Source organism: Saccostrea cucullata, unplaced genomic scaffold (genome assembly GCF_032062105.1).
Source record: "Saccostrea cucullata isolate Sc308-1 unplaced genomic scaffold, CSIRO_AGI_Scuc_v1 ctg1897, whole genome shotgun sequence".
NCBI classification, from domain to species: domain Eukaryota; kingdom Metazoa; phylum Mollusca; class Bivalvia; order Ostreida; family Ostreidae; genus Saccostrea; species Saccostrea cuccullata.
The window spans coordinates 5,901-77,989 of NW_026937375.1; the positions used below are offsets into that span (position 1 = coordinate 5,901).

Consider the following 72,089-nt stretch of genomic DNA (forward strand, 5'->3'; position numbering starts at 1 on the left):
CAAAGCTTGTTAATTTATGTCGAGAATGCTTATTGAATTTTTTTTCAGAAAACAATAGAGCTATTTGTTTTGTTTGTTTCTCATTTGTTTTTTGTTACCGGGGAGACGATTGACAGCGCTTGTGTCATGTTTTTTTTTTTTTTTGTCTGTTTCTCTCTTTGCTTTTGTTGCCCAGATGATTATCATGACAGAATCGTCTTGTTAATTTCGGTTGTTTTAATATTGTTTTTCCCTTTGTTTTTGTTGCTGTTGGGAAGACCGTGACAGTATTTGTGTCTTGTTTATTTACATTCTCTGCAGCAGAGGCATGGTTGTTCCCCTTTGTACAATCTCCATAGATACCGTGGACAAGACCAGACATAAAGGAAGATTGATATGCTAGGAGTCATCACGAAGCCCGTAGAAAGAAATAATAAGCATTGATAAACATGATTTGTACCTTTGATACATAAATAACCTAATTAGAGAAGAAAAAACACAGAATTCTTTTTTCTAAACCGGAATTTTAATAATATACGTGTAATATCGGGGTATGTATATATTTGATCTTAAAGGTCCCAGTATATATATGCATGTGTGCACATCTCCACCACTTTATTTTATCATTCTGCATATATTAAACACACTAAAAACTAAAATCACTAACATGCAGCTGAATAATTGTTGAAAATTCACAGTTTAATTTGATATGAATTATCTTCATTGTTCTTGCATAAGTTGCGTTCAAAAAAGTTGTTAAGTGATTAGATAAAATGATTTTTCCTTCATTTGCTATGTTTTCTTAATAAAAGTATTTCATATTTGTATATTTAAGAAGAATTAATATCCGAATAAACAATTTTGTTCATTTTATTGAATACTCCTGTCTAAAATGATGCACATGTAAATATGTTAAAAAGTTTCAAGTGGTAGATGTTTATTGTAAACAAAATAAAATTAAAAATTGCAAAGTTTTCTTATCTTCATATTGCACTTTAAGCACCAAGATAACATATTCTGAAATTTGTTTTCACCTGTTAAGCTTTACTAAGTGTGATTGTCTTTTTTGTTTTTTGGTTTTTTTTTTTAATATTACTTATATTTCCAAGTCTATTTCATTTTCCAGTTCGTAGGATAAAAAATTGTAATTCTAAACTAATGCGATATGTAATTAAGTCTCTTCCAAAAGAAAAATATTGTTTGTATATCTGTGCTAAATTGTATTCAAAATAATACACAACTTATAAATACAATTTAGTTTACAATATATTTTAAATTCTCAGCATAAACAATGATTGCATGATTATCTTAATAGTTTTTTTTGCACATGCGTTTGTAGTCAAGAGTAACAAATCGTTTACTGTTGTTATATTATATTCCATATCATTACCCTTTTCACAATTATGTAAAGAACCCATGTCTTCGTTAGAACTATTTAAACGTTTATTCTATCATTTGCTATCTAATAATTTTAATTATTAGATAGCAAATGATAAGCTTAAGCTTTAAACCGTGATTTTTTTAATCTTTTGATTAATACATGTCATAACATTTTATACACTTTCTTTTTTTTGAAAAAAGCTACGTTAGTGTAAAAAAGTATGTAGACTTTTTGCGTTCATTCTGCTGACAAACATTTATATAGTTGCTGCAAGGTTATTTACAAAAGGTTAATTACACGAACTATCATTTTACACAAAAGATCAAGCGCATTACAGGAACGATACTAGAGGAAAAGTTAGTCGACAATTACGTTGCAGCCACTACTGTATAGAAATAACAACATGTGAACATTTCAGACTAAAAAGCGAATCGGTTTGTTTGCTTATTTCAATGAGGATGTACTGCTTATTGTAAAGAAAAAAAATGTTAATATTTTTTTTTTAACCTAGGCTGTCTATGCAGACGTATACCCTAAAACCTTGAAAATAAGCCGCGACTTATTTTAAGGTTTGGTTAGAAAGTGGGGGGAGGGACTTATTATCAAACCTTTTTTTTTTCCTTATCGCGGCTTATTATCAGTACAAAAATTCTGGTAAGCGATGAGAGCATTATCACAGCTTATTATCAATACAATAAATTGAAATTGATATTTTGAGAATAACTTGTTTCACAGTTTCTAAAATTAATATATCCGGGTAAACTTCTGCAAGAGTTAAATGCGCCAGTGTCTTTATTTCCCTATTTAAAACTGAGCTTTTAGCAATAACGACTGCTAGATATACTGAAAAAGGTTAGAATAGAGAATATAAGCTAAGGGATAAGGTTTTAAATAGTAACACATTTTAGTTTGACTTCCTTCCTAAATGACATTGTCAAGACTAGCTTATTTTCAACACAGGCTTATTTTCGAATAAATTTTAATGCACGGAACCGGTTTATTATAAAATCCGTATTATTTCTAACGTTTTAGGGTATTTATATTGCTATCATTTCTAAATCAATATATTGTTATTACCCTAAGTCTACTGAATTTTCAAGTCTTCAAATACAATGATGATTTTTTGTGACAATTATGGAATATTCTGATAAGTTTTTGGTTATGAAGTTATATTTTGCGTTTTTATTTCGTTCCTTTATCATATTTTCCCCCTGTGCTCTTTGGAAAAGGGACTGACTACCGGTAAGATTAAAGATTAAATACTTATTATCTTGAATATAACTTGACAACAATTATTTTCATATTGGTAAGACAAAAATGTTTAAGATGAACGATAAATGACTTTTAATCAAACATAGTTAATTATTAGTTATTTAAGTGACACCTCTAAAATAAAGTTTTTCTCTTACCTTGCCGTAGAAATTGATGTCTGGGAATTTTTTGTGTTGTGACCTGCATAGTCCCGGAGTATTTATACGGACAAACTGCATTCCCAAATCCTCTCTCGGCAGGTAACATCTCAATATCCAAGTTTTCATATCAATAATATTCTATACTTCATTGACAATTATAGTTATTTCAGTATAATATTAGTGTTTGACAAGTAAAACTTAAATAATTATAGGTGCATTTATATTTTTTGGAGATTCTATTGCGTGTTTGGTATCTGACCTTGAAAAAGCAATCATTATTTCATTCATCATTATCGGGACGTCCTGTTAAAAATTCAATGTCCATCAAAACTTTAACCTTGTAAATATTCCTATATAAAAAAAAACATTTATCTTTATATTTCTCCGATACGAATTTCATTCATAAATTCTTTTTTTTTTGTAACATTATTGCATTTCTTAAAATCGATACAGGAATAAATAATGCTTGTAGAAATATTATTATTTCTAATTTAACGACTTCTTTATTATAAAAATTGCGTACTAATAGAGGTTATTTGATTGAAAAGGATTGGTCCATGATAAACGCTGATTTGCTTGAGAATTCCTCGTCATAAGATTTGAAAAATATTGAACACTTTTTGTCCGGCAACTACCTTTTATGAAACCAAAGAAAGGTGACATAATAAACTAATCATTATTAGGTCTGTGCTATAATAAGGTCTCGTGCATGTATTTTGACGCTGGGAAACATTGTAATGTTATCTGTTTTGAAATGATTACTTTTAGCATCTCAGTTTCAAGTGATGATAAAAGTCTGTGCCTAAATTAGGCTAAATATAACTTGTTTTGAAGGTCAGATACATGTACGAGCATTGCATAAAAAATAGTCAGTAGGTTGATTGATTGACCGCTGTTGTTTAACATCCCTCTCGAGAATTTTTCTCTCATATTGAGACGTCACCGTATGCCGATGAAGGGATTGAGATTTAGACCTTTACTCAAACTTCAGGACTGAGTTGCTCAAAACACTGGTTAAATTTGTCCACTGGATAAGTTAGCCATTGGTTTAATATTATATCCACTGGGTAACTAACTACTGGTCAAATATTTGTTGCTCAAAATAAAATTAGCCTCTGGTTAACTAACCACAGGTTAAGTGAGTTAACCACTGGCTAGTATCACACAATGCATTACACTTATCCAGTTGTCAACCAAAAAAAAAAATGGCTACCATGGTAGGCCTAAATATCAAATAAGTAAATAGTGAGACGTTTTAACGTACGTTACAACCGTATGTGGAGTTCTAAGTGGAAAAATATCGACATGTAAGAGTATCAAAACTAAACAAACGCTTTTGTCGCAAAAAGTGAGGAAAACACAAGTCAGCTCGGATTATTCTTTGCTGAAAATTCAAGTGGAGGATGCATTAACTGTAAACACATAGAATGGGAAAGGATTAGCACCACAGGTAAGATAGATAGAATGATTGCAGAAACCTAGATGGTCTTTAAGCTGTTATCTTAGTTTTTACAGAAAATATTTTAAAGACAATACCTATTCAAGACGTGATTATTACGAGGCAAGTACATCAAATTGTATCGGTTCATACCTAAATAATAACTGATTGGAGTCAGGACACCTTTACTGTTTACACCATGTAAATGTCGTCTGCTATTATTCGAGGAAATTCGCACTTTGTATTATCGCTTTTATACATACCTTGACAGAAAGATCTCAGTCCAGTGGTTTCCCGTTTGTCAAATATTTCCAAACAAGAAATTACTTTCATCACATTTATGTAATCCTGCATTACAATGCACTCACACTGTCTGAAAGTGGGTAGCATTTTTTTTTATTATTACAGAAAGGTCATGGTCGAATATGCAAGTAGATATAGCGAGTTCGTCACTAATGCATTTCGCTCCGTACAATTAAAATTTGCAGTGTAACTAAAATTCATTATCCCAAGTGTATTTTATAAATACATCACCTTTTAAGGTAGAGATTGATAGCTTGTCAACAAAAAAACTACCCATTGAATTTTTCTGAATTTTTTATATGTTTGTGTTGAGTCCTTGTTCTAAATCATATAAAAAATTCAGGGCAGGTCATCGGGCTAGTTTTAGAGAAATTTGACAATTTTAATATAGCCTTAATCAAGCACGGAAGGGCTGAAAAAGCAGGGTAAAATAATATAAGAATATGATATGAAAAGGGCTGTAATTTTTTTATTGGTATATCAATTATCATTTGTCTTATATGAATTCAAACATCTGTCTGTATTGATTAATATTTGACATCAATCTTAAATTTATCAAGCATTGTTAGCGAAAAACAGAGTTACATTTACCAAGATGCATGGTCAAATTAGGTTAAAATATTGCCTATTCCTTGCACAAAGTCTCACACTTCTGCTTCCACTGTGAAAAAATTACCCATCAAATTTCTTTTTTTATTGCATATTATAGATAGCCTATAAGTGTCTTAAATTTTAGAAAAAAATCATACTACATAATGGGGTTTAAATTCAACCTGGAACAAGTTTATTATCTTATACCCTACCCTACCCCCTTCCTTTAGAAGGTTGCAATTTTGAAGAATATGGTGACTAAGAGAGATTATCAAGAATTTATCAAAATATTTCAAAGAAAATTAATAAATTCATTGTAACATTCTTCTAAATTACATTTTGTATCATAAAAACAATTTATACATGTACACCTAGACACATGTTGCCCTGGTTGACCGTTTTGCACTTAAATTAAAAAAGATAAGTTTTCCTTATATCGTTCAAACTGACCTTAATAGATAGAATATTTAATCAAAGTATTTCAAAGAAAATGAGTTAAATTCCAAGTATTATTCTTCTAAATTACATTCTATATCACAGAAAACAATTTATACAAGTACACCTGTACTTACGTTGCCCTCCTTGACCTTTTTGCACTAATATTAAAAAAGATAAGATCTTTCCTTGATACCATTCAAATTGACTTTGTAGATTTATTATACATATGATTCTGGGATGAATTATCAATAAAAATATGTTTTGACTAATTCTGTGCATAAGTAAACTGGTTTTTTTTATCTTCCTTTGACAAAAATAGCATGATTAATTTCACTTTTCTTTCAACAATTCCTTTTTTATTCCAAATACATGTACACATGTACAACATAAATAAGAAAACCCAGTGATAATGAAATTTTGAACACAGAATCAATCCACAACATGATATCCTTGTTTTAAAAATATTCAGCTAAAATGTGTTATGAATTACACTGTTAAATGAAGACTGCCTGGTCATCAGTTGTCAGATATAAATACACTTAAGCATGTTAAAAAAAAAAAAAGCTAAATACATGGTAAAAAATGCGGGAAAATTGGGTGATTTGGTTATCATTACATACATACAAAAATCATGTAATTATAAAAAAAAAACACAGACATTGTATTAGAGGTAATAATTTGAAACTTTAAAGTACAGATTTTGCAAACAGATTCATGAAAGTTAGAGGAATCCCACCATAAACTGTATACATGTGCTACTGTACATTTTTTAAACTGATGATGTAGTTCAAAAAAAAATAAAGTGAATACATTCAGTACATGTACGGTAATAGGTAAACTTGCTATTTTGCTTTTTGTCTTATTAGCTAACAAAGATCAATGTAAACTCGTATGCATTTTTAATTGCCATCATATGCAGCCAAATGCGTCATGTTCAAGGATCCTGACAATTCAGTTGTTTTTATGTCAATACAACAAACGTGTTCTTTCAGAAGGATCTGCAGTAAGCAAAATTCATTCTGTATATTCAGATTTTGAAGCACGTCTTATGGTGTGATATGTCCGTTCCTCTTTACTGTCTCCTTCTGGTACATGTAGTTCTTTTTCTGAAAAGATCAAAATATTTTAATACAATGAGAATGAAAATACATGTTTTACTTCTTTCTTACATTGCAAATATATTATGACTATGTCTATATGAATATAAAACACTTTTGGGATACCTTATTTATATAATATCATGTATTTTTTTAAATTGAATGCATATAAAATCAGCCTCATTATCTGGGCACTTTTGCTCCCAAGGAAATTATTAATGAATTGTCTTAATCAAACAAACTAGTATATAAGGATAAAGATAAAATATTTTAGTTTCTAAATATAGGCTACACTCTAAGGCCAAGACCATGGGGTTAAAGGAAAAAAATAAGCGTGAAATACAAAGACTCAGCACAAACTGTTCAAGAGTTACATGTAATACTAAAGGATCAAGTTTTTGTGGAAATAAAAAACAACATGTACCTTTCAGTGACACATCAAAGCATATACAAGTATACAACTAGCAACCTAACTATTATATGTGGAATTAAAATACTTGATTAATTGAATTCAATTTACAACATGACTTTTTATATGTTTATACACAAATATTAAACCATACATGTATTTAAGTCAATAGAACACCTACATGTAAGTGGTGATGCAGGGATCCCCGTTTCGATTCTCGATCAGTCCAGCATTACATGTTCCTTGTTTCCTGACACACAAATATGCCACTTTATGTTCAGTTTGCTATAGCAGATCTGGCTTGAACTTTCCTGAAATATTAGTATGATCTTTGAGAAATTATTGACTTAAGAAAATGCTTCTTTATGTATACAATAATTAATGCTGTATGTACATTATGGTGTTTAAATAAAAAATACAAGGACTAAAAATCATAAATTTAAATTTTTTTTATACATGTATTATAAAACACCTCTTTTTACCACCCCCTTGAAAAAAACTCTGGATTTTCCCTGATACATGTGCAAGTGTAAATTGAAAGAAAAAAAAAACAAAGCAATGGCTATTTTGGAGTAAATGTAAAAGACATCCTTGATATATTCCTCTTTCCAGGTGACACTTGATTTGGTCACATTATTTCAGCAAAGAAAGCTGAATACACTGTCTAGTTCATAGCTTGCTTCACCTGTAGTATTAAATATTTCTTTTATAATCTATGAATATGATATCTGTTTATAATCAGGGCCCTTTTGAGCATAAAACAATTACATAAGGGAAAACAAAAAAAATTAGTTGTTTCTTTTTTTTCAATGCAACTTTTTACAATTTGCTTGTTATTTTAAAATACAAAAGATTTACAAGTAAATATCCACTATCAATTATAAAAGGGGTTATGATAATAAAAAAGCATCTGCCATCGAAAGCAGAGAAAGTTTATACATTTCTGCATTTGAACAATTTAAAGCAATATGAGCTGCATGTTTGACATTTGCGTACACATTATTTTCAAAAAAAAAAAAAGGAAGAAAGAAAAGAAAAGACAGAAAAAAATTTAAAAAAGAGAGATATTTATTCGGAGAAAAAGGGGCAGTATCTGTCTTGCAAATTATTTTACGTCTTACTGTTCCTATTCAATTTTTTTTGTGCAGAATTTTGTTAAAATCCAGTCTTTTATGGAATGAATTCCACACTTCTTGAGTAAGAAAATATTGTTGAACCAACATTTTCAACTGTTAATTTGCGTAATCCTGATTATTCGGACAAATACATATATTTGATGAAGGAAACCGATCTAAGTGACATTGATCTAAAGAAAAAGTTACAAGGGTCTCGGACGACTATACAAGAATTTCCGTTGAAGTAATGAATTAATATCGATAAACAAAAAAAAGAATTTAAAAAAATAAAAAAATAAAAAAAATGGCGAAATTCAAATTACTGAACAAAGTAAAAAAATATAGATCATTTGAATATCTTCTTTTACTGATGTTACCAATTTATAGAATTTAAGTACTCTCACATTGTTTAAGCTATCAGAATATAAAGGTTTTCAAAAGACTCACACCCTCGTTTATATTTTGAAATATTTTTACTCCAATGATAACATATTAAATTACCTCTCTGTTTTGTCTTGTCACACTTGGAAACTTTTTTTTCCAATACCAATACATGTATATTAGTAAATTAATTTGATCAAATTATCCTTCTCTTCCTGAAGTATCCATGGAAGTATAACTTAGCTAAGTGTTAATTTCGTAAAATCCAGGAGCTTCCGCGGGCTTCGCCCCCTGGACCCCCACCAGGGCTTCGCCCTGGACCCACTGGGGGCCTCAGGGCGGCCCCCAGACCCCCGACCATTTCCTGTGTACACTTCAGTTCAATGCTGGCTACCCGCCTGACTAATTTAATGACAGAAAGATAAATTATTTATAAATTTCTGTTGCTCATATTTGCGATGGATTTTTTTTATTAGCTTTGATTGAAGCAAAATTGAATTATTGTCGTCCTGTACAATAATGATTTCTTATAAAAAACTGTATATTCGGTTGTACAGAAATATTTCTTCTGAAACATTTTTAAACTTTATTTTGGGCTCATTGATCATAAAAGTTTAAATTACATACAAATTGATCATAATAGCACATTTTACCATAAAAATAAAACTCTCAAAGATACAGCTCATATTGCTTTAAGCAAATATGTTTTTCCATTTCTTGATCTGAGTAACTAAAACCACCTCGTGTGTTAGGCACAGATACGTATGATTACTTTACATTTTTTACTAATCCAGCCTTTATCATGTTCTGACACCCGAAATGTCCGGTTTTATTCTTCAATTCTAGAAGTTACAGTCAGAGTCTGGTCATGAAATAAGTTTTAATTCTTAGCTAAATAAAACTACTTTAAGAAGGAAAAAAATCTGTGAAGGTTATTGGTAATATTGAAGCTAAATATACTGGTTGTACCAGACCTGTGCGTCAACAAACAAGCACCATAGTCATGATCGATATATTATAAAGTCGTAAAATTTTAATATTTACCTTATGTATCTGACATGGACACAGCATACAAAAATCTGTTTTGCAAAAATTTTACTTCTTCCGTCATACCAATTAACATCTGTAGGGTCATGGTATTTAAAATGTCTATACAGAAAACAACATCAGGCATAGATCGATGCCGGTGTAACCACGTGGTGCTGCAGCGGACACTGGACAAGGAGTAGTTTCACCAAAAATTATGTTCATGTTCGGCTTCAGTCTCACTTCTATTTTGATTCTCATGAAGATGCTTCAATTTCGAGAACCGTAAAGATTTAATACGTATGGTAACTTTGTCTTCTAAGTCGAGGAAATTTCTCGATCGCTTCGTCGGCCATCTTGTAACATAGACAATAATGTGTAAATGGAGACTTTTATTTGACGGCGTTCCGGAATCCGGAAAAAAAGCACGTGCAAATATGCGAATTCTTTCTATCACGTGATTGCTATCGGTCTCTACCTTAATATTAGCATCAAAATATGTAGAAATTAGATAAAAATATTTATAGATATTGATAACATATGCATCGGAAGCATTGTGAAAGTAGAGTGGCTAATTGAATGTAGGTGGGGGTGGAGGAGAGGGGGCTAAACCAACAAATTAAAAAAAGGTACCCCCAATTTTCAATGCTTATATAAAGTCTATCTTTACAAAAAAAAATCCTGATGCCTGATAAATATTTAGAATTTAATGCTAGATTTAATTTTGAATATATAAATATTTTTATTCACTTTATCTCAACGAGACCTTGCCAACATGATAATAAAATCAAAGGAAATGGTATGCATTTAATTTAAGGCAGTAATTTAATGCAGCAGTCAACAAGAAAGGTAGTTTGATAAAATAAGCAGATAAAAATATCGGCAAGGAAATGATAACTAATATTATTTTCAAACACAAATACATAATGCAAGATCTTTAAAATAGGGGGTAGAGGAGTGTGTGTGTGTGTGTCGGAAGGGGGGGTGTCAATTCTCCATTGATTTTAAACATTGATGTATGGTAACCAAAGAACAATTTATCTATATCCATTATTAGACCTATATGCAAATGACAAACAATTTTATTCATTTATTATTTTTATTTAAACTATACCTATAATAATAATTTTTTTTTTCAGCAAGGGAAGGCTGCTTGATAAGATTCTTTGTAATGTCAACAGATTAATCCTTGAAAGAACCAATTTAAAACATTTCTGCTGACGATGAAGACATAAAAGCCTATCATATCCCTGACTGTGATGTTATTCCTGCCTAATATTGCTACAAATCCACGTCAACTTGACTTTATATTAATGCATATGTTCTTTAAAGTATTCATCAACATTAAATTCTTGGTTACAATATCTATAAGCCTTTGTTTCTTTTGTTATCCCCTAAAATTTACAACAAATAATAATTTTTTAAACATATTTATCCACTGGTTAAGAGACTTAACCAACCTCTGTGGAATGGATAACTTTAGCCAAGATTTTGCCACTGGATAGCAAAGTTAACCAGTGGATAAATTTTGAGCAACAAATTTTAACCAACGGTTAAAAGTTAACCACTGGATAAGAGATTTATCCAGCGGTTAACCTTAACCAGAGTTTTGAGCAACCCAATCCAGCTGAACAATTCGTCTATATTTTTGAAAATTTACTTTGATGCAGGCTTTGTTTTCATTAGAGATCTGTTTGACGTTGAAGAAAAATTTATACCGTAAATCTGGAAATTTTTGCTGTAAATAAATTTTTAGCAAATTTGCGAGTTCATTGCATTCGCAAAAATATTTTTCTTAAAAATAAATTACCAATAAGAAAATGTAAACAAAGAAGTGTCAATTCACAAAATTTTAAAACGTAAAAATTAATCAACACCATTTGGACCCGAATTCGCAAAATAAAATCGACGTAAAAATTTCAAGATTTAAGGTAAGCCTCGAGTACCTCAATAATCTGAATGTACAAACTAATTTTGTAGAGTATACAGGTTTAAAAATAGCTGTTACAAAGATATTGAAAAGTATTGATATTCAAAAAAGAAAAGAAAGTTGACCTTTTATCCCAAATTCAATTTACATTTTTTATAAAAGCACAAATGGATGTAAAGATATGTACAATATACTCATCAAAAAGAAAAAGCAAACAATTAAAGCATTAAAAAATGGGAAAATAATGAATTACCCTTTAGTGGATGCAATTTCAAATCCTGCACAGGATCATTGCAACAAATAAATACCTTTATAAACTTAAACTAACTGATTCACCTGTGTGCTCATTTTTTTTTCTTTTTTTTAATGATTTCCTTCCTCCACCCTTCCCCTTTGTTTACCTCTTTGTATATAAAGCTTTCACAATGAAGATTCATAATATACATGAATGTCATATATCTTTTGCAGCTTTATGAAATGAACTTGTATTTAGCATTTACCAAAGAGAATTTGTATTAAGTATATACTATAAATTACAGGGAAGAAAATTTGAAAGTATGTATTAAATGTAAACAAATCTATCGTACATAGTCTGAAAAAGTGAAAGCAAAAATAAATTCTATGAATTAAAAAAAAAATGGGTAAAAAATATTTTAAGACGTAAGTAAAGCTTTTAAACCTTTATAGAATCATTGTTGATTGATCTGAGTAATCTTTTAAGTTGAAACCACAGGCACCTGACGTTTCTTATTTTTCTTTTAATATAAAAAAATATATATACCCTTACCTTATGATTAACCAAGGTCCCCAAAGGCGCCATCTTGAATCTTTCAAGGTCTGCTACATCCACTTGTATTTTCGTCTGAAACTCCATCAAATAAATTCCCGGGCAACCATGTTCTTTCTCTGGCCAGTCTTTCGAGGTCTAAACTTACGGACACTGCAGCCAGAAGAGAGCATCACACTTGCAAATATTAAAAATCCCTCGTCAAACTCGATCTACTGCTTCAACAATCAGAGAAATCGCCAAAGGGGGCCGGAAGTTTACATCAATATGCTAATGGGAATTCCGCATTTTTCAGTTTTGTGGTGGATCTAAAGCGGGGTGTTTTAATTACTTTGAAATTTTAATAAATATTTCGATTATTGAAATGAAAAAACTGCAAAATGGTAAAAATAAAACACTTTTTATGAATCAACCTGTAAAATATACTGTATTAATCTACTAGTATACAGATCGTTGCGTATGAAACAATCTTGAATAAAAGAGGGGGGTGCTTGAAAAAAAATCAGCAACAAATCATCTAGATGTAATTGAATGGTTTTCAAAAAACAATAGACTGCAAACCATCCAGTTATATATACATGTGTATATACAAATATAACTGGCATATGCTTAATTGAAAAAGGGGAGGGGATACATGCACTGATAAAAGGATATGTAATGAAATCAATTAGCTTATGCAATATGTATACGGATAATCTGGCACGTCACCAAGAAAAAAAAATAAAAATGTCCACTACTTTGTTGCAATACCTAAAATTGCTGATTGCTGATCTCAACACTCCCTGGAATAATTTTAGTGTTGAACCCCCCCCCCCATTCTCACACACGTGCGTATATTAATTAAATAAACAAAGTCAATCTTCTCCACGGATAGCGCTCAATCAGGGCATCAATAATGACAGTGTTATTAATTATATCTAGTGCATGTAAGTAGGGACTTACAACTGACTCAATATTTTTTCTCGATGGCGCCGTTGGGGACCTTGGTTTATTATTAAGTAAGGGTATATTTTATTTATGAAAAGAAAAATAAGTAACGTCAGGTGCCTGTGATGGAAACCTATAAGAAATTCGATACCGTTCTCATTTACTAAGTTAAAGTGAAATTTTTGCTGAATCTAAATTATTTCAAATATTCTTTATTATTTCAAACTATATTCTGTTTTTAAAGTGATGGTATCTAAGTTTTCTACTGAATTTACCCACGAAACATCATCTGATTTCTATCAATTACACTTTTTAAAAAAATTAAGCTATTCTTGTTTTGAGTGAATGCTAAATTATTTTTCCAGCATATTTTTGCGATGGCTACACTTTTTGGATCCTTTTTGTGATTTGCATAAAATTAAGATTTATTGGATTTTTTAAAATATTGCTCTTTAAACAGTTTGGACAAATAAAACATTGGCATACATTATCACAAGTGAAGCATTTAGTAGTCAAAAGAAGTTAAACAGAAATAAATAATTATAGACTTTGATGAAATGTGCTATCATTGCTGATGTTTGTGCGATACTTGATTTGTGTTTTGTCGCGATTGTCACGGAAATGCTATGTCTGATTTGCATAAAGTGCCTCTTTAAGAATGGGGGGTATAGGGGAAGTATAGTAACTGTTTTAGAAGTATTTTATTCATAATATACAAAGAAGTATATGGATTGAACTGCAGTCCAAGGGTCTCTATTAGTTCTCTTCATTTGAGATCAAGGTACAAATGTGAATATTGACCATATATTAAAAGTTCTACAAAGATATGTATTATAATCGAATAACCAATAGGGGGAGTTTAATTCAAAGATACTTTCTCAAGATACTTGTTAATATATTTTCACTCATGTTTTAATGGTATGTAAAAAGGAAAAAAGAGCTATATAAATGATTCGAACCCTCCTCAAAGCTCATCATAGGCGTAATAATGAATGCGTTCACCACTGCATGCTATACGAAGTATTCATGTTATTGTGTGTAAGTGTGCTATAAAAATCAAACGAATTTGTTGACACATAATGTTTTCCACCAATCAAATGATTTATCATTAAGTCGTTTTTAATTAGCTCTTTGGATCAAGAACCAGAAGAGCTTATGCGATAGTGATGTGTCTGTCGCTCGTCCCTCTGTTTAGCTGTCCGCCCGTCTGTCTGTAAACATTATTTTTTTTCAAGATGCTACTCTTCTTACAGTCTTGGTTGATTTTAATATAACTTGACACACTAGACTACACTAATACATTATTCTATGTATCAGTTTTTGATTTTGTGAAATACTTTCAAAATGCAACCTTTCTCTACATTTCAGTACAGCTACAGTCTCGACAGACACTTCTGAATTCTTTTTCTTTTTGGCTTATTTCTTTCATCTAATTGTTAGGACTTTGTTTTCATATTAAATTTGATTAAGGAATGCTCCGTTTACTTGATCAATACATAAGGGTCACTCCTTCCAAGCACCTGTTCCCACCTCTGGTATTTCCGGGTGTTCCGTATTGATATCATTCTCACATATCTGTATTGTTTGTATTTTTTCCGGCATCAATCAATGCTCGTTATCCTCATACTTTTTTAATTCCAGTTTAATATTTAAATAGAATGGATTCAAACGTCATTTAAAACACACAATTAATTTTACATTTACGTTTCCGTCATTTAAACGCACGAGATAGACAAGAAACCTGATTCATTCAAAATCAAATTCTTATAGCTGGATCCAATTAATATAAACGTACCCATTTTTCACCAATTATGTTTTAAAACAATTTTCAATCAATTCGTCTTTCGGTAAAATAAATTAATCAAGATATGTTGAAGATGAAATAAGTGACAACATTATATTATTTTAAAAAGAATATATAACTTTTATTTCACTGAGCGGGTGATTGTCCTCTCCTTATATACTATCTCTTTTTTTTTTTTTTTGTTCTCTCTTGTATAAATCTTTAATAAGGAAATTGTCACATTTCACCTATTTTCAGATTATTATCAGATACCAGAACTTAAAACTTAGAATCTAAAACAAAACCTATACAGATAAAAGTTTATTTCAAAATTTGGTATTATGCCATAGACAGATCAAGATATAGTTTAGGGGATCAAGACCTGTTAAGTATTTTTTTTCAAATTCAAAACCTTCCACAAACTCAACAAACACAAACTCTTAACAGTCATTCTCCGATAAATGGAATTCATTTCTTGAACATTATTCTTTAGGAGAGAGGTTGGGTTTTTAAAGAGTTATTTGAAACTTAAATGAATCTAAACCTTTAAATTTCATAACGTGTAGAGAATGGGAAGCAAAAATATAATTTCACGGTTTTTAAACTGCTTAAGGAAAGTTCCAAAGTTTTCACCTTAGTAAATCAAAGCTCTAAAGTTTTCACCATAGTCAATCAAAGCTCTAAAGTTTTCACCATAGTAAATCAAAGTTCCAAAGTGTTCACTCTAGTTAATCAAAGCAAAAACATAATTTCATGGTTTTTATAGTGCTTAAGGAAAGTTCCATAGTTTTCACCATAGTAAATCAAAGCATAAAAGTGTTCACAATAGTATATCAACCTTCAAAAGTTTTCACTTGTCTATAATGAGTAAATCATAGTTCTAAAGTTTTTACTATTGTGCATCAAAGTTCAAAAGTTTTCACTATAGTAAATCAAAATTCTAAAGTTTTTACTTTGGTACTATAGTAAACTATAGTTAACTATAGTAAACTATAGTTAACTATAGTAAAATATAGTTAACTATAGTAAATTATAGTTAACTTAAGTAAACTATAGTTAACAATAATTAACTATAGTAAACTATTGTTTATTATAGTATTTTTTGTTAAGGAAGTTATATTGAAATCAGACCAAAACTGTAGGAGAAGTAGCGTCTTAAAGGACTTTCACAGAAATTTATATTTTTAGTAACCATGACAACGCCGTTCATCGAAATCTAAAACCGATGTTCTATTGTATGTATCTTACTGTTTAGTCTACTTTGGTGCCAAAATATATTGAAATCAGACCAAAACTCTAGGAAGAATAGCATTTTGAAAATTTTTTTACAGATGGAAGGACATACAGACAGTTAGACGGGCGGACGACGGACACCTTACTATACAGCTGAAGCATAAGCTCTTCTGGTCTCTGAGCAGTGGAGCTAAAACGTCATTGATATTAGAGTTGCTTCCATTAGAAAAAAGATACTTTTCATAAAGCTTCAGAATGTTTGCACTCTCCTTCGTAGCTCCGTAGCTCAAAAACAACTTTACGTTTTCTATAATACATTATATGTGTATATAAATACATACTTATCATACTGAGCAATAAACGCTCAAGTTGAGCATTTGACCAATGGACCTCCAATGGACTGGGCCGATATTGAAATGTTAGAGGAGTTTGAAAAAAGAAAATATTGTACAAGACTGTTTTGAACACAAGGTATTATCGTTTAATCATTTTACTAATTGCTCTAAATGCTATGTATATATGTTTGTATACTCGAAAAGGTATAGCTGTCATGACAACAAAGATGGCTTTTTCGATATTTTTTTTACACAAACATAAATCATAATAGCTCTCAAAAAGTTGGGTAGATGATTATTTATTGTATTTGTTAAGATATAAAAAAAAAACCTCAAATGTGATAGCTTACGTTTGATAAAGATCCCACCTCTGATGTTTCGGAGGTTCTCGTTTGCTTTGCTCCTATTTTGTTTAGCTTTATTGACTTTGATATTTAATATTGTTTGTTATCTCCATGACTTTCGTCAACTTTCCTTGCTTATGCATTTCGTAAGTTCTATGATCGATAAAATGACTGCGTCAGCAAATGAATTTATGATTGAGTCAAATGCTGACTGACGTTTTCCATACTAATTTTTACTCTTTTATTTATACATTGAATTGACGACAATTTTTTTCATTATTTCTGAATCATGACAAGAAGCACACGGTTGGTTTGACCGGTTAGCGGGGGGAGCTCACTCCTCCAAGGTATCTGAAACCACCACAGATGTTTCGGAGCTACGTGTTTGCACTGCTCCTATTTTGTATTGTTTGATGGACTTTGAGATTGAATACTGTTTCTAATATCCCTATCGTTCTTCACATAACATCAAAAGTTCTATTTTTAATAACGTTAACAGTCCATGTAAAAAAAATGAAAAATGACCATCAGATGCATGAAAAAGGCGTGCATTCGATGTTTAAAAAAAAGGGAAGATGACACATAAATATGGTTCCATAAATTTAGCAAAACTAGGTCTCATATTCTCATATTAAAGCAGTTTTGTCATTAGTAAGAAAACGTACTATATAAAAGACATTTTTTGTCTAGATGTGAAGACAAAAATTTCGTATGACCGACAAAATATAGCTAGTGATCCAAATCAAGTAGATTGAATTTCGATTAGCCCTTTGTTTACAGTAATGTTTATCTTTTTATCTGCATCGTTTTATAGGCCTTATTTACACAGTACAGTCAGACCAGACCAAAATAAACTTTACACGCGTAAACACTATGACTGATATGTAGAACATGTACTTCGAACCTCGGATGACATTTTAATAGATTATGTTGCAGATGAAAACGATGGGATAATGGTTTTAGGACTATTTCACTGATTGAGAGGAAAACAACAATCTTAGAAAGGTTTGCTTGGTTTAATTTATTACATGTATTTATATCCATTTCTTTTTTATCAATATTGTAACAGAGTAGTCGATATTTCCTTCGTTTTATCGCAAAAGGTTTATAAATTACATGTAAAGTTAAATTTTATTATACAATTATGGACTGTTTAGAAGGGAGACATCAATAATTATCAGGTTGTCACCCGAGGTCGCTTCCTGAAAAATATACAATTATCAATTAGATAGACCGGTCACGGTAGCCTAGTGGTAGAGCGTTCGCTTCGTGATCGGGAGAGCCGGGTTCGATTCTCGATCGCGGTGCCGCGTCATACCTTAGACGTAAACATAGGTAGTGACTGTTCCTTCGCCAAGTGCTCGGCATTAAAAGTGAAAGTCACAGGTCTTTCGGATATGACCATTAAAACGTAGGTCCCGTGTCACTGTAGGCGTTGGCACGATAAAGAACCCTCACTGCTCAATGGCCCTGAGTGCCGAGTATAGGTCTAAATTTGAAGCCCTTCACCGGCATCGGTGACGTCTCCATATGAGTGAAAAATTCTCAAGAGACGTAAAATAATATACAATCAATCAATCAATCAATTAGAGTAATCAAACATCTCAATTGTTTTCATCAACTCTGCTCCGATTCCATACTGTCAAAATATGTCAACAAGTAACTTTGACGTCATCGTTAGAATTTACCGTTTACCGATCAAGGATATTTAGCAATTGTACTTATAAATATCTCGCTTAAATCACTGTAGTTTCATTCAAAGGGCTACAACAAAGTTGTAACTTTACATGCTCGCTATTTCATTGTCATCTGAAGAGAGATAACAGATATCAACTTGCTAGTGAGGAAAACATCAAGAGTTGTCTTCCTGCACGTGACCTGCTCTAAACCAATCAGATTGACTGTGTAATTCTGAAGGAAAATATTTTAAGTTATACCCCTCGCAATGTAGCAATTTATAGATGACATTAGTACTGCTCGTAGCTTTCATTACGTCGTGCGAATCAGCCATCAAGCGGCAAGTCTCAGCCAAAATTAAACTTAAATGTCGTCCATGTGTAGATTTAAAGTAAGTAGTGGAGTGCGCACATATAGATCACGATTCAAATTTCGCGCCAATGACGTCATCACACTTTCGACCGATCAGAAGGCATCATTTGAATATTTGGTCACGTGACCTATCAAAGGAAAGGTCTGGACGAGAAGAAGTCACCCCGGGGGTGGTCTGGGGTCATCGAGTGCAAAATCAAAAAGTTACTCAAAAGGTATCGTGTGACATATTAAATGGAAGGTGTCATCGATGAGTAGAGGTAAGACTGGGGAAGGACCGGATTCATGAAGTTGAAAATAAAAATAATTACCCAAATTGTATCATGTAATACATCAAATGGATTTCCTCTAAGAGTAGAGTGAGGTCTGGGGTAGTCAAGTCCCCACCCCTCAACCTTTTGTTCCATCAATGATTAAATATCTCCTCATTAACAATTGTGAATAATAGAACTGCACATAATACACAAAGGGGATTCTTGTAGCCCTCACTGGGAGTTTTTCGTGACGTAAATAGGGAAACTACCTTCGTCTTCGTACACAAAGGTGACTACAGATTCTATTGAAAATTCATTTGAATAGAGATTTACTCGACCGAAATACTACAAGGTAGAGACATGTCTACGTCGACCTTGCAACGGAGGTATTCAGGTAGAAGCATGTCTCAATGAAGTTGGGCATTTAAATGCCTGCATTTAATTCAGTTAAAAGAAGGATACACCATAGGTTTTTTTAAAGATTTATTTAGAGATAGATTCATTCAATTGAAAAAAAAATTACAGGTAAGAACATATATATATATATATATATATATATATATATATATATATATATATATATATATATATATATATATATATATATATATATATATATATATATATATACACACCGTGACCAATTATAGCATGTTGAATGAAACATGTCTCAATGCATTAAAATGTCTGGTGTATTCACACACCGTAAATTGAAAGTCCATTATCCCCAACCGATTGTAACGATACAAGTACAAGCATGCGTGAAATTACATTGGTAAGAAAGGAAAGTGGAGTACAGTTGTGAAATTTTGTTATGTAAGCCCTTTCTTTATAATTACACCAAAATAAAGCGAATGTGATTAATTAATTGTACCCGATGTTTTTCCTTTACCCTTGAATGGTGTATTAATCATATATCTATAGAAATACATGTCTCAACACGTACACTCCATTTTGATCTTTCATCCGTCTTAAAGTACAATTCGTCCTAGTTTTTTTTTTTATAAGGGTATTACATGTATATAGCTAATCGCTCAAGTGAGACGGTCGTAAGGTTCGGCGCGACCTAAATTTTTACAGGGGGGAAAATAGAATAGCTAATCCTTCACTAGAGATACAGATGGTCGATTTTTATAAAAGAAACGACGTCAAAAGATGATAAAGAATAAAACTGTTGATGGAGACAATCAGAAAGGGTTCACGAAAGGTTAAAAATGAATTGAATGAGTGATTTTATGTGTGCAATGACCAGGATAGCCAATAGAATGAGCTCAATTGATATGATTCTATGGAAACAAAATATTATTTTCGGTATTCATGACATGTTACAATAGAGGGGTCTAGAACAGGAGGAATTAAAATTAATTAATACTTTTAGTGATCATAAAGTAATCAATCGTATCACTTGTTCACTTGTTTTTTTTTTGTTTGTTTGTTTCCATGACAACTTTAGAATAATATATAAAGGGAATCTAGATACTGGTGCGTCATAAATCAAACAGCACCCCAACGAGTAACACTGGGAAATTGACTCGGTTGCTATTTTATTCTTTGGAATTTCATTTATTTCTAAGGTAAGAAATTTATACACATACTTTTGACAAATATAAAATTGGAAAAGATAACGATTCTTCATTTTACACTTAATTTGATGAAATATGAAAGATATAAACTTTTTTATTTATTTTGTTGTATAGTATCATGACTCGATAGTGTTTACAAAATCTCGGTAGAGTAAGCAGGGAATTTACTACAAATCTCGTTCCCGCGTGACCGTTTAAAAATATTCAACCTATCAGAATTCTTAAAAGTGCCATTATATGTATCGTAAAATTCCGCCACCTTGTTTTAGAGAAAAAAATCTGTATTTACTAACAATGATTTAGAAATAAATTTCAAATAAAAACGAATCTATTATTATTGTATAGTACTTAATGACAAACCTTAAAAACAGGTACAACTGATACAGTTTACATAAAGATATTTGTTTATTACAGAATATGGAAGGTTACAGATGTGACGTTTGCGGGAAAAGGTTTGCAAGGGAGGATAATATTGCACAGCACAGATCTGTATCAATGTCCAGAGTGTCCTCAAGCCTTTACAACAGAGAATAATTTAGAATTACATAGCTATCATCGTCATGGTCAATCTGGAAGAGGGAAAAAGAGAACAAACGAATCTCCTCAATCCGGACCTTCAACGAAAAGACGAATTACCAAGATGGATGACCCTACAGAAAACTACAGAGTTACTCCTCTTGGTGAACAAAAAATGCGGAAATTTAACACCACGGCAAACAGATATCGAGTGAACTTCGAAGACCTGGAAATCAGGAATCTGCCTAATATTATACAAAGTCTGCGTCGCCTATTTTCCTCAGTGATAAAAGATTTGACAGGTATAGATAACATCAATGCCCATGGATGTTGCACTGTTAAAATAATTTTTTACACATCTTTCATAAGGTGGACAATAAAACATGCCTTCTCATGCAACATTTGTAATAAATGTCATATATCAGATCTTCAACCATTTAAATAAAATTAGGTAAAATTTCTAGCAATTGTTTTTAAAACAGTGTTCATGGACTCCAGAGACTTAATTCGCTTAGCTGTCCAGTGTCCGGAGCTGGATTACCCCATAAGTCTACCCTTCATGCGGGTTGCGCAGCTATCGGTGGATCGTCTTCTCACCGAAATAGAACGTGTGCTGCAGTCTTATGAGGAATTTGTCGTTGATCAGTCATTAGAGATTGAAGTGATCCACGTCAAACTGCCCTCTGGAAAAGGACATAAAAAAAAAATGCTACGTTGATCTTGAAAAGTCGCTGAAAGAAAAGAGAAGCTTCATCAAGATTATCAACAGAGACCATTTATGTTGTGCTAGAGCCATTGTGACGGCCAAAGCTAGAATTGACAAACATCCAAACTGGAATTCGATACGAACAGGTTTGACCTCATGTAATGCATACTATTCATTCGAAGAGAAAAGAGATTATCATATTCCATATGTTATGTTTTTTTCTGACATGTCCGACTATTTACCACTTGTTCATAAAATGAAATGCGTATCCTGAAATGTCTTCTCCTATGCATCAGGTAAAAGTATACAAAGAACCCTGGCCGAAGAATTACACAAAGTTGCTAATGTGCCTATACGGCAGTGCAATTTAGAGGACGTGAAGACCTTTCAGTCGGTGTTACCTGGATACCAGATCCACGTTCTTTCTAAAGATTGCTTTAACGCCATCGTGTACCAAGGACCGGAAGCCGATAAAAAGATCTACTCATATCACCACAACAATCATTATGCTGTGATCACTACGATGTCGGGGTTCATGAAAAGAAATTTTTTCTGCCAGAAATGCCAAAAAGGATATGACCACAAAGAAAAGCATGTCTGCAATGAACCATGTCATCATGCCACGAATGCCATGACGACCAATCAGAAGACTGGCAGTATTGTTCCACGTGCAATCGATATTTCAAGAACACGACCTGTTTCCAGCGACACGCCGAACTGACGTCCCAAGGCAATTCCACGTGTCATACGTACTATCGTTGCCGTAAGTGCTCCACCACAGTGAACAGAAACAAATCGAGACAACCGCACGTGTGTGGAAACAAATACTGTGACATTTGCAAAATGTTTATGTCCGAAGATCATGTGTGTTACATGAAGACCACAGAAGAGGAAGAAGAAACCAAGCTGTTGAAAAGAAAATGGAAGATCACGGTCGATGAAGGCGACGAACAACTCAAACAGTGGATATTTTTCGATTTTGAATGCACACAGGATGACATGATCCAGTGTGATGAGGGTTATTCTCCCCAGATATCCATAAAAATGTGGAAATTGTCATCGCAAAAACTGTCACTCAAATCCGTGCGAACAGGGCTTTGTTCCGAGGAAAATCACTTCTTGCAAAAATTGCAACCATTCGTCGTGTGGTTCATATCGACACCTGCCCAATTTATGTGTGGTTCATAAGGTGTGCGAAGAATGCATTGACGAAGACGAGATCAACGAGCATAGCTACTGTTCATTATGCCAATACAAGCAACACATTTTCAATGGTCCAAACACACGTGACGACTTCTGTAAATGGCTGTTCTCGGACGAAAACGAAGGAGCCAAAGTCTTCTGTCATAACTTTCGAGGGTACAATAGCTATCCCATCGTCAGTTACTTGTACGAGAACGCCATCTTGCCGGAGGTGATCATGAATGGGTCCAAATTCATGAGCATCGAGATACCTCATCTCAAAATGAAATTTCTGGATTCCATGAATTTCATACCCATGGCTCTCTCAAAGATGCCAAAGGCGTTTGATATACCTGAAGTCGCCAAGGGCTATTTTCCACATCTATACAATCGAAAAGAAAACCAAAGGGCTATCATGAATCACCTACCAGACGTACAGTTTTATAATGCAGATGGTATGATGCCTGATGATCGCACCAAGTTTCTCCAATGGTACGAAGAACATCAACACGATAGTTTTGATTTTCAGAAAGAAATAATAAAATATTGCCAGTCTGATGTCGATATTCTCAGGCGATGGTGTCTCAAATTCCGCGACATCTTCATGGACATGACGTCACGAGATGATCGGGACGGCTTTGACCCTTTCGAGCGCTGCATCACCATTGCCTCGGCTTGTAATCTGGTATTTCGCATTCTCTTTTTGGAAAAAGTCTATCGGCATTATACCACCCCAAGGGTATCGTCTGAAAGACAAACAATCCTTCAAGGCCATGCAGTGGATAAAATATCATGCTCATCAAACAGGTAGAGATCCAGCATGCAGGCAACATGGGAGAAAAAGTGATTGGACCATACAGAGTCGATGGATACTATGAAATAGGGGATCAGAAAGTAGTAATGGAATTCCATGGTGATTATTGGCACGGTAACCCCAAATGTTATTCTGCCAACACCCTCAATAAAGTTGTGGGAATGACCATGGGAGACCTCTATCAGAGAACCTTGGAAAAGAGAAGTTACTTGGAATCTTTGGGATATACTTACCTGCAGATGTGGGAGTCTGATTTTGATCGGGCCGTAGAGTCCACAGACAAAATGAAGTCTTTTATAGAGCACCTAGAGTTAACCTCGCCCTTACAACCTAGAGATGCATTTTTCGGCGGAAGAACCGAAGCCTTTAAACTGCATGCCCAGGCAAATGAAGACACCGATATCAAATATTTTGATGTGACTTCACTCTATCCCTTCATCAATAAAATGGACAAGATTCCATTGGGACGCCCCCAGATCGTGACTGAAAATTTTGATGTTCTTCAAAACTACGAAGGCCTCGTCAAATGCCGCATCCTTCCCCCAAAACATCTATACATGCCAGTTCTTCCATCGAAAATCAACAATAAGCTCCTGTTTGGCCTCTGTCGAACGTGCATGGAGAAACACATGCAGACCTGTGAGCACACCGATCGGGAAAGAATGATTACTGGAACCTGGGTCACCGATGAGGTCAAAAAAGCCGTAGAAATGGGTTACGTAATAGACAAGATTTTCGAAGTGTGGCATTTCGATCGTATATCACAGTACGATCCACTAGCAAAATCGGGCGGAGCATTCACTGACTACGTCAATACATTTCTCAAAATGAAGCAAGAGGCATCTGGTTGGCCAAAATGGTGTCAAACAGAAGAAGACAGACACAAGTACATAGAGGAATACCACCAAAGAGAAGGAATTCGTCTCGAATATCATAACATCGTATCGAACCCAGGTCTCAGAGCGCTGGCAAAACTTATGCTTTATAGTTTTTGGGGTAAATTTGGTCAGCGAGAAAACATGCCCAAAACAACGTACGTGACAGATCCCTGCGAATATTTCGATATGTTGACTAGCAATTACCAACAGGTCAAAGACGTCAGCTATGTGTCCGAAGAGATGGTACGACTCCACTGGGTCTTAAACGACGATTTTGTGGAGACCAATGGTCGATCGCAGCGTACACTACGGCCCAGGCCCGTCTAAAATTATACTCCTATCTGGAAAAATTAGGCGATCGGACTCTATATGCTGACACGGATTCGGTCATCTTACCGCACGGGCTGGGGAATTGTCGCCGCCTCTGGGTGATTACTTGGGGGATATGACAGACGAGACCCCCGGTAAGAAAATCCTTTCCTTTGTCACCGGCGGACCGAAAACTTATGCATATACCGCCCAAGACCAAGATGGGAAGATAAGTACCTGTTGCAAAAGTAAAGGTATCACACTGAATTACAAGAACAGTTTGGATATCAACTTTGATATCATCAGAAATATGATCACTTCCAGCGAAGCGTCTGTCGTCACGGTCCGGAACGATTACAAAATTGCCCGAGATTCCAAAACCACAGAAATCATCACCAGAAAGGAAAATAAAGACTACAAACTTGTTTTTGACAAAAGAGTCCTGCAAAGTGGATTGATATCTGTACCATACGGATATTTGAATGTATCATAGAGATTTTTCTTTGTACTTAGAATCTGTAATTTGTGTATGTTATGATTTCTTGTATCGAACAATGCTATTATGATAGTCCTTTTATTTCGATGTAATGGTAATATACTGGTATATTTGAATCTGTCATAGAGAGCTTACTTTGTACTCAGAAACTGTAATTTATGATGTTAAGATTTTTTGTATTGAGCAAATTCTTATGATAGTTCTTTTATCTCGATGTATTAGTAATGCACAGTTATATTAACTTACTTTGTACTCAAAAACTGCAATGTGAGTATGTTATGATTTATTGTATTGTAAAATGCTATGGTGAGAGTCTTTCTTTCTCGATGTATTGGTAATATACAGGTATATTTGGTTGTATCACAGATAACTTATTTTGTACTCAGAAACTGTAATATGAGTATCTTATGATCTCTTGTATCAAAGGATGCTATTATATCCTTCTATCTCGATGTATTGGTAACACACAGTTATGTATTTTTGATGTAGATTACATGTACAGTTTTTTGTATTAAAATGATGAAAACTTTTTTTATGTTTTTTTTAAGAGAAGTATCTTTGGGTAGGAAAAAAAGTGAAAATAGCGAACCATATCATGGCTTTTTATAGAGTCTTCTTCGACCGGTCACGGTAGGCTAGTGGTAGAGCGTTCGCTTCGTGATCGGGAGGCCCGGGTTCGATTCTCGATCTCGGCGCCGCGTCATACCTTGACGTTAAACATAGGTAGTGACTGTTCCTTCGCCAAGCGCTCGGCACTAGATGTGAAAGTCACGGGTCTTTCGGATATGACTTTAAAAATGTAGGTCCCGTGTCACGGTAGGCGTTGCACGATAAAGAACCCTCACTGCTCAATGGCCCTGAGTGCCGAGTATAGGTCTAACTTTAAAGCCCTTCATCAGCAGACAATAAAAAAATATCGAAAGGGAGTTAAACAATCAATCAATCGTTCACTTCCTGGGACAACAAGAATTAAACAAAAGACAAAGACATAGGCTCCCGGGGGCCCCGCCGCGGACCTTTGGGCTTCCGGATCCATACGTTTCCGGATCCCTGATATCCGGAGCTCATAAGTTTCCGGTGACCTTTCATTCCGGAATCCCAAGTTACCGGAAACGTTGATCTGGTTGTAATGCACAGTGTAATGAGCCAATCACCGACGGGATCTCGTCTATAAAAGGGGACTTACCTTTCATGTATGTCATTAAGCGAAAGGACTCCAAAGGATCAACGTGTATACTTGCCAAGATTGCTCAAAGGCTTACGTCTGGCCTCACGACCTGATTCGTCATGTTAAACACAAACACACGGAATGGCAACAACAACAGCAGCAGCAACAACAGCAGCAGCAGCAACAACAACAAAAGGAGTTTATGTTTCAACATCCTTTTACGGCTAATGTATCGGGACCCACCTCCTCGGGAAAGACGTATTTCATGAAAACATTGTTGCAACATTGTATGAGCAAGATTTCCCCTCCACCAGAGAGAATCTTGTGGCTCTATAAGCGATGGCAACCCCTGTATGACATCATCAAAGCCACGGTGAATCCCTCGGTCGAATCCATTAGACCTGGAGCAAGATTCTTCCGTTCACCCCGGAACGAGGAATCTCGTCATTTTAGACGATCTCATGTCGACGGCGGCCAAAGATTCTAGAGTCAACGAGTTGTTTACGGAGGGAAGTCATCACAGAAATCTATCGGTCGTGGCTATCAATCAAAATCTGTTTTATAACAAAGATCCCACCCAAAGACGAAATTGCCACTACCTGGTCCTGTTTAACAATCCTGTGGACAGACAGCAAGTCATGACCTTGGCTCGACAGATGTATCCCGAAAATCCTCAACACCTGCTGAGATATTTTAAAGACACTACTTCCAAGCCTTATGGATACCTGTTGGTGGATTTGAAGCCAACTACACCCGAAAATCTGCGCATGCGCACTGACGTCTTGAATCCTATAAAACAGCACGAAGCAGAGAATTCTCCTCATTCGCCAACAGCTATTCCTACCGAGCGGACGTACCACAGACCGGTTCCTTCAACCTTCCAATCCATTGATGTCTTGAATCCTATTAAACAGCCGGGAGCAGAGAATTTCCCTCATTCTCTGTTTGATATTCCAACCGATCGGACGTACCACGCATCGGTTCCTTCAACGGACCAATCCATTGGGTCGGATTTTCAACACGTCATACCTACAGAAGATATGCCTTCCTTTGACGATTGTAGTCTGGTCTTTGAAAACGTCCACGACCTTCAAAGACATGTGAAAAGATAGTGTCCCGAAAACGGACAAAGGAAAGATGATATTGCCCCCATGGAGATGGATAAGGCAAAAGCCCCCCCTTTCAAACCAGGGAAGGAAAATGATGACGAACACGAAGTCTTTAACTTTCTCCTGGAAAGGGCAAAAGAAGACAACGAAAAACTATAGGACCTGAAATATGATAAATACATAAAGGAAGGTCTATCAAGAGAAGACGCCAGAGTTCAAACGGAGGAAAAAATGGGCTCAAAAGACCTGAAGAAATTCTCAGAAAAGTATGGACAACTCATCCTGTACATCCTACAGTTACAAAACGGATCCATTCACACCAAGGTCATGGATGATGTTAAAGATTTCCTGTCCGAAGGCTATGGCGAACGCAGAGCCATCAGAATGGCTTTGAATAAGAATCGTCCTGTCCTTGAAGAAATGTGGGATCCTGAGAGTGATACGGAGATCGACGATGCTTTCGAAAGCGAAGACCAAGAGAGAGAGAATGACGATAGCGAGATGGAAGAAGATAGTGATGAATCCTAAGATGTCTAAATAACATTTTAAGTCTTTGTCCATTTATTGTTTGAAAAATGAACTATCGAATGTATATTGTTGCATTTACTTGAATAAACAGTGAAAAAAACAGTATTGTTATTTATGTCATCATAAGTCACGTGATTAGGTATTTTAATAGGGGTTAGGGTACATTGAAGCTTCATTTTAACGTTGTCCATGCCAGAAGAAACATGTCTTGGGAGGATTATCTCAAGCAAGTGTATTACGATCCATCCACAGCTGGTAGTTTTACCGGAGTGGATAAATTATTCAGATACGTTCAAAAAGAGGGAAAATATGATATCAGCAAGTATAAGGTACGCAAATGGTTACAGAGACAAGAACCTTACAGTCTTCAGCGACCCTTGAGACGACATTATCGTCGCAATCAGGTCGTCGTCGCTGGCCTTGATGATCAATGGGACGCTGATCTCATGGACATGACCAAATTCAGCAAAGAAAATGAGGGTGTGCAGTTCGTACACTAGGTCATCGATATCTTCTCCAAGTACCTGTGGATGCGACCTTTAAAGGATAAGAAAGGGCCAACGACAGCCCGGGCGTTCGAAGACGTATTGCGTGAGGGGAGGCAACCTACGAAGCTTCGCACAGACAAAGGACAAGAATTCCGATCAAAAGCCTTCAATAATGTATTAAAGGATCACAACATCGAACATTTTTATTCTCAAAACACCGAAGTGAAAGCAAACTATGCAGAGAGAGCCATCAAGACGATTAAAAATAAGATGTATCGTTACATGACATTCAAACAATCCGAACGATACATTGACCGTCTTCAGGAATTCGCTCGGAGTTACAACAAGACAAGGATACGTTTAAGATTGAAAAGATCCTCAAGACCCGTGGAAGAGGACCAAACAAACAATATTTTGTAAAATGGCTGCATTGGCCAAAGAAGTGTAATTCTTGGATAAATGCTGATGATATGGCTGCATAATTTAGTGCAATTATCATTGCTTACCTTGAAATTATATGTATTCAGACTTTTGTAGAAAATATTGCTCTTCATGTCTTGCAATAAAATATGAACAAAAACAATGTGTTGTTTTGATCATCCCCCGACTGATCTTTACTCGTCGACACCTTAAATTTGATATGTATTTTTAATTTGCATTTGATGAGCCCGATAGACCCCTGGGCTGAACATTACCCGTCAAGACCTTCCATTTGATAGGTCACAATAAACCCTTTGAGTTACCTTTTGATTTTGCACTCGATGACCCCAGAACACACCCCGGCTGAACTGTACTCGTCGAGACCTTCCATTTGATATGTCACACGATACCCTTTGGGTAACTTTTTATTTTGCACTTGATGACCCCTGACCACCCCCGGGCTGAACTCTACGCGTTGAGACCTTCTATTTAATATGTCACACGATACCCTTTGGATAATTTTTGATTTTGCACTTAATGACCCCGGACCACCCCCGGGATGACCTCTCCTCGTCAAGTCCTTCCATTTGATATATCAAACGATACCTTTTAAGTAGCTTTGATTTTGCACTTAATGACCCCGGACCACCCCCGGGATGACCTCTTCTCGTTCAGACCTTTCCTTTGATAGGTCACGTGACCAAATATTCAAATGATGCCTTCTGATTGGTCGAAAGTTTGATGACGTCATTGGCGCGAAATTTGAATCGTGATCTATATGCGCGCCCTCCACTACTAAAGTATATTACTTCTGATATCATTAAAGTCCTAAAAATACACGCGTCCTTGCAAAGAATATGGTTTTTATCAGAAAAAATTGCCAATATTTCCATTTGATTGGTAACAGTTACAACTACTGAGTTAAATATCGCATGAGGATAAAACGTACGTTTAACCAGAGACGTATAATAGAGGGACTGCTGACTCTTTCGGAGCACTCCAGATTTTTCATGACGTTTCAAAAAATTCGAGTTCCGAATGGAAAATCATCTTCCGTTTTTCGCAGCGCCCTCACCGGGAGGCATAAAAACTATAAACAGTATGGCGTTTCATCATAAGAATGTGTAAAACACATCGCTTAAACTTCAATATCAAGCAAAATTTACCTGTGGCATTAATCGTAGGAGGATTAGATACTTTTGTTTGTATGACGACAAAGAACTGAGAACACATTTAAATACAATAAATAGATGAAATCCATCTAACCCCGTCTCGAGTTGCATTCGTTCAGTCTGTCTTTTTCAAGGTATAACACTAAAAATACACTATAAAATGTATTTTATAGTGTAGGATAAGACTAATTATGACGAGCTCATCTGTTTGCAATGTTGATTTTGCAGTTGCATGTATTAATTACATGGTTTTTAATACCTACATAGGTGTTACAGCTGTGTTGGGTTTCAGGTTGGTGTACGACAACTGTTGTTTCACAGTTTGTTTTTATACTTTCATTAAATAATATTTTTTTTTTTTTAAATGCTAAAATTAATGTTTTTTAGTGTATTGCGGTATAGAAAAATAAATCCATATTTTTATGTTTTTTATTTTTTTAACTACATATCTACATTATTTTGGCATTAAAAACAAAACAAAATACAATTAAAAAATACACCACCCTGAAACGAGACTAATGTTGTAACATGTAATCTAGTCCAGCAACTCATACATTGTATGATTTACAGGTTTTTAAAACAATGTTTAAGTACTTGACTAGTGATCATTTTTACATATTTAAGAAATTTAAAATGTACACTCCCACATGAAGCTTTTACAAGTTTCAGCTTTCCTGACCCAGTCACAGGTGCTTGAGGACAGGACCACCTACCTCCCCTAATATAGACCCCTGTGCCTATTATACTTTTTTCACATAAATTAAATATGGATGACACATTTGTGATATAATCTATCCTATCAATTCAAAAAATTTGCTTATTAGAAACCAAGTTTTTATAAAAATTTCTAACCACTCTCTATAGTTGATTTTCATATATAGAATGTAGGGTAGATTTTATAACATGTGTTTTAGGTAAGTTTTCGATTTGTTAACGTTGATATAGATCTTATCACAAATATGTCCATGGAAGATTATTTATGAGAAAAAAGTCGAAAAAGCCCAGGGGTCTATATCGAAAAGGGGGGGGGGGGGTGGTGTTCCTGTCCTCAAGCACCTGTGGACCCATGGTTCCTGAGAAAATTTTAAGTTTTTTCCTATATATTTCCATGTAAAACTTGGATTCTAAATCATGGCCCCATTCTACCCCTGGTGTTATAAATTGAACAATTTAGAATCTACACTACCCCAGGATGCTTTCACACAAGTTTTTCTGGCTCTGTGGTTCTTGAGAAAAAGAATTTTTCCTTTTTATTAAATTCTATGCATAACTTGGCTTCCCTATTGTGACCCTGTCCTACCTCCAGGAGTCATGATTAAATAATATAGAATATGCACTACCTTGGGATGCTTCCACATAAGTTTCAGGTTTTCTGGCCCAGTGGTTCTTCGACTTGAGAAGAAAATTTTAAAATTATTTTTTTCTATATACATGTTTTTCTATGTTAAACTTTGATTCCTTAGTGTGGCCCAGCCCAACCCTGGGGGTCATGATTTGAACAAATTAGAATCCACACAATCCCAGGATGCTTCCACAGTTTTTACATTCTGGCCCAGTGGTTCTTCAATATTTTTTTCAAGACACCACCCTATTTTTGTCTCTTCTTGATTATCTCCCCTTGTAAGGAACTTGACCGTTCATTTTAACAATTCAAACTCACCTTCACCCTGGGATGCTTTGTACCAAGTTTGGTTAAAATTGACCCAGAGGTACTTGAGAAGAAGTCGAAATTGTGAATATTTTAGACGGAGATACAAAGGACAAAATGTCGTCAGAAAAGCTCACTTGAGCCTAAAAACTAGGAGTTCAAAAAATACAAAAATATGCATTGGCAAGTTTAAGTTAGATTTATTGTCATACATTTAGGCCTTGTTCATGTACATATAGTATATTTCATTTTATACATGTATGCATCACATAGAAATTTGAAATGTTCATCACACATTTCTTTACTAAGAATTTACAGTCCAAGCAGTGGGAAAATGTTTGGGAAGAATATTCATTAATTAAATTCTTGGAAGTCTTAATTCTTTTTTTTTACAAATACTATGGAGAGAGATGGCTCAGAAAAACATAAAAGTTTCTGATATTATTTCTTATTCATTTGCAGTATTGTTGAAAAACCACACAACATGTCAATGTTTGTTTCAGTGCCGTTTTGAGCGTGGCTACGAGGGTTGTCCCAAAATTTCGTAGACTGAGCTCATATCTTTGAAAGAAATTAATGTATCTTTATAAAATTTTCAGGGTGGATAAAGCATGTTCTTGGCAGATAAATTACGAAGTTTTATTATGTTTACTTGAAAACTTTTTGAGTAATAACATTTAAAGTGATATAGTTCTCTAACACCCGGAGCAATCTGCAACGTCAAAAAATACAAATGTCAACGGTTCAAATTTTTTGAGAAAATATTTCAATTACCAGAATCAAATTCTTAAATTAGACGAAACGTTTATAGTTATAAATGAAAAATATCTTAAAGCTATATATGCCGTATTAGTGTTTTATTTTAAAAGTAATAAATATATGTGGTGTCTCATCAAGTTATATAAGTTATATACTCTCTGCAAATAAGACAATTCCACTCCATCACTTTTAAAAGTTATGAAATATTATTTGGTAAAAATTATTTTCTCTCCGTGTTGGATAAAAAACCGCCTCTTATTGAAATATTCATGATCACGTTGTCTCGCATGTTTACAGCAAACAATGGTCCAGTCTCGTGAATGAACCGAAAAGCATGATGGTCTACTACGTTTTTACTACAAACACGTGAGTTAGGGATTGTCAATATTGAGAGCACCTCAGAGTTAGTTGCTTTTTGTACCGAGGAAAAATCACATTCAATTGTCCTTTCAATGGACATTTTCGGTTGGGTGAACTTCTACTTATGTCAGCGACTATAGATAAAGAAGTGTGGAAACCATGTTGTGCCAAAATGAAATAACTAATACAAACAAATGATATAATTTGATCAATCAAAATGGTTATTAGTTACATTCGATTCTGCATTCCTTAATGGTTCAAAACAACAAAGAGTATTCCACAGAATATCATGTATGAATCTGCGCAATATACCAAATGCCAAAACAAGAATACTACTAAATAATATAATTACATTCTTTACATATGAACCACAGTATTTCTGACCCCTTGAAAATAATATAAAAAATCTTGCAAGTAGGTTATCAGCATTGGCTCGGGCTAATTCGAAAGTGAAATTTGGAGTTTGGCAGTAAATTGTAGTGAATGAATAAAATTTAGTAGTGAAAGATATTGGAACCTATTTTACTTGTCAGATTTCTTCGAGCTATTTGATTTTTATTCTAACTGTTCTATCCCCCCCACCCACTTAAAAAAACCCAATGCTACCTACCTGAATTAACTCTTCTTAATGGTGTTCATCGAAATGCTTGGTTGTGCCCTCAAACTGGAATAGTTTTTAGAGGCCTGGAATTCCTTGACCATATTTTATTTTATTAGCCCAACTATTTCTAAGAAGGCAAGATGTATGGTATGTAAGTTTCATCTATATATGTTAATATGTAGTTCATATTAAAAACCAAAAGGGATTATTGACGATATCCCATTCAGGATGTAAACATAGCAGTTTAAATTACTTTCCTTACATTGTACTTGACCTAAAATATTTTTTGCGCATAATGCGCTCCATATACTGAAGATCCGTAAATGTTCACCGAACCGAAAATGTCCACTAGCAGTAGCAGTACAGCACGGGGAAACTCTAAACAAACGGACCTGTACAATGGAGTGGGGGAAACTTTAAATTTTCATCATTGTTAATCATTTGTATGCAAATATGAGCATGGGATTAGTAGACAATAATGTACATAATGCATCAAGTCTTTCTGAGAGCGATTTAAAAAACTAGCCTTTTTGAAAATCACATGTAGTATTTAATGTAGTAACCCATAATTGCATTAAATGCAACTCATTGAGCTGATTGGTCTATTTGTGTCCCTCACTGATCAGACGTCACATAAAATATTTTCCTCGACCTGATGATCCTCGTGATGCTTTTCCCGCGCACATGCGCAGATCCAGGATAAACGTCAGTCCTTTATAAATATGCATGTGAATATCGTGTTCTTTTCCTGACCAGTACTTTGTTAATACCGAATAAAATTTAGTCGAATTTGCAATAATGCTTCAATTTTGGTAGCTTATCATACTCCAGAAATTTTTGTTCGGTTTCAGCTGTGCAAAAATACTGTTTAACACGGCATACATATCTTTAATTACTATGATATGATCAAACATTAAATTATGTAAACAAAGTATATGCATGTACAGGTATGAAATAATAATAATTTGAAAACGCTATATTTCTGCGGACTTTTTGTCTATTTTCTCTAATGGATTTGCACAATGGAACTCTTGCCCATTTCTTGGCCCTGTCTTTTATTTTAATTACTGTTATTGACACATACAAAGAGAAACCGTTTTAGTCATTTTAAATACTAAGGAGGAGAAAAGTTTCCTAGTCTACCAAACATTTATGACTGGTACATTTCTGTAAGAGTGAATTCAGGATCAAAACACTTGATCATAGTCCAGTGCACCGCCTGGGCCAAAGCAGCCGCCATTTTTCAAAAATTTGGATTTTAACCCCATGTATATAAAACGTTATAAAATTCATATTTATCAAAGCATACACACCAAACTTTGAGGAAATATAGTTAATAAAACAATATTAAGAATTTTCATTTCCATTCAATAAAATATGGGGTAATTATTACTTTTCCGTAGGATTTTAAATATAATATACCAAATTTTAATTGCAACTTTTGAGTTTGTGCCACCTTCCTACACCAGACAATGAAATGTGTCTTTTAAATTGGAATAATTTGTGTAGTTACTCCATATTTGTCCATAAATTTATTAGATAGTTTTGTTTTAACCTATATACGAAGTTTCATTCATGTATGACGTAGGGTTCCTACAAAACAACGCTTGTCTACGGAATTTTGGGACAACCCTCGTATATTTTATGCAGCAACACAATTTTTAGCTTTACAGCTTACTGAACAACTATTTGTTGTCTTATTCATCCTTAGATCTCACTTAACACACCCTTATGAAGTAGGTCAAGGTCTTTTGGGAAAACAAGTTCAGAATCTTGTAGAATCAATCATGAGAGGTACTGTTACTCTGAAAATATGAAAAAGGCAAATTCAATGAAGAAAAGAATTTAATAACCTCATGAAATAAACTGTAAAACCTGGGATAATAATTGTTCATTGTTTAGTATATTTCAAAAAAACAATACAAAAGCAGTAAAAAAATAGATCAATAATCCCCATGAAACAAGGGCACTGAAAGGTGGAGCATCCCCTTGCAAAGAACATATAAGATTATCACTCTATAAATCAAGGTAATACATGTATTCGATATTGATCCTGATGCAAATTTTGATGTAAATAACACATGATTACAGTCATGTGAAGCAAAATGATACATTTTAAAAAATTTATTGTGATATAAATGAGTAAAAATTGCCACTTACTTAATAGATTTATGGTGGTCAGGATAAATTCACACATAAAATATTAAGCATTCTTCATTTCCTCTGCTTGCAATCTGTGTATGTTGTTGAGGAGAGTGATTTCTGACATACCTGGAGATTACATGAACAAGTATTCATCTTTACATGATGTAAAAATTTAACATCCTTATTATACATTCTTGGATATACAAAAAAGTAAATAATACATCTCAATACTATGATAAAGTCTTTAAAATGTTGAGAAACTTCAGGCCCCTTTTGTGGGGACAAATCTTTGTTGAGCAAATGAAAAAAAGGAAAAGAAAAACATATTAATTTAAGGGAAAAATTAAAGCAAAGGTAGTTTTTAATGTTCGAATAGCACATACAAGTATTATATTGATGGGGGAAGTGGGGGGGGGGGGGGGTCCACAACATATACAGTGTACCCATTTACTGTTGAAAATGTACACTAAAAGTTGCACCCCCCACCCCAATTTTTATTTTATTATTTATTTTTTATTTTTCTACATATTGTTCTGACAATTTCCTTCACTTTTTTATTTGTTTGTCTTCAAGTTTTTTTTTTCCAGATAACTTGTCATACATTTACATACCCCCCCCCCCCTCTTTTAAAACGAAGCGTGCATGTATACTTGCTAATTTTCCCTCCTTTACCGTTTCCTAATGACCTGAGTCTACAATGTTTATGAAGAGAGCAACTTTTCAACAAGAGAACATTTTTATTCAGAATTAATAATGTTGTACCGACAACGACATGATGTAAACATCATGACGCATGGTCTCGTTATCCGTGTTATCTTTTTAATTTCTCTTTATAGCTGCAAAAATACATCATAGATACCCACCTTTTGTAACTTATTATTGACGTGCAGGCTATAAATAATAAAATATGCAATATATTAGCAATATTTACCTCAAAGTTTGCGAAGAAAACACTGCAGCTAATACGACCGGAAGTCTTTCTATGCCTCCCGGTGATAATTTGGCTGGAAAAAGAGTCAGCGGTCCCTCTATTATATGTCTCTGGTTTAACTAGAACCTCGGACCCCCCCCCCCCGCAAATAGTTCGTCATTTTGCCTAGTGAAAACATTTTAGGACTCTTCATACATTAAAGGCACCGGAGTAAATCCATATATATCAATACGGAGATCTTAGGTCACCTTATATATTGATTAAACTTTATCTTATAAATAATTTTCTCTGTCTTACTCAAAAAACTACATTAATAACTTTATACAAATCTACTTTCTAATGTATCAACAGGAATATGAAGGTAATTTGAAATCGACAACATCTTGATGTCAAAAGATTCATTGTCGGACATCTACAGGCGCCACCCCCTCTCCTGGTTTACAAATGTTTTAATTTTAAATTTATCAAGCAATGCATAAATTATTACCAGCAGTTTGAGCAACCAATGAATTTGTTGTTGCACTAGAAATTGCACACGAGCAAAAACGAACGACTATTTCTTGATTCGTTAAGTAATATAATAAGATGTAGACCTCTCTGATATGAGAAAAGAATAAGAATTAATAACCAGAAGGGAGCTATATACAGTACCACCCATTGAAAAAAGTGCAAATTTACTGCCTACAATAATGAGCTCTTTATCTTTTTTAAACGGCAAATTTTACATATTTCTTCCAATGTGTGTTTACCAAATCTACGAACAACTTTCATATAAACAAACTGCAAAAGTGAATTCGGCCGTATATTACGTAGGCAAATTTTTCGATGGTCTCAATTCCAGGCACAGAAGCGCTATAGACTAAGATTTTGGTAAAAGAATCCACAGACTTTTACTGGTCGAGACCACTAGATTTTCTGACATCAGCATAAATTTGCATGTAAAGCTATCTTAGCTGTTAACTATACCCACTGGTAAATGAGTTGCAATGCAATATGGGCTACTATACGTCCTCAACTGTGTTGAAAATATGTCGACTTGAAATGTCCCTTGGAAACTTATTTTCAATTATTTTTTTTAGGTTCATAAAAGAAATGTTAAAAATGGATGTATTATCTTCCTTTATATGCTCACATTTACAAAATTTGCTTCATGAAGCCTTATATTAACTTATAACACATCGGCCTAAACCATTGTTCGAAGAGACGTACATATGTATGTGCTATCGTGTCGATATTTAAGCACTAATTTTTTTCATGTGATTGATATATACATGTACATAGTTTTAAACAGCAGTGCAAGGTAAGCTATAATTATTTAACCCCTAAGTGTTATAAAAAAGTTTTTAATGTACGTGCAAACATCAACCTTAACGCCTTTGCACATTACGCGAACGTACTTTCGAAGTAACTATTAATTATCTAAAACAACTGCAATATTAAATGTGAGCATGGAGCAATGTCTTTGGAATGTAATCTTTCAATTTTGAACTTAAAAAAATGAAAAAGATATACGTTTTTTTCCGGTGACGAATTGAATATTATCGAAACCGACGAAAACCAGGTGTCGCCATTGAATAGTAAACACGTCGTAGACTGTTATGCTTTGGGACTCATTTACTTGATAAGCAAACAGGTGTGAAGAAGATATCGTCAGTGTTGAAAATTGCCTTCCATATAAGTTAGTGGTCTCGACCTGTTTAAGAACTTTTAAATGATAATAAAACTCAAAATTTAGTTTTATTATACTGAATATATTTTCAAACTTACTAATTTCTATCTAAAAGCATGTACTAAACGATGAGAAAAAACTGAGATGCCAAACAGAGATCAATCTCAAAAATGTATTAACAAGGGAAATTTGTAGAGCATAAAACACAGATCCCAAATTTCTAGAGATGGGATCAGGTGGGAGAGATCAGGAAGGAGCATCCCTTTCTTAACTGGTCATATCAATTTTATTCTCATCAGCTTGCTTTGAGGACTATCTTTCAATGGAATGGGAATGATAAAATCATTTGTAATATCAATTCGAAGACCAGAGTTCATCTGGTTTTAAGAAATGAATGTCATATTTCTTTCTTTGATCGATGTATCAAAGAAAAATTTGGACGGAAAACTTCATCAATGCGCGTAGTGCATTGATGAAAAAGTTTTCCGTCCGAATTTTTCTTTGATACATCGATCAAAGAAAAAAATATTATATTCATTTCTTATCATTTAATTATGATTTTAAATTAATAAAATGAAAGTTTCTTTCACTTTTCTATTAAATTTATGCATCAAATACAGTGCGCACGAATACATAACCAAATTACGTTAACGTTGCTGAAAATTCAAAATGGCTCTAACCAGCTAACGAAAAACGTTCTCAAATATTGCCGTATGATTACCAACAGTCTCCAAAATAATTAACAGTTCTTAAACACAAAAAACTTACCTGTTGTGTTATCCTTTTGGGTATATTTTCCCCGGTAAGTTATCTAAGTTAGTAAATGTAACGGGAAGCTACTCAAGTATCCTAACAGTTTTAGATCACAGAAATTTTGGATTTCATTTGCGCATCTTTTCATTTGAATTTCAAACCGAATATATGAATACGTATCACAACCTGTCAATGCTGTAAACCCTGAAAGAGTCTGCTGCCCATAGTTCAAGATTAAAGAATTCCATCCTCAGTTCATGCATTGTCGTTTTTCTCGATCGCTCGTTTCCCACGATTTATAACAGATTTACGGTTTTCCCCGCTTTGGTAGCATAATACAACATTTTTTCAGAGTTCTATTGTTTCATACCAGATATCTCAAAGTCAAACATTTAAGAAAAGGTTGCAGATTAAACCATTTCTTCCCTTCTTTTCCGTAACTGTTTTGTCGTCATGCAAACGATTTTAATTTGTTTAGCAAAGGGGGATAATTCAAAATGAAACGAAAGTAGAAAGTAAGTCAGAAACTAGCGGACAGGTTCCGAAATTCAGAAAAAAACATTTATTGAAGCAAAGGTATTTAATATTATTCCTTCAAAAAGTGACCTGGAAGCAAGGAATATACATGCATGTACCGACTGTCAAAGTAGTTCCGGCTGCTTAGTGCAACCGAACTCTAGATTTTATTGATGCAGTTATCAAAAGAATTTTTTATCCAATCAAAATCAAGTATTTTATAGAAATTAAATGATTTGAATATCAATGAGGAAACATGAGTGTTCAAAACAATCACAAAGTATCATATTGCCATTAACCTGCTTTGAACAAATCGTGCAATTACAATAATGTATTATATCAAAGCAGAGACCACATGTCATTTGGTATGATAAATCAATTAGGTGACAAGAGTGAGCAAATTACTGTATACAGGAAAATTTTCGCCCCGTTTAACTTTTGCCCCTTTTGCCTTTGTCTGGATTGGGCAAATTTAAAACGGGGCGAATACAAAGTAAACTGTATAAGATCTTAAACAAAATTCGTTTTGGGTGAATTTAAAACGTGCAAACTTGTTTTCAGATGTGAAAGGGCGAAAATAGCCCTATATACAGTATCCACCAGAAATTTATACTATGGCGACCAAACTGAACTAATGTTTCATATCAAAATAAAGAGCAGAGGTCACCTTATATTGTACATCAGTAACGGGACCAGAGGACACCTCATATTGTACACCAATAGGGAGACAAGAGTACACTTCATATCGTACATCATTAGAGGGAGCAGAGGTCACCTTATATTGTACAAGATTCAGGAGACTAAATATCAAACTATATTTAACATCAATAAAGAGACCAGAGGACACCCTATAGTTTGCATCAATAAGGAGACCAGGGGTCACCTTATTTTGTAAATCAATATGGATACCAGAGGTCACCTAATATTTTTAATCATTAGGGAGACTAGAAGACTATAAGACATAATATTTTACATGATATTTATTATAAAAAATATTTTATCTCTAAAAAAATAACAATGACATGCTTTTAAAAAAAGCCGCTATTTACATGAAGCAAACTCGAAGTATTTTTAGATAAAACAAAACTGGAACTTTCCTCAATGGAATTTGAAAAAAAGATATCGAACATCTCAAACTCTGAAAGACGAAGGGGGCTGATGTGGAGGAAAACTTGTATTATTAGTTCAAGATTAAGTACGTCGGGGTCTGAGTATGGCACGCCAATTGCTTCAAAGTTATATTCTTTACTATGTTAACGATTTTATACACGAGGTAGAAGACAAATATATACGAGTCAAATAAAATTCACGTATGGGTAAAATTTGCATATAGTTTGAAAGGTTTTAATACAGAAATAACGAAAAATACACGAATCTGAATTTTTTTTACATGAGTAAAGGTGTAATAGGCAAAAACAAAAATCTCGAAAATTGCACAATTAGAGATAATTAAAAATTACACAACATTACTGCACAGAGAACTGCGCAAACAAAGTAAACTACTCATAGTTTTCTTGGTTTTCTGTACTCTCTTCATATGATGACCGTCAAGCAAAGACCACCCTTAAGTCAAAGTTTTCACATTTTGAGTTCTTTAGTGATCCTGATAGACAATTTTCTCCTCTTTTAAATGATATATAACATGTCATTTTTCAAAGACTAGATATTAGTGAAAATTTTCAAATAAAAATTACAAATTCTTCGTCATGACGATGTGTTTTATCGGATAACGTCAATAATTTTGTTCTCACATTTCCATGGTTGTGTTGAAAAAACTGCACAAGAAAAATAATCTCGGACAACAAATGTCATTTCATAAGTGATTTTTATTTAATTACATTGTTATTGTTTCTTTTATGATCGATAATTTTAGAATTTTACAAAAAAAAAACTTTTATTACACCTACCCCCCCTCCCCACCCCACCCCACCCACCACTCACCCCCTTGAAAAAGAGACGCAAGATCACGAGATCGTTTTTTTTTTTACAATAATTTTTGTCAGTTTATTCTTCTTTTTTAGGGGAGGAAGTTTATTGTGCCTTCAATGCCCTTTATCTGTTTATATGGTTTATACTCGTAAAATATCGACGGAAAACTCGGATTAATTTAATGCTATAGAGACTTTTTTTTGCACCCCCCCCCCACAAAAAAATACACCGTTCAGATAAGATTGATGTTTGAATGCTCTTTTGTTTCAGAAGTTCCTTTCGTCATTTTGTTATTGAACGATATTTAAATTTATAAGGCGACAAAAAATCTTGCCTGTTTCTCATGTATACGAATTTGAATGAATCCGGAATACGGAAATTATGTCTGCTAGCTAATAAGGGCCATTCTGATAACAAACGGCCCTTTTATATTCCAGAGAACGAGAGTGGTTGTATATTATTTAATGTCCCTCTCGAGAACTCATAAAGAGACGCCACCGCTTTCTGGTGGAGAATTTTTTTCCCTATACTCGACACTCAGGGCCATTGAGTAGGTAGGGATCTTTTTCGTGCCAGTGCTTACTGCGACACGGGAACTCAGTTTATACGGTCTTATCCGAAGGACTGGTCTCAACGTCCCGCGGTGGGATTCGAACCCGCGACGAGAAAGTGTGTCTATTATTTCACACATAAATTCCAACAAGGCGTTAATCGAAAATACTTTCTCTCCTTGTGGGTTTTTTTAAATGAATTAATTCTTTTTTGGAGCAGTTTGAGTATCAGATTTCCATCTTTCTATTTATCTCGCACAAATGGCCTGAAGAGCTTTAATTATCAAAGTAATTGTCCTCTCTGACCCTGCATTTAAGATGCATGTAATACACATTGCTGCAATATGATTTATACCCAGTGAAAAAAAATGGCACTGAACTTCCAGTAATTAGAAGGACCCCCCCCCCCCCATTCTTCCTTATGTTCTAAAAATGTGCATTCGATCGTCGTGCCTCGTGGTGGAAAGCAAAATCACAAATCAATCAACTTCTCTCCGTCCCTATATATTTTACTTATTAAAGGAATTTCAACATCCACCACCTTTTATCAATATACAAGACTTGCACAGAAAGTAAAAAAAAAATGACTGATAGCAAGTATCCATGATGATTAAATGTCCGTTTTAGGAAAAAACGTACTTGAAAATAATTGACAATGCATTTTTTCTGCTTGATTGTAGACGACAATTTTGCTAAAATTAAGACTATTAGAACCTTAACTACATGCGTATCTGTATCAGATATGCAGATAAAAATGCATTACAGGGGTGAATTCGTAATTTACAGTGTCCATAGGGTCCATATTTTTATGAAAAAATAATTATCTGACTGAGGGTTTCCGCATAGGATAAAATTTTAAAACGTAAAATTTAGAGGGAGGGGTATAATTCTGCTTTTTCTTTTAAGCACGCGTTTCGTGCACCTGGCGTGACATTCATTTTTATATTAAAAAGGATTGAAATATGAAGTATTCTTACATGTACACTTTTAAAAAATACATGATTACGCCTACAGAATCGAAGAAGTTTCCCTGAAATACACCTCCGGAAACAATGACCAAAATATACGATCCTCGTACATTAATTCTGGACAGATGCGGATCGAGATGGAGTGACATGAGACAATTCGTGCAAAATTATTGACACAATTCTTTTTGAGAGAAAGAGAAAGAAAGTTGGAGAGAGAGCATTATATGTAAATTTACTCTACTATGCCATACATGGCCAAATATGTAATCCAATATAGAGTATGTCTCTTGTCATACATGTACATGCACGTGGAGCGGAATCGAAAGCGCATATGTCCAGTGCATAATGCGACTGTCGTTAATCAGATAAGTGGGAGTGCATCGAATTCTACAAGCCTTGAATGTCTACTCTTGCTGCCCCCCCCCCCCCCCCCCGTTTGGGCATTCGTTTTGGCTTGTCAACGTTTTTTTTTACAAGAACATAATTTTTTTTCTAAGGCTGCCTCCCCCCGCACCCCTTCAAAAACGATACAACATCACTGTACATGTAGTGTATGTATAAAGTAATCCGGAAATTATATTTCCCTGTTCTACTAATCCGGATCTTATAGTTTTGTGCATGTTTTGGTTCTTCCACTTAGTTAAAAAGTAAACGAGTTTAAAAAAAAACTACACGTGATTTCATTGTCTCAATGACATTCTGCAACACTTAGGCCCTAGAGTAGATCCTGTATCTATTCATCAGCACCACAACATAACAACTGGCGACGAGGAGTGAGTACGTTTACAATGCCACACATCGACAAAATCGAGCAATAAAGCCAATTTGATGATTTGTCGAATCATGGGAAACATATGAGGAGAGAATACAGGCCTTTTTTCTCGCTAATGACATTGATAATAACCAAGAATTACCTGCTTTGATAAGATTAATTGGTCCAAAGACTTACACACTTCTGAAAAACTTAATTGCTCCTGCTAAGGCTACAGATGAAAGCATTAAGGACCCTTTGAAAGCACTGCGTGAGCATTTGAGTCCCAAGCCATCGGTCATTGCCGAGCGGTTCCAATTTCATAAGCGTAATCAATGCCCAGATGAGACCATTTTGCCGTACATGGCAGAGCTCCGTAATTTGGCAACTCATTATCAGTTTGAAGCAGCTTTGAGTGACACATTACGTGACAGACTAGTGGTTGGTTTACAACAAGAAACTATACAGAAGAGGCTACTTTCAGAGAAAGACCTTGACCTGGAATAAGCTATCAACCTGGATGTAGCTATGGAAACGGCAGCGAGAGATGCAGCTGAAGTACAGGGGGTAAAAAGTTAAACAGTTAACAAGATCAGCACTCGTCCAAGACCTCGACAATTTAACAAGAAGTCTACTGCGAGAAACGCAAACCTTCAGCCTCACGCACGATCGACAACACAGAAACATCTATGCTATCGTTGTGATGGTGATCATACAGCATCGCAGTGTCGACACACGAACACTGTCTTCTCTTTCTGTCGGAAGGTGGGTCACATTGAGCGAGCTTGTATGAAGAAGAAACGTGACAGAAATAAGGTACGCAACACTTCCCTATTCTATAATGAGGAGGAATTTCACTCTGAAGAACGCTACACGGAGGGTAATGGAGAACCACTTCTTCACATCACTAGCACTTTTCACCTGAAATCACATCATGAACCACCAATGACTGTGCAACCAATGGAAAAGTCATCAAGATGGAGGTCGACACAGGAACAGCTGTTTGAGAGTGACTACAGTGCAAACTTTGGCAATGTATACCTTAAACCATCAAGTGAATTACTGCGTGAATATTCGGGAGACACAATTCAACCCCTGGGCAAAATGAAGGTGAATGTTCAACTTAACTCGCAATCTGCTAATCTCAAATTGCTTGTTGATCCACGTGACGGACCAGCTTTACTTGGAAGAGACTGGCTTGGAAAGCTAAAGCTCAACTGGCAGGAAATCAAGACTTTACGCTCAAGTGATGCAACACACCCACCATCCTTGAAGGATCTACTTGCCTCGCACAACGAGTTGTTCTCACCAGGAGTCGGAACTATTAAGCACATTTAGGGGACAGTTACAGTTGATCCAGGAGCCAAACCTGTGTTTCTTAAGGCCAGAACCGTTCCTTACTCACTGAGGACCAAGGTTGAACAAGAACTTGATCAGCTACAGGCAGATGGAATTATAGAGCCTGTCGCACATAGTAAGTGGGCTACTCCCATAGTCCCCGCCATTAAGAAGAATGGAAACGTCAGACTGTGCGGTGATTACAAGGTAACAGTAAATCTTGTAATGTGCGTCGACAAATACCCTCTTCCCAAAACTGAGGACATATTTGCAAACCTAGCTGGTTGAAATAACTTCTCAAAACTGCATGGACTTAACACAAGCATATCATCACATGGAGCTAGATGAAGATTCGCAGGATCTACTTGTCATAAACACTCATAGGGGCCTGTTTAAATACAAGCGACTTTCGTACGGAATAGCGTCCGCCCCAGCTTTATGGCAACGTGCAATCGAGCAAGTACTACAGAATATACCATCAACGCAAGTGATCATTGATGCCATTATTGTTACTAGTTACAATGATGAGGAACACTTACACATCTTGAAACTTGTACTGGACCGTCTACAATCCTATGGACTATATGTAAACCTTCAGAAATGTGAGTTTTTCCAAGCTAAGGTGAGCTAGGTTGGACATGAAATCAATGCTAGTGGTCTACACAAGTCACCTGACAAAACTGAGGCTGTCAAAGATACCCAACGACCTGAGAATGTTTCTCAACTTAGGTCATTTCTAAGCATAGTGAACTATTAGCACCGATTCTAAGACAACCCTTCCTGTAAAGCAGGACCACTTCATGAACTCCTTAACAAAGGAACTAAATGAGAATGGAATTCCAAGCGAGATAGGGCCTTCAATGAAATAAAGGACGTCATTTGCTCCGACAAGGTTCTGTGCCACTATGATGCCAAGCTACCCTTGAAACTAAATGCAGATGGTTCGCCTTATGGAATTGGGTCTGTACTTTCTCACGTGTTACCAGATGGCTCCGAAAGACCCATAGCTTTTGCGTCACGCACACTGAACCAGGCAGAGAAGGCTTATTCACAGATTGACAAGGAGGCGCTTGCTCTCTACTGGGGTGTGAGAAAGTTTAATTCTTACCTTTATGGACATAAATTTATACTTGTCACAGATTACAAACCCTTGCTGTGCATCTTCAATCCGAAGAAGTCCCTCCCTGTGATGACAGCAGCACGTCTCCAGCGCGATGCTATATTCTTATCATTTATTTGCAAAATGTGGCAATCATTTATGACGTCAACTTTAGTGCTTTTTGTCGATAACGTTATAATGCACATAAGGGTGGCTTTTGCTTGACGGTCATCATGCTTAGTTGGATGGTATCGAGAATGGAAAATCACCACTGTGACACATTGTTCAAAATAAAAGAGTGCATATACTACTTTGTCACATAAATAGTTATATAAAAATGATATATTCGAATTTCGTTCCAATATAAACTTAAATTTGCACTTCTAATTATTTGCCTTATTTTTATTTATTACTGTTTACTTACAAAAAAGTTTTCTGTCAAATTCCACACCCCATATGATCGCAACATTGTATAAATTGCAAGTAATCTTAAATGAAAAGGTATTATTGATGTGTAAGATAACTGTAAAATAACTATAACTCGTTTAGCGTAAAGGTGTCTTTTATTCCATTACCACACATCCACATTATTTATTATTACCAAAGAACACACTATTGCTGATGGAAGAGAAGAGTTTGATTTGTTGTTAAGAGGCCGTGTCAGTAACCATTGAGTATTGTATATAAAGTGAGTGGAATGTGAAAAAAAATATTTTGCTTTAATATTTGGGTGCATGGAAGTATAGATGAATGTCCTTTCAAACATGAGTTATTTGGGTCACATCTTCCTTGTTACCATAGCAACGGTGATTTTAATGCTTGAAAAGTGTGAAATTTGATTATTGATAACCCTGTCAAAATTAATTACAGAATCAAACTATGTTTTTCTTAATTTCAATATATATGGGAGATTTAATTTTTCCCATGTTTATTTTAAAGAATTGGGGCCTACTTTGCTTTGTTTCTACCAAATGCTGTAAAATCAACATGATTTTTATAAATAGTTTACACGAAAACGCAACCAAACTCTAGCATAATCATACATGCAATAGAAACTACGAGCTTTGAAGTTATACATCCAATAATAAAAAATGGTAGTTGGGTACTCTATAGCAAATAATTTGATTTAGAATATACCACAAATATGAAAACGCGTGAACGATTTATATCTCCCTTTTGTGGAACTCTCCTGCTGATAAAGAACAGAAAGTTGCTGTTGCAGCAGAAGTCGGAGAAGAAAAACACCATGTAAAGATGTATAAAGCAGGTTTTGTGCGGTTACAGAGGACATGACAGCATCAAGAGTTTGTAGGTGACTGAAAAGTACTATTTATAGTCCGAAATATCTGACGTTTTCCTGGCTTTTTAACTATTTCTAAATTTTACGTGCGAGGAAAACGTCAGAACCGGCGCCTTTACGAAAACGGGGAATTCCAAGCAGAGGCGGCATTCTCGGGTGTATTTTCGATACTTGCAATTACTTGTCAAACTCACAATTTATCAATAGTACAATGCCTCTAGTACTTACCAATATAGTTTTTATGGTTTGTTTGTAAATATAAGATCCGATGGAAACATTTTCTCTGACTGTCGAGATTTGTTTTCATTTCGTGCGTTTACAAATTAAAAAAATATACAAGTCCTGTATCGAAATGATGAGTGATTATTTTCTTTTCATTGATATTGTCAAGTACTAAAAGCATTGTGCCATTGATAAATTGTGACAACGGCATTTAAGGACATACGCAACGTACCTAACCAACTGATAATTTTTCAAGATATTCTAAATTTAAACTTATAATTCCATTACATGTTCTTAGACAAAAAATCAGCATGCCTTACCAGGGGTTTTTAAAAGATACCAGTCCAAATTTTTAAAAATTTTGCATTAGTTAAAGAAAATTGTACCAAAATTACAAAACATAAATTCCAGATTTTTTTTCATCAAAAATTGTTTTAGAAGAGGTGTACAAATGCATATATAGACTTTAAAAATTTTGCACACATGTCCTTCATTTAGTGGAACTCTTCAACTCCAGGGAAGAACCCAATAAAGTTCAAACTACGTTGCGTATGACCTTAATGCGGTTCCCAAGTATGGGAAATCAACTCTGACTGGAAATGGCGAAATTTCCAGTTTTCGTAATGGCGCTGGTTCTGACGTTTTCCTGGCACAGAAAATATTTAAAAAAAAAAATGGAAAATGCCAGATATTTCATACTTTATTATTTAGGGCATATTCATCAATCACTGATAAGGTCAAATTGGTAGATTTCCACTCGTGTATGTCTGCATATTAGTGTTCTTTTGATAAGTAATATTTCAAACAATATTTCATAAAATTCATAGCCATACCCGCTATACCTCATTATCTCAGGTCTATCAATATATATTTTTTCGGAGAGCTACAGTTCTGCAGCTACACTAAAACAAGATGACAATACTTGAGGTTGCTAATATCGATTTGAAAAGGGGAAGGGAAACAAGGATAACAGACTCAACTCTGGTTTCAAAATTTGCTCCTGACCCTTAAAGTGGAGGGGAGGGGAACCAGGATTTATAAATTTTAACTACAGGAAATTTTGACTTCCCAAAAAAGTAAGGAGTGGGTGGGGTGCTATTCCTCCTAAGCCCTTGATCAGGTTGGGCACAATTTCTGAATACGATAATTCTGAAATTCCAAATAGTACATTGTCAAATAAGGAAAGTTTATATTATTTTATCAGCTTTAAAATGCCATGATTTTCAATGAAAATTTAATGAGAAGAGCCCGTTTAGTTAAAAATATAGTAAAAAATGTAACATTGAAGGATTAGCTCCTCTCAAAAATTAATTAGGCTGGTTCAGCGATTGTTAAGGACGGTATTCCACCAGGATTTTTTACTTATCTGTCCTCATAAATTCTACAATGATCGATCTTGCATTGTATTCAATAGCACATTTGTCCCCAGCCAACAGACGTTCCCTACCTCCATCGCTAAAGAGTTCCACTAAGTTAAGTAATCGCGATATCAAGTATTGGAGTATCCCCTTTGTCCAGTTTAATGTCTTATATCATATCCCAGTCACTATATATGCTATAGGCTCAAGTAAGTTTGTAAACAGGTCTAAAATATTTTCAGGAGAATCATGATGATAATCAGTTGCAATGTGAACTACCAAATAACCATGAAGTACAAGCAGATCCAATTAATGTGGAACAAATAAAGGTTTGTATTGAAATTTTTACATGTACTGAATAATTATGCCCAAAGAGCATGAACATATTTTTATTTGTCCTTTCTGTCTATCTTTTGTCAGCTTTAACCTTTACCATGACTTTTGAACTGTGAGATCATATTTGGTATACATAATCCACTAATTAAGTTCTTTTAAATTACACCAACGTCAGTAACCTTTAGACCTTGATCTTTTTGCTAAAACTAGCTTTTCTATATTTGTTGACGCTGGGGGCATACTGTTTCACAAACTTATCTTGCTTTAAATTACTTTTAGCATCAGCTTGTTTATTATAAAGAATCAGGTAAATTTGTAAACAGATATGAAATACTTTCAGGAGAATCATGATGATGATGAGTTGCTATGTGAACTACCAAATAACCATGAAGTACAACCAGATTCAAAGCATATGGAACAAATAGAGGTTTGTACTGAATTTTTTACATGTACTGAATTGTTTAAAACTACTTTGAGCATCAGCTTGTTCATAAGAGCCCAGCCTCAAAGAGTACCAGTAATCACTTTGTTCATCCATTTCTTTGTCAAGAGATAACTCAAATGCTATATGTCCTGGAAACTTCAAACTTGAAAGGATTGTGACTCAATAACTTAAATCCATTTGACCTATGAACTTCATATTTTAAACCCAGACAAGAAGCCTAAAATGGGCCCATATTGCTCACCTGGTCTTCTGTCAAAGGTTGTTAAAGACTGATATCATGAGGCACATTTGTGTCATGTAAGCTGTGCTTTTGAGGCAGGTATGAAATGCATTTCAGATAAGACAATTTCATTGAAGTCTACTGTGACCTTAGCATTGAAGTTTGACATTGAGTTAAGGTCATGGCACACCACCTTATCATTAGGAGCATTGTATGCCAAGTATGAAGCTGTTCCATGAGGCATATAGAAATACAGACCTGAAAACTCCATCAAATTTTACCTTGACCTTGACACTGAAGGTGTGACTTTGGCTCAGGGCTGTGAAACACTGTCTCAGCATGAGTATTATTTGTGTCAAAATGAACTTGTTTTAAATGAAGTTGTTAGTTGGATTGATTTTGTATCTTTCTTTTGTAGGTGGAATCAACTTCAGACGACAACTTTTCCAAACACCTTGTGAAAGTCATCTGAATGCCAGGATTCTCAAGAGCATGAAGATAGTCCATTACATAGAAGGAAGACCTTGATTATGTATCTTGATGCCATTGGTGAAAAGGCAGAGGTCTAACACTGACTGTGAAGAAAATGATTTGACAGCTGAAGGGAACATGAACAATTTGAATCAGATTTCTGATATGGCTCTTAAAGCAGTGAACTAAAAAACATTTTCTTACTAAGTTTAAGATTTTGATATCAAAGTTTTTGGAAGGGGGATATAGGAATCACCCTGTTTGTTTGTCCATCTGTCTGTGGACAACACTTGGATTATACTGCTCTAGCTCTAGTTGGTTAAAATAGATAATATCTCAAATTAAATGTGTCATACTTCTTGTTTACTGTGCATAAATGTACTTTGAAGAACATACTGTATAAGTAGAATTTTTAGCGAGGATTTAATTTTGGCATTATTAGAGAGGGTGCTGACATCGCTAAAATTGAATATTGCTAAAAATTAATGTCTTATTATTTGTAATAGCTTCTTTAGTAAACATCTTAAAATTACTTCTGGCTAAAAATAAAATACCAGACTTTGGTAGAAATCGCTGTTTATATGGCAGAAAGAGGCAATCAACTTGCAGCACCAGAGAAATGTGTTATACAAAAAATGATGTCTGTGACAAGTATAAAATTTTTGTACAAAATTATAAAAGATAAGAATTTTGTGGCACCAGAATCCAAAAAGTTAAAATGGGAGATTTATTTAAATGAATCTTTGACAGAAAAACACTGGGAATTTTTTCTTCGGAATGCTTCAATTTGCACAAAGGACACCAAAATAATTTACTTTCAATATAGAATTCTTATGGGCTTCCTTGCCACAAATTCTTTTCTTCACAAGATAAAAATTGCTGAAAATAATCTTTGCTCTTTCTGTAAAACAGATCCAGAAACACTGATTCATCTTTTTTATGATTGTAAACATGTAACTATTTTTTGGAACAATTTTGAAAATTGGTATCAAGCATTTGAAAATGATTATGTAGTTTCAAAACAAAAGGTGATGCTGGGTAATATTGAAAGAAGTTGTTTTTTAGCTCTACTGGTCAGAGACCAGAAGAGCTTATGCGATAGTAATGCGTCCGGCGTCCGTCCGTCTGTCCGTCTGTCTGTCCGTCTGTCTGTAAACAATTTTTCAAAATGCTACTCCTCCTACAGTTTTGGTCTAATTTCAATATAACTTGGCACACAAGTAGACTACACTAAGATACATAATTCTGTGTATCGGTTTTTGATTTCGATGAACGGTGTTGCCGTGGTTACTAAAAATAGAAATTTCTGTGAAATTCTTTCAAAACGCTACTCCTCCTACAGTTTTGGTCTGATTTCAGTATAACTTGGCACACAAGTAGACTACACTAAGATACATAATTCTGTCTATCGGTTTTTGATTTTGATGAACGGTGTTGCCGTGGTTACTAAAAATAGAAATTTCTGTGAAATTCTTTCAAAATGCTACTCCTCCTACAGTTTTGGTCTGATTTCAATATAACTTGGCACATAAGTAGAATACACTAAGATACATAATTCTGTGTATCGAATTTTAATTTTGATGAACGGTGTTGCCGTGGTTACTAAAAATAGAAATGTCTGTAAAATTATTTCAAAATGCTACTCCTCCTACAGTTTTGGTCTGATTTCAGTATAACTTGGCACACAAGTAGACTACACTAAGAACATAAAGAGACTTTATCAATGATCATTATTCTATTTAGTTTCAAATCCCAGCTGCTTAAGTACTTTTCTCTTCCTTTGCTATAAGTTCAAACCAGTAGAGCTTCAGTCTCGACAGAGACTTCTGGTTAGAAAATTTTCTCATCTTGTTAGGAAAAAAGTATTTGTATTACTCAAGAACTCAATGTACTATACCTAAATTTACAGAAGCTGTTAACATTTTTAAGTATTACAGGAAAATTGAAAAATATTGTGAGAGCAATTTTCATTGTAGAACTAAAATGTATAGTAAATGGGCAATGTTTGATTTGATTTGTCATACATAATTCCAATTATTACTTAAGGTAATTATGAAAGCTGGTATTTTGGGAAGGGTGCAGAATGTGTGTGCTGTGTGAGGGTGTGTTTTGTGTGTGTATTTTGTTTCTTTTGTAAGTATAAACATTTTCAAAAATAAAGCATTAACAAAAAAAAAGAAATCGCTAAATTTGCATCTCGCTAAAATTTCCACTTATACGATATATTATTATTTCTAGCAAAATATTTCTGTAAAATATTTGACTGTACACTTCAGAAAACTTCAGTCTCAGAATCAGGTACAAGATATGCTGTAATGGTGCCTAGTTGTGTCGCCTGCATAGCAAGGGGACTCCTAGGGATCACTTCTCTATTGTCTGTCAGTCTGACTAGCTGACCATCAGTCTATCTGTCTGTCAGAATTTGATATGTCATTCCTGAGACACACATTTTCAATGGAAAACTCTTGTTTTACGTTCATATCTGTGATACTTTTAGTGAGCATTGATATTTGACCAGTTGATTGGTCTTTGATAGTAAAATAAGATAAACTTTAATATAAAGTTGCTGTAAACTACATTTTCACAAGCCTTGCTGATGTTAAGGTTTATTTTCATTTGAATAAGTATAAGGTCGTCTTGTGTTTAACAGACACGACTTCTCATTATACCCCCTGTAAACGAAGTTTGGGGGGGTTTATATAGGAATCAGCTTGTCTGTCTGTCTGTCTATCCGTCCGTCCGTCTGTCTAGCTCTGCAAACATGTACAGTCCATATCTTTCTTACGGAGGAACATTAGAATGTACTACTCCATACAAAGATTGCTCATGACCTAAGAGTGTGTCATGACCTTGACTCAAGGTCATTTGGGGAAGTTCAAGGTCACTGGAAGAAAAATTTCATTATTTGTGTCCGTTCCATATCTTTCTTATGGATTAACTTGGTAAGTTCCCATTTTACAAAAAGATTCCTCATGACCTAAGGGTGTGTCATGACCTTGACCCAAGGTCATCTGTGCATGTTCAAGGTCACTAAAAGAAAAATTACTTATGACATAAGGGTGTGTCATGACTTTGACCCAAGGTCAATTGTCCAAGTTCAAGGGCACAGACAGTAAAAAAATTATAATTCATGTCTGGTCCATATCTTTCTTATGGATAAACTTGGAAGGTTCCCATTTAACACAAACATTGTTTTGACCTGAGAACTTGTCATGACTTTAAACCAAGGTCATTTATGCAAGTTCAAGGTCACTGACAAAAGAAAATTCATAATTCATGTGTGATCCATACATTCAGTCTATTTTTTAGCCTGCACCTTCGTTTCATTTTTTAAAAAAAATTAATGAGCAATTACATTTGCACTAAAATGTTTTAGCTTTTCTCTCTTCTCTTAGATCCATAAAATATTCATGATTTAGCACTTCTGAAAAACCCAGTGGGGGGGGGGGGGTATTTTGTCCCATTTGGACAGTTCTAGTTGTTTTTAGGTTTATAACTTGAATAATAAACATGGTACAGCAATGTAAATTAGCCAGTAGACAGAGCATTGGAGTCCCTTTGGGTTGAACATTGCGTCATTTTGACATATAATTTCAGCTTTTGTTATGTCATATATGGTCAAGTTTTTGCGTATTTGGTCCACATTCTGACTATATTGTATAACTATTAGACATTGTAGAGCAATGGTACTTATTATTACTTATATGATGGGGTAAGTACAACAGGGTTGACAGTTGATCAGGATGCCATGACCCAAATATTCCACTTGAGAGGCTTTAATTTCCTGGGTGTATGTTTCATGTTTTGCCGATCCTAGTCAAGTCAGTTGCTAGGGTATAAATTCCGTTGCTATGGAGATTACTTTTCCTATTGTTTTGTAAAAAAGTCGTACATTTTATGGAGATTTTTCTAAAGTACTATGTTTCTGTAGATATGGCATCTAACAGTTAAATATCTGTTGTAATATTAAAAAAAAATTGCCAAAACTTGTGAAAATCGATTGAAAGTGTTTTGAAAAAAATGGAAATTTTGATTTCTGAAAAAAAAAATTGGGACATCCGACTACCAATTTTTATTTTATTATTTCATAGTATTGGGATATATCTTTAAATTTGTATGACATGCAATATCTACGGTTGTTGCGTTTTTAAGTATTCAACTTTTGAAAAACTTAATTTTCCACGGATATTCCCATCATGAAAACCTTGTCATTTTTCGGTTGCCATAGCAACCATATCAAAATTTTTAAAAATACTTACAGACATAAAGATATTTTCTTCTGATGCATCTTTCATTATTTCTTTATAAGAAACAAATTTAGACCTTCCAATTGTTCCCCCCTCTGCATTTAAATATGTCTAAATTTTGTATTATTTTACAATGTTTCATTGAGAATTTACTATGCAAATCACATTTGTTGCCATGGAAACCAATGATGATGAATAAATTTGTAAAATTTGTCTTAAATGTGTTTTTTGTTGTTGTTCAAATATTTTAGGGTGGTTTTTGCCCAATTCAAAATTTTTGACTTTTCATGTAAATCTCAATGGTTACTGACACGGCCTCTTAACTCTTCTGTATTACACCACATGTTGTTTTTATTAATTTTTATGAAGATAACATTTTAAACTTTCAAAAGAAATTGCAATGATAGAGGAATGACATAATTTAAAACGTCTAAAAAGTAAATACACAACTGGTAATATGCATCCCTTTTATGTTATTTATACATGTGTAGAATATTTTTAATCGGGGGTGTTCATATGCCATGTGTTTGTGTATGTATTTTTATACATGTATTAAACACATTGAACATATTCTTGAGAATATAGCGGAATTCTAAAAGACTGAATCATTCTTTTAAAAAGATTAATATTAACAACACGTTACGCATCATTTAGTATAATTTCAAGCGTCCTAGGCTCCTAGCCACCCTTAGCTGTTGTCTAATGAATATTAATGAAATGTGCGCAATAAGGATGCGTTGTATATTATGTCAATGAGGAATTCTAAATCGTTCAGTTTGTGCAATTTTCTCACTATATCATGTTAATCTTGTGTTGATTGCGTGGTTTTTCAAAAGTTTGTGTAAATTTCAATAACTTTGTGTATATTTTCCTCACTTTTTGTAACTTTTTACATACTCGTTTAATTATGTAATGAAGGTCATACAGAAAATAATTTTGAAACTATCGGCGTGCCATACCTGAGAGAAAACTAGAATTCGTACGTCTTCTCCTGATTTAGTATGTCTGGCTGCCGGCATTTTGTACGCTCTCTCTCTTGATTTAGTATGTCTTTGGCCTTGGGCAGACTAGAATTGTGTACACCCACTCATGATCTCCTTCATCAGTCACGTAAAAAGAGGGGCTCAGAGGGAGAGGGTCTTGGCCCCCACTCTTTTGCAAATATAAGTATACCCCTAAACGAAATAGGATTTTCCTGTGAGGGCAATATTTCCTTTCTTGTCATTTTTTTTTTCTCTCCGGCTGCCCTCTTTCAAAAAACGATGCAACGTCACTGTGCATACCTGTGTACAGGCTTCGGAACGTATTGAAAATAGCGCCAGACACAGAGCGGGATTCGTTTAAAAGAAACCAGCCCTACAGATTTATCCTGAAAATCTGTCAGTCATGATCAAACTGTTCATTTATTTTGAATGTATCATATATTTTGTAACACAGCTGCTGTCGATCGGGAAAGTAAAATTGACCTAATATTTTCCGAGTGTGCCGATCGTCATATTTTGTCATTTGTTATAAAAATATCAGGTTTATTTTTTTAGAAGTTTGGAGTTAACGGACTGTTGATATCAGCTTGGATAGCTCAGTGTTTAGAGCACCTGAGTTGTAATACATGGGTCCAGGATTCGATTCCTGGGTACACTCAGAAAAAATCATTCGATTTTTTCATGCATTTCTCCTTTCCCATGCACAGATCTAGAGGGGGGTTCGGGGGGTACGACCCCCCCCCCCCCCTTGGAGTTTCGAGTTTCCCAGGTTAAAAATGTATTTACTAAAACAAGAAAAAAAGTTACCATAGACCGCCCATAGACCGTGGGTATAGGTTTTTTTTAACTCACCTGAGCCGAAGGCTCAAGTGAGCTTTTCTGATCAAAATTTGTCCGTTGTCTGTCGTCGTTGTCGTTGTTGTCGTAGTTGTTGTAAACTTTTCACATTTTCATCTTCTTCTCAAGAACCACTGGGCCAATTTCAACCAAACTTGGCACCTTGGGTGAAGGGGAATCAAGTTTGTTCAAATGAAGGGCCACGCCCCTTCAAAGGGGAGATAATTATGAATTTGTGAAAAATTTATGGCATTTAAAAAAATCTTCTTCTCCAGAACCGCTGGGCCAGGAAAGATGAAACTCATGTGGAATCATCCTCAGGTAGTGTGGATTCAAATTTGTTCAAATTATGACCCCCAGGGCAAGGGTTGGTCCAAAATGGCCGACCCAAGTTTTACATACATGTAGGAATATATAGGAAAAATCTTTAAAAATCTTTTTCTCCAGTACATTGGGCCAGGAAAGATGAAACTCATGTGGAATCATCCTCAGGTAGAGCAGATTTAAGTTTGTTCAAATCATGACCCCCCGGGGCAAAGGTGGGGCCAAAATGACGGACCCAAGTTTTACATAGTAATATATAGGAAAAATCTTTAAAAATCTTCTTCTCCAGAACCACTGTGCCAGGAAAGATGAAACTCATGTGGAATCATCCTCAGGTAGTGCAGATTTGAGTTTGTTCAAATCATGACCCCCCGGGGCAAAGGTGGGGCCAAAATGGCCGACCCAATTTTTACATAGGAATGTATAGGAAAAATCTTTAAAAATCTTCTTCTCCAGAACCACTGGGCCAGGAAAGTTGAAACTCATGTGGAATCATCCTCAGGTAGTGTAAATTTAAGTTTGTTCAAATCATGATCCCCCGGGGCAAACGTGGGGCCAAAATGGCCGACCCAAGTTTTACATAGGAATATATAGGAAATATCTTTAAAAATCTTCTTATCAAGAACCACTTGGCCAGGAAAGATGAAACTCATGTGGAATGATCCTCAGGTAGTCACTGGTAGTGTAGATTCAAGTTTGTTCAAATCATGACCCCCGGGGCTAGGGTGGGGCCAAAATGGCCGACCCAAGTTTTCCATAGGGATATATAGGGAAAAGTTTTAAAATCTTCTTTTCAAATACTTCAAAGCTATGATTTGTGATATTTATATGGAATCATCCTCAGGTAGTGTAGATTCTAGTTTGTTCAAATTATGAACGCCTGGAAGGGGGGGGTGGGGGGTGGTGGAGTAAATTCAAGCCTGATGTGCTCAGGTGAGCGCTGTGGCCCCTGGGCCTCTTGTATTTTTGCTTGTCAAGAAATTTCTGGGATTGGATTTTATTTAATGTGGTGGACCCCCCCCCCCCTCCTGGAAAAAAATTTCTTGATCTGCGCCTGTTTCCTACTACATTAGGTGGCCAGTGATGGTCTGTATGTAGAAGACTGTTTAAGAAGGGAGGAATGAAAAAGTATGGGCTTTAGGGACCATGGATTTCAGATAGCTCAGTGGTTAATGGTTAGAGCACCGGACTGGTGATGCAGAGGTCCCAGGTTCGATTCAAGGTTCAACCATAATTTTCCAGATGCATTTCCCCTTTCCTATTACAATCAAAGTAGTTTAATGCATGTACGTGGTAGTTATACATTTGGAAATTACTTCTCGCTTTGACGCACATAGCTGTCAAGTTATTAAAGTAGCTAAAGAAAGGATTTTAACTATTTACTGACAACCTGAAAAGGTATGCAATGCGCAACACATAGATTAAGAGTTACTTATCAGTTCAATAAAACAAAAACAAAAAACAAGCAATAAAATCGGAAGTAATGTTAGAGACAGCTATATTTAAATTATTTTTACAAAATTAGAAAAATAAAAGGGGCACTGCTGATTAGCATTTAAAATAGATCTATATTAAATATAATGTAAAGTTTAATAAGTTTACAGGTATGAATAAGATGAAAAAATAATTCAGATGAATCAACAAAGATTAATTCATGTTTAAGAACACAACGGAACTGGTTATTAAATTTAGCCCGATCACCGGGCTGTCATTTGAGGTTTCGTCCCACCCGACTGAGAAACAGACCGCCTAAGGCAGTGGGGCGGCTATACTTACCAATTCTGCCTGAAAAATTCGGTGACCAATGCCCTCTACAATATGCACTGATTCCGGGCCCATTTTCTTAATGTAAAAGACACAAAAAATAGATTTTAAGATTTAAATTGAAATCTGATAATCATGAATCTCAGTGTAGGCTTCTTTCATGCCAAATTTTTATTATAATCAGACTGTATTTGAAGTAGCATTTCGAATGTATTGCACAGAAATTCTGACTTTCGTAACCACTGAAAATTATACATGTAACCAAGGCAACACCGCTCATCAAAATCAAAAACCGATAAAGATAATTGTGTATTTAAGTGTAGTCTACATGTGTGCCAAGTTATATTGAAATCAGACAAAAATGAAGAAGGAGCAGCATTTTGAAAATATTTGAATATATTTCATAGAAAGTTCTCTTTTAGTAACTAAGGCAACACCATTCATTGAAATCAGAAACTGGTATATTAAATTAAGCATCTTAGTGTAGACTACTTGGGTACCATGTTATATTGACAAAAACTGTAGGAAGATTAGCATTTTAAAAGTATTTCACTGAAGTTTCTATTTTGAGTAATCACTTTCACCGTCCATGGAAATAAAAAACTGTCTGATACACAGAATTATGTATCTTAGTGTAGTCTACTTGCATGTGTGGCATGTTATATTGAAATCAGACAAAAAGGAAGGAATAGAGCGCTAGCAACTAAGTTTTTTCAAATTCCTTGAATACGCATGCTCGGCTTCACGGTCGTGGGAAAACTGCAAAAACTACTATAGATAGACCGTACTATAATAATTTCGTTATATCTTGTTGTAGCATTAATTAACTATGTTTATTTATTGTGCAGTTTACACTTTAAAGATAGCTACATATTTGTAATAATTTTTTTCCGGTTTTTTTTTTATGACGGAAACGCCCGAGTCATTATCTGATTGATCTAAACAAAGCCAAGAGAGTGGGTTTTTTTTTACTTTTTACCACAACCAAAGATAGACTCTAATTTCTAACTGGTCAATTCAGTCATTCTAACAAATTCTAGAATCAAGAATTTACACTAAAAATAACAAATTAATCCATATGTATATATTAAAGGAATTCTAAGGTGTATGACTTTTTACCGAACATTTCTTAACAAAATGACCCAAAAGGAACAAGCTGCTTCACATCTTCACATCGGAACTCCCTAACTGGAATTCTTTATACAACATACACTTTGAATTAGTTTCTATATTCCGTTTAACTCCCCTGTATTATATTTGCTACATTGCCAAGAAATTCTATTCTTAAACCAGCTCATACAATACCTTAATAGACATCTTCACCATATTATATAGAGTCTTCCTCTTCTCCAATAAAAGTCATAAAAAAACTCCAATAGGTCAACACAACCCAACAACACCCCCCCCCCCCCCCTCCCCATGGAAGCCTGCACTGTTTTATCATAATGTGATATGCTTTTGTCTATATATATGGTGTTCATTTATCATTATGTGGTGTGCTTTTGTCATTATGTGATGTGCTTTTGTCATTCCATAATGTTCATTCAATAATCATTACGGCATGTACAAAACCATTTACGCGAACATTATGGAATGACAAAAGCACATCACATAATGATAAATGATCACCACATAAAGACAAAAGCACATCACATAATGATAAAAACACATCACATAATGATAAAAGAACATCACATAATGATAAATGATCACCACATAAAGACAAAAGCACATCACATAATGATAAAAGCACATCACATAATGATAAATGATCACCACATAAAGACAAAAGCACATCACATATAATGATAAAAGCACATCACATAATGATAAAAGCACATCACATAATGATAAATGATCACCACAAAAAGACAAAAGCAAATCACATAATGACAAAAGCACACCACATAATGATAAATGAAACCACATAAAGACAAAAGCGCATCACATTATGATAAAACCACTTAACACAATGAAAAAAGGACAACATATAATGATAAAAGGACATCACATAATGATGAATACACATCACATAATGATGAATGCACATCATTAATTTAATTTTGCCATGATAAGACAGTCCAGGCGTTCCATACCCCCTCTTGTTTCTTTACCTATGTGTCTATAAAATACACTTCACAAAACAATTATAACTTTATCACTCTCCAGTCTAATTAAATCACTTGATTACGAATCCTCCTTGCTGTGTGTGAAAATTGCTACGGCGCTAGCTTACCTATCTTTTTTAAGCTCAAAGCGCTTTCTGTCTACTTCCGTTCGCGATCCGGCGCCATTGTAAGCATGTTCGACATCTTCTCTTGTTATTCTAAAAATATGCAATAGGAAATACCTGATTCTTTTCCTGCTATTTTGGTGTATATACTGCTGTTACGTGTATTTCTAATAATAGGAAGCAATTAATGATTAAGGTAAAGGGATATCCCAAGTTAGTAGATAAAAGCAGTTCTAATCAAGCTCTTCTTTATACATTGTAGTTCATTTAATTCATGTTGGCACACATTACTTTTGTGTCATGTAGCTAATAATTGCTGCATCTACTGCGCAAATACTTAATTAAAAGCAGTATATTATTTATCATGTACATGCAATATAGTAATTGAACAAGTACTAGTACATAATTCAAAACGCAGATGGGATTCTAATAATTGAGTTTTATACAGCTGTAAATCTCAAACTGGAAGTGAGTTCATAGTATTCAGTATTAAAAAAAATTAAATTGATTAACAAAGTACTACTGCCATAATATGGTGTGTTCTTTATACCTTATATCCATATAAACCTTTATTTTTTTCTTATACACTTAACAAAACTTCTAAGTGTTCGCTTTAATAAATGAACTGATTTAAAAACTACTTTATAGAATGGCAGGATATTTTCAAATTATTACAGCAAATGGGTATTCTCAACAATTGTAGAAAGAAAATTAAATATCACCGATAAAAACCAATGTTCTGTGACGAAACTTAAAAACAATCTATCACAATTTGAAACTTTTTGACAAAATTTTACCACACCGGAAGTGACCTTGATCTTCTTCTGAGGAGAAAATTACGCGTCACACTAGGTTAAAAAGTGTTAAAGCGTCCTGAAAAAATCTTAGAAATATGGAAACAAACCATTTCAATCGTACGAAAATGATAATAAATCGGTGCTCGTGGCAGTCTTACATCAGCTCAATCAGTCTGAATTATCCTAAAAGCGGTGCACTTACGTGCTAAACACCCAAGGATATTGACCAATGGCCAATTGTGTGACGATACACTGTCAAATTCCCGGATCTGAATCCCATTGAACATATCTGGGATTTTAAAAGAAATGTCAACCCCACCCCCTTTTTTCTCACAATTTCAATGGTTTGGAAAGATCTATGCAGTACATGTAGGTGTGGCAGCAGATGGGTCAATCTCTTATTCAGCTATTCAGGGTTACATGGTATCCAACAATAAAGATTGTCTTGTAGTAATAAGAGCGAGTAGTGGGTCCTACTCCATCGAAATTTTTTTGTGTGAATTTTCATTTTGAGGGTACATCATTTCCTTGACACTTTGCTTAAAATTTTGACGAGATACTTGCATGAAATTTACGCAACATCGAGCTAAAATATGCATCATTAACCAAGAAATAAAGAAATTATTTATTGTTTGCATTTAATCTTTAAACTTCAAAAATGTCAGATGATTGATTGATTGTATATTGTTTAACGTCCCTCTCGAGAATTTTTCACTCATATGGAGACGTCACTGTATGCCGGTGAAGAGCTTCAAATTTTGACCTTTACTCGGCACTCAGGGCCATTGAGCAGTGAGGGATCTTTATCGTGCCAGCGCCTGCCGCTGACACGGGGCCTCGGTTTTTAAGGTCTCATCCGAAGGACCCGCAACTTTCACTTCAAAGTGCCGAGCGCATGGCGAAGGAACAGTTGCTACCCATTTTAACGACTAGGTCGGTCGCGGCCGAGATGCGAACTCACGACCTCCCGATCACGGAGCGAGCGCTCTACCGACTGAGCTACCGTGAACGGTAAAAAATGTCAGATGAACTCTTAGAAGTATGGTTCAGTGTAGACTCTTACTTCAGGCAATGTTACGAAAACAAGCCTTCCCTTTGACATATTGCATCATGCTGAGAGTTATCAGTGAAGCTGAGTTTTGCATATGAGTATCAATTAGTAACGGACTGCAATGTATTCATGGACTGTCTTTGTGATGTCTTTGTGTTGTACTCTATACTTGTATCATATGAGTAAAAAATATAATGTAAATAATTCGAAAGAAAAGACAGTTTCTGTGGCTGTAAAGACATGTCGGGCATGTGGTGGTTGTGTTTTCAACGAACCCATTCAAATAATAAAACAATAATTTCTCAGAATATTGTGTTTTAAGGCAGGTCAATACTTTTACGGATCCGGTTTTAATTTTACACACCAATATAAAATTTTGATTATCCTTGTCTGTTGAAATAAAATCGTTTTGATGGTTGAAAATAATGTAGCAAGTATATATTTGTTTATTATAGTGCCATTGTGCACACAAAGCATTTAATGTACATTATTAATAGGAATAACCACTTTGCACTCTGTCCATAGGATCTATATGTAATTCAGTACATACACAGACAGAGAATTCTTAATTGCCTTTATAGACCTAAAGCTTTTTTTTTTTAAATAACTTGAGATCTATTTATATTTCATTTTTAGCCTATATCATCTTCTTTTCTTTAAGTTTTGCGTAAAACGATTGAAAAAATGGATATTCCAGAAATGGGGGTATAGGTGTGCAAAAGGCGCTTAACAAAAATCGGGCTTTTGCTCTGTGACATACCTCCCCATCTTAAGTGTGGCGTCCCGGCACACTAATAAAATTACTTAGCCTGCGGCCTCCGACAACAATGTCACCTTTAAGAAATCATATAAGTGTTCCCCTTATACCCAGCAGGCTTGATCGCTATCATTTTCTGTCTTCGGTCAATATCAATGGCCATGAGTCCTTAATGGTTATGACGTCGCACATAGAATTGAGGCTGATTTTGTAACGTCAAAATATACATTTCTGACGTTATTGCATATGTAGTTTCAGCGTAAGAAACGTCAAAAGTTTATATGGCGTAACAAATTAGACTAGACAGCCTATTTTGGCTCTTGTTTTCTTAAAAATGTCTTACCTTTCAGTGTTTCTTTAAATATATACAATTATATTTATTTGCACATTCTAGAAATAAGATTTTATCTGTTACAAGTTTTCTCCAGTAAATAGAGAATACAGCTCACATTGATGCTATATGCACCAAGTTAATTAAATACCATTATACGCATATTTGTGTCGTAGTAACAAAACCCATGCACTATAGACATCAAAATTGCTGTATCAATAACACCTACTATGCTTGCTTATATTTACGTAAATAACCTGCTATATAATAAAAATCTTTACCAAGTATTCTTTATCTTTTCTTGTTACTTGTCAAGATCACGGCATATATAGTCCGACAGCCCGCGATAGTCCGACCTTTTGACCATCACCAATATTTATAATAGAGGTAGAATTATTCCAATATCAAACATTATTTCAAAGAAATTACGAAAAACCGCCAAAATCGACCCTCGTAAAAGTGTAACAATTATAGTGAGGGAGTTGAAACAAAAACTTCAACTTTTCATTTACCGGGGTCGAAAGGTCCAGCCCATAAGAGTGCGTGTGTATGTTTTGTCTGTCTTCCATCTATTAGTTTGTCAACTATGACCTGCCAGAAAATAGCATTTCGAACATTACAGTCGCCGGGATGGTGGTTATGGGGGCTGTTTCAAAAGAGAATTGTAAGAATTTATACACTCAAAGGAAACGGATAATTTTCATTTGCTTAAATTTTCAAATTAAAAAGATTTTTATATTTGTTCAACATGTTTAAAGCAATTTATTAAGATATGACTTTTCTGTAAATCAAACAATTAAAACCAATCGCGTTTTATAGATATAAAAGAGGCTATTCGTCTGTAGAAACCTTAGCTTATTAGCTTAGATTATTATTAATTATTATTAACATGACGAGGGATGATATGGGGCCCGAGGGATTTCAGTATGTAATATTCTATTTATCATATATTTAAAATACTTAATATGCGAGTTCACATATGGTCGTTGAAGAATGTTTGTGCTTGTTAGTGACATTTTTCTTTAAAATTTAATAGATCCAATTTTAGGTAATTGGAAAAAAATTAAGATCACAAATGTCATTAAAGAATTAATGAATGTCATTAATGAATATCTAAATAAAATTAAGTAAATTAACTTTTAAACCTAATACATACGTTACTTCCGGTTTGATATGGATTTTCGGCCCGCCGGTCCGATACATGATATGGCTTTTCGGACCGGTCCGTGATATGGGGTATTGTGACGTCACCCGTATCACACCGTGCAGAATCGTTGTATCTACTACTAAGTATATGATAAATATATATTATTATAACAGTAACTTGATCCGAAGGGTCGTATATCACGTCGAGTTGACAGGCGCGGATCATCAGATCTCACGAGACGCGAAGCGTCGAGTGTGATCTGATGATCCGCGCCTGTCAACGAGACGTGATACGGCTCTTCGGATCAAGTTACTGTTATAATGATACATTTATTATATACCCCCTTATAACTAGCTAAATATAGCAGAATAAAACTTAAGAGATCAATTGTATAATATTTATCCATAAAACAAAGCATAATAACAAGGGACTTTTTAACGCGCAAGAAAAATAACGTCATGTTTTTGCGTACTACGTCATCAGTTTCAGAGAGTGGTGATATGGATTCAGAAAACCACAGTGTGGTGATCCGGAAAATCGGATCAAACTCTGTAAAATTAACAGTAACAAAAACAAGGAAATTGATGGGTATATAATGAATAGAGAATATTACATACTAAAATCCATATCATATATCAGCCCGAGTGGCCCCATATCAGCCCGAGGGCTGCATTGGCAGCATTGAAGGAGGTTTTGGGGCTGCTTTTCTGTTTCGCCTTATCTGATTGGTTAGATATTTAAACTGTATTATAATTAGCGATTAATAAATCGTCTGATTACGGCATATCAAACACTAATAGCGGGGTTTAGGTTAAAGAGACTAATCAAAGAACATCTCCCAGACAGAGTGATTGCAAAATTATGATAGGTAACATTAATTATTACCTTGGTAATCTGTCTCGAAATAGGGGTTCCCCTTTTGTTTACAACTTTTGTTTCTTACCTTGTGTATTTTTATTATACCGAATAAGGCCATTCTTTAAACGTGAGAAAAAGTACAATCTGCTTGCATATAACGACATATAGATGTGTTTGACGGGGAAATTTTATATTTTTGAGATTTTATACACTCTTACATTTTTTTTCATAAAAAAAGGGGGGGGGTATTATCCATACTTCAGGTGCCTGTGTCTGGAAACCCCACCCCTTCATTTAAAGGTGTTAAAACTGATATTTTATACCATAATGTTAAGTGTGATTTATATCAAAGAATCTCATCCAAACCGTATCAGAACTTCATCCAAACCGTACACAGTTTTGTAAACAGTAGCATCCAAACATGTTACGTTGTTCTATAGCATGTCACCATCGGAACAGTTTCTTTGCATTAAATTCGTGGATTAATGGCAGAGCTACAGGATATATAATTACTTTTAAACACAGACTGTCTCTTAGTTGTAAAATTACATAGGGTGAATTCACCATGCATCGGATACCCCTGTACTTCAACAAGTTCTAGCAATATCGCTACCGACGGAAAATTATCAAAATGGAGTTTAACATTTAGTTTGTGATTAAAATAACAATTTAGGACACAATTATATGCCATTTATTGAGAAAAAATCGCCAAAAATCAAGTTTTTAGAAAAAACTGAAAATTCACCATGGATCGGACATTGTTCACCATGCATCGGACAGACGGTATGGAGACCGGAAAAATATCATACCTTTATCAGAGTGCTTTAAAATCCTTGATATGGATATATTTTCATCTTTTATCTCAGAAATAACCCTCACCTTTAACTTAATCGACGATATTTTTGCACAAATGTAAAACTATTCTAGAGACCTCACTCTGCTTAAAAATGCTTTAAAATGCTTATAATGCCATAATTCGCGCCTTTTTTCTCATGGTTTATCATACTCTGGTTTGTAGAAATAAATTGAGTAAAATTCCAGACGTCATATATCGATAACTTGTATTTTGACTGAAAATATAGAGTAGTGTTGATTCAAGTTTGCTCAAGTCATGAACAGGCAGTAGGGGATAGGGAGGTTGGGTCACTATTGGGGATCAAAGTTTTGTCTAGAAATATTGAGGAAATTTTTTTTCCAAAGAACAGAAAAACCATGTTTAATCATATTAATATGAAGGCATTTTCAGGTAGTACAACGTCATACTGGTTCAAATGAGGGCTTCCAGGGGTAAGGCTGGGCCACATTGGGGGGGTCAAATGAATACAGTAAAATACGGTTATAGCGAAGTCCTGGGGACCATTGAATTTAATTCGCTATATCCGTAATTCGTTATATCCGTATAACGAATTCGTATAACCATTATAGCGAATTTGCAATATGCATGATTTCTTTCAGGTATTACTACTAAATATGTTAGGGAAGCAAATATTACAAAACATATCTTCGATAACTAAGGTTTATTATGAATTGTATTTTATATACAATTGCGGAGAGAAAATAAAGTCAGTTCAATTATTTAAATTTTGAGATCTTTGAAAGTTCGTTATAAAAGATGTTAATTTCATTATATTTAACCTCAACTGGACTCAAAATCAGTTCGCTATATCCGTAAATTCATTGTATCAGAGTTCGTTATAACCGTAAAATTTTACAAAGATTTGTTAAGAATTTTTCCGGGGACCCAAAAAAACTTCGCTATATCCGTGAATTCGCTATATCCGTGTTCGTACTAAACGTCCTTTACTGTAAATAGGAAAAATCAATAATCTGCTCAGAAACATCAAAAGCATTTGTTGTGTGGAAGCATCATCAGGTAGTTGGTACTTTAAAATTCCAGACACCCCCCCCCCCCCCTGTAAACTTCTCAATACTGAAATGATTTCTGCTTTATTTCCCAGCCAATGTGCTCAGGTGAGCAATATGGCCCATGGGCCTCTTGTTAAGATTTAAAATATATTAAAGGTAGAAGAGTTCAACTAACTACTATATATTTTCATTATATGTAATAACGTTAAAAGTTTCATGTAAATGAAAAAAATGAAATATTTTAGCCTTCTTCGGTTTTAGGTTTTTGAGTAATTATGCCCCCGTAAACGAAGCTTCGGGGGCATATAGTTTTTGTCGTGTCCGTCTGTCTGTCTGTCTGTCTCTCTGTCTCTCTGTTTGTCTGTTTGTCCGCAAAAACTTTAACCTTGCCCATAACTTTTGATTTAGTGGAGCTATGACTTTCATATTTCATATGTGTATTCCTTACGACAAGACCTTTCTTTGGGTACCACCAAATTTGACCTTTTGACCTTGACCTTGGAGTTTGACCCACTTTTACATGAAAATTTTAAAATTTTACTCTGGCCATATCTTTTGAACATTAGACACCAGGACATTTATAATTCACATATGTAATGTTTGTTAAATGACTTTTTACTTGATACCAATAACCTTGACCTTTTGACCTTGACCTTGGAGATTTTCGTACCTATGAAAAAACTTTAACCTTAGCTATAACTTTTGAACAATAACTACTACGGCTTTCATACTTCACATATATAATCCTGATAAAAAGACCTTTCATTGGATACCAAGAACTTTGACTTTTTGACCTAGACCTTGGAGTTTGACCTACTTTAAAAATACAACATTGACCATATATTTGAAGGGTTTGGGCCAGGGCATTCATACTTTACAAATTTAGACTTTCATATTTTATATATGTAATCCTTGTGACAAGATATTTCTTTGGGTACCAAAAAATTTGACTTTTTGACCTTGACCTTGGAGTTTGACCCACTTTTACATGAAAATTTTAAAATTTTACTTTGACCATATCTTTTGAACAGTAGACACCAGGACATTTATACATCACATATGTAATGTTTGTTAAATGACTTTTTACTTGATACCAACAATCTTGACCTTTTGACCTTGACCTTGGAGATTTTTGTACCTATGAAAAAACTTTAACCTTGGCTATAATTTTTGAACAATGGCTACTACGGCTATCATACTTCACATATATAATCCTGATAAAAGACCTTTCATTGTATACCAAAAACTTTGACACTTTGACCTTGACATTGGAGTTTGACCTACTTTAAAAATACAACATTAAACATATTTTTGAAGGGTTCGGGCTAGGGCATTCATACTTCACAAATTTAGTCCTTGTGACAAGACCTTTCATTTGATATCAAGAACTTTGACCCTTTGACCTTGACCTTGGAGTTTGACTTACTTTTTACAAACTTTAACCTTGACCATAACTTTTGAACAGTAGGGGCTAGAGCTTTCATATTTCACATGTGTTATCCTTATGACAAGACCTTTCATTGGATATCAAGAATATTGACCCTTTGACCTTGACCTTCGAGTTTGACCTACCTTTTACAAACTTTAACCTTGGTCATAACTTTTGAACGGTAAGGGCCAGCGCATTCATACTTCCCATACGTAATCATTGAGACAAAGCCTTTCTTTAGAACCCAACAACCTTGACCCTTCTACCTTGAAATTTAGTTTGTTCTGTATTATAAAATGTTAACCTTGGTCATAACCCTGGAACAGGTGTAGCTAGCGTTTTATATTTCGCATTTCTTGTAAAAAGACCTTAATTGGTACCAACATATTTGATCTGCATTTGAGAAAGCTTAACCTTCGCTATGTTGCCATACGGGGGCATCAGTGTTTCACAAACACATCTTGTTTTTACATAGGCCTAATTCACAAAGCATGTAATATTATTAGTATTATTATTATTATTAATATATTAAGATAGGAACTTGTTTTAGATCTAGATTTAACCATGTCATCAATTGTTTTGTTTAAAAACTGAATGAACATTCAGAATTATTGCTTGTATGCTATATCAGCAAAGATCACTCTTCAAAAGGCTAAGTAAAGCAGCCAATCCAAGCAAAATGATGAGTATAAAAAAATATTTGAATTTGTAAAATTTATGTCAAACTTAAGGTGTTTCTGTCTTCTTCTTTGCTGTTGCTATTTAAGATTAATAAGTGTAGGTACCTTATTTCATTTAAAGCTTATAATATACATGTATATTACATGAAAGATATCGATAATCCAAGCGTTGAACAAAACGCGCGCAATGCTACCGCTTTTGAGGTCTGAATCTCCCTATTTTTCATCACAATAGGTTAACATGTATGGTAATAAGGTTGAAACTTTTGATGTACGCCTTCGAAGATATTCTTAACATAAGAGTTATCATGGAATAAATCATGGCTTTTAATTATTTTGATAGATTCCACAAGATGTAGAGTGCAACTGCTGAAAGAAGATGATGGTTTTTCCATTGTACAGGTTTATATTTTAAATACTCTATATCATTAGAGATTGTTCTATCTGACGTATCCGTATCCGTATACGTATCCGTATCCGTATCGAGATATGAAAGGCATCTCGATCCCGATGTTTAAACCATTTAATACAATTCCATCTCTGTTTGTGGAATAAGCCACAGTCTTGCATTGAAAAATAACAAATGGTATTTTTTTTTTCTATAAAAATACTAAACTGCTGTAAACCTCCATCATTTCGAAGAAAAATATTGATTAAAAAAAAAAAAAGAAAATGAAACCAAGTTTAAAATTAATTTCATTTTGTTTTTAAAATATTTGTTGAAAAATCCCCTTTCTCCTTTTCCTCTCTCATAATATCACTATATTTTATTTATTCATTCTGTATTTTTCAATATACCATTAAACGTAACTGATAACATAATAGATAACCCCCCCCCCCCCCCACACACACACAAACTGAAATACAAAATACCTTATCATCAACGCGATCAATAAAACTATGTATCCGTTTTAGAGAGAGTTTCAAATTGATTTCATAATTCGCTTCAGGACCGTTACAAGTTCTGAGTATATGCTTTGAATAGCCAGTTCAACTCCCTCCTTTTCACCTCCCCTCACATTGGCGTCCGAAGGAAATTGAAAGTATGGAGTGGGGCTAATTGAAAGAGAGAAAAATTCAGCCCTGAAAAAGCAGAAAAAAAGAATTTTTTTTGTTCATTGTCCAAAATCCTAAAATACTATTGTGTGTGAGTGTGTGTGTGTGTGTGTGGGGGGGGGGGGGGCTGGAACTTTTTTCATTACAATTTTCTTTTCAAACACTCCCACTTACCCTACTTTAACCATTGGCGTCGGCAGCAAATTGTACACTGTAATTTGTAATTGGGGGGGGGGGGGCTATTTAAGAAAAATTTTTTATTCCTTCAAAAAGAAAAACAAAAAAAAAATGACAGGCAAAAAAAGGAAATGTCCGTCTAAACACGAAAATCTGAGGGGGTGGGGTGTTAGTTTCACTCGCAAATTTTTTCCAAACAACACCACTTTCCACATTTATTTAACCTAAACTAAAACATGTTTGTGGAAAGTGGGGGGGGGGGGGGAGGGGGCTTAGCCTACGCAGCGATGTTCAATGTCTATATTAAGTCTATCTTTGGATAAAAGAGTGTGTGGGGGGGAGGCGGCTACGCCCCCTAGCCCCCGGTTCCGACGCCTTAGTTAACTGCAATACAACATGCCTGTTGAGAGTGGGGAAGGGGCTTATCCTACGCCTCAATATATATTATGTCCGTCTTTGCAAATAAAGTGGGGGGTGGGGGTGGGGGGCCTACACACACAATAGTATTTAAGGGTGAGTTTTTCAGAGCCTGCTTTGTTTACTAAAAACTCCATCATGTAACTTTCATGAAAAGAAGTTAACATGCAAAAAGAATAGTTTA

At 34.6% G+C, this 72,089-nt stretch overlaps 1 protein-coding gene and 3 long non-coding RNA genes across 6 annotated transcripts; 2 read left to right on the forward strand and 2 right to left on the reverse strand.

The window, feature by feature from the left end:
• Nucleotides 1-5,557: 5,557 nt before the first annotated feature.
• LOC134248092 (uncharacterized) lies at nucleotides 5,558-9,987 on the reverse strand. Its single transcript, XR_009987973.1, has 3 exons — nucleotides 9,589-9,987; nucleotides 7,230-7,359; nucleotides 5,558-6,648 (listed from the first exon to the last, which is right to left on the reverse strand). It is a non-coding gene; the product is annotated as an uncharacterized LOC134248092 (long non-coding RNA).
• Nucleotides 9,988-22,860: 12,873 nt separating this feature from the next.
• On the forward strand, nucleotides 22,861-25,218 carry LOC134248096 (uncharacterized). Its single transcript, XM_062730518.1, has 3 exons — nucleotides 22,861-23,100; nucleotides 23,207-23,884; nucleotides 24,007-25,218. The coding sequence occupies exons 1-3, from the start codon at nucleotides 22,861-22,863 to the stop codon at nucleotides 25,216-25,218; spliced, it is 2,130 nt and encodes a 709-aa protein (XP_062586502.1).
• A 10,373-nt stretch (nucleotides 25,219-35,591) lies between these two features.
• On the reverse strand, nucleotides 35,592-37,075 carry LOC134248093 (uncharacterized). The gene is made up of 3 exons (XR_009987974.1): nucleotides 37,026-37,075; nucleotides 36,110-36,220; nucleotides 35,592-35,754 (listed from the first exon to the last, which is right to left on the reverse strand). It is a non-coding gene; the product is annotated as an uncharacterized LOC134248093 (long non-coding RNA).
• A 10,721-nt stretch (nucleotides 37,076-47,796) lies between these two features.
• On the forward strand, nucleotides 47,797-51,441 carry LOC134248094 (uncharacterized). 3 transcript variants are annotated; one of them, XR_009987975.1, is made up of 4 exons: nucleotides 47,797-47,907; nucleotides 49,722-49,808; nucleotides 50,156-50,242; nucleotides 50,899-51,441. It is a non-coding gene; the product is annotated as an uncharacterized LOC134248094 (long non-coding RNA). The 3 variants fall into 3 exon arrangements; XR_009987976.1 differs by having other exon boundaries at nucleotides 47,802-47,911; XR_009987977.1 differs by having other exon boundaries at nucleotides 47,813-47,922.
• Nucleotides 51,442-72,089: the final 20,648 nt, after the last annotated feature.

What these genes read in the sequence shown, in the direction of transcription:
- LOC134248096 (XM_062730518.1), top strand. Translation starts at nt 22,861, where the DNA reads ATGTTTATGTCCGAAGATCATGTGTGTTACATGAAGACCACAGAAGAG. An exon ending in AAAAACTGTCACTCAAATCC is followed by an intron (nt 23,101 to 23,206) that starts GTGCGAACAGGG and finishes GTGGTTCATAAG; the next exon opens with GTGTGCGAAGAATGCATTGA. An exon ending in TTGCCTCGGCTTGTAATCTG is followed by an intron (nt 23,885 to 24,006) that starts GTATTTCGCATT and finishes CTCATCAAACAG; the next exon opens with GTAGAGATCCAGCATGCAGG.